The following is a 72,089-nucleotide window of genomic DNA, read 5'->3' as shown; positions in this document are numbered from 1 at the left end:
TGTTTAAAATTTATACTGAATGCATTTATGACTCTAAAGCATGTCTGTGTTTGTCAACATCGTGATTAAAATCGAAATTGCAAAATTGATCAAAAAATCGTGATAGTTTTATTTTTGTCCATATCGCATAGCCCTAGTACACATCCTTGCAACATGGGGCCGTGCATTATCATGCTGCAACATGAGGTGATGGTCTTGGATGAAATGGGCCCCAGGATCTCGTCATGGTATATCTGTGCATTCAAAATGCCATCAAAAAAATGCACCTTTATTCGTTGTCAATAACATAAACCTGCCCATACCATAACCCCTCCTCCACCATGGGCCACTCAATCCACACCATAGACATCAGCAAACCGCTCACCCACACAACACCATACACGCTGTCTGCCATCTGCCCTATACAGTGAAAACCAGGATTCATCCGTGAAGAGAACACCTCTCCAAAGTGCCAGACGCCATGTGAGCATTTGCCCACTCAAGTCGGTTATGATGACGAACTGCAGTCAGGCCAAGACCCCGATGAGGATGACAAGCAGTAAATGAGCCTCCCTGAGATGGTTTCTGATAGTTTGTGCTGAAATTCTTTGGTTATGTAAACTGATTGTTGCCGCAGCTGTTTGGCCCGAGACTCGAAACCACAACCCTAGGGTTAGAAGTCAAACTCTCTAACCACTAGGCCATGACCTCCCCACATTTTAAATTGTGTTCTGTAGATCAGTGGTCCCCAACCCCCGGGCAGCGGACCGGTACCGGTCCGTGTGTCATTTGGTACCGGGCCACACAAGGAGGAATAAATATTTTACATTAAAGCTGCAGTTGGTAACTTTTGGCGCTCGTGTCTGGCGGAAGAACATTGCAGACAGAGCTATATATATATTTTGCTATATATACACACACACACACACACACACATACATACATACATATATCTATTGCGAGTCACGCAGGTACTGTGCTACTCTGTAGCGTTGCCAACCCCGTATCATTTTATTTTGTATTTATCCATCACACCATAAAGCCCGGTCCGTGAACATTTTGAGCACTGATGAGACTGTTTCAGAATAAATTACATTTGTGTCAACAAAAAAAAAAGAAAACTTTTTTTCACCGGACAAGTAACTTTTTTACTCTGACAAGTGAATGACTGATTTACTTGTCCAAAGGACAAGCTTATTTAAAAGCTTAAAGGGATAGTTCTCCCAAAAAGGAAAATTATGTCATTAATAACTCAACCTCATGTCGTTCCAAATCCGTGAGACCTCCGTTCATCTTCGGAACACAGTTTAAGATATTTTAGATGTAGTCCGAGAGCTCTCAGTCCCTCCATTGAAGCTGTGTGTACAGTACACTGTCCATGTCCAGAAAGGTAAGAAAAACATCTTCAAAGTAGTCCATGTGACATCAGAGGGTCAATATTTTGAAGCATCGAAAATACATTTTGGTCCAAAAATAGCAAAAACTACGACTTTATACAGCATTGTCTTCTCTTCAAGGCAAGGCAAGGCAAGGCAAGTTTATTTATATAGCACATTTCGTACACAATGGTAATTCAAAGTGCTTTACATAAGAGAAAGTAAAATAATCATGAAGAAAAATAATAACAAAAATAAAACAAGTAATTTTACTTTTAAAATGATTAAAACATTTTAAAACAGTTAATAATAAAACAATAATAAAACATAAAACAGTGAAAATATAGTGCAATCAGTTCGGACATTGCACAGTGCTCATTCAACAAATGCACAGCTAAAAAGATGCGTTTTGAGTCTAGATTTAAATGTGACTAGTGTTTTAGCACATCTGATCTCTTCAGGAAGCTGATTCCAACTGCGGGCAGCATAGTAACTAAAGGCAGACTCCCCTTGTTTTGTGTGAACCCTTGGTATTTCTAACTGACTTGATCCTAATGATCTGAGTGCTCTGTTAGGTTTATATTCAGTGAACATATCTGCAATATATTTCGGTCCTAGGTCATTTAGTGACTTATATACGAGTAAAAGTACTTTAAAATCAATCCTAAATGTAACTGGAAGCCAGTGTAAGGACCTAAGGACTGGTGTGATATGCTCAGATTTTCTGGTTCTAGTCAGAATCCTGGCAGCAGCGTTCTGGATGAGCTGTAGCTGTCTAATGGTCTTTTTCGGAAGGCCAGTGAGGAGCCCATTACAATAGTCCACCCTGCTGGTGATAAAGGCATGAACAAGTTTCTCCAAGTCTTGACTGGAAACAAAACATCTAATTCTTGCGATGTTTTTTAAATGATAGTATGCTGATTTAGTTACTGCTTTGACATGACTACTGAAACTAAGGTCTGTCTCCAGAATCACACCAAGATTACTGACTTGATTTTTTGTTGTTTGACCCCTAGAGTCAAGGTATGCATTCACCTTGAACACTTCATCTTTGTTTCCAAATGCAATGACTTCAGTTTTTTCCTTGTTTAACTGAAGAAAGTTCTGGCACATCCAATTATTAATTTCTTCAATGCATTGGCAGAGGGAGTCAATGGGGCTGTAGTCATTTGGAGATAAGGCTAGGTAAATCTGGGTATCATCAGCATAGCTGTGATAGGCAATCTGGTTCTTTCTCATTATTTGACTTAGTGGAAGCATATACAGGCTAAACAAGAGCGGTGCAAGAATTGACCCTTGTGGGACTCCGCATGTCATGGACGTCCACTTAGACTTATGCTCTCCTAGACTCACATAATAGCCTCTCCCTTCTAAGTATGATCTGAACCATTTGAGTACCATCCCAGAAAGCCCGACCCAGTTTTCCAGTCTCTCTAGTAGTATGTTATGATCGACAGTGTCAAACGCAGCACTGAGATCTAGCAAAACCAGCACCGATATTTTGGCAGAGTCACAATTTAAGCGAATATCATTTATTATCTTAATGAGTGCTGTCTCTGTGCTGTGATGTGGTCGGAAACCAGATTGAAAATTGTCCAGGTATCCATTTGAGTTTAAGTATTTGTTCAGCTGATTAAAAACTACCTTTTCTATAATTTTGCCTATAAAAGGAAGATTAGATATTGGTCTAAAATTGCTCAAAGTTGTGTTATCAAGATTGGTCTTTTTCAGGAGGGGCTTTACAACTGCAGTTTTTAGGGAGTTTGGAAATGTCCCAGAAAGAAGTGAGGCATTCACCACTTCTAAGAGATCTGCTTTTAAGCAGTCAAGCACACTTTTGAAGAAAGATGTGGGAAGTGTGTCAAGACAACAGGTTGATGATTTTAGTTTCTGCACTATGTCTTCCAGAATTTTGCTATCAATTTTTTCAAAATTAGACATAGTATCTTTTTGATATTTTGGCCGAAACTGTCTGACCTCTGCATTACTTGAGGATGTGCTAATCGTCTTCCTGATATTTATGATCTTCTCAGAAAAGAAAGAAGCAAACTCATTGCATTTGCTGTCTGATAGCATATCAGTGGGAATCTGACTTGGGGGGTTTGTCAGTCTCTCAACAGTGGCAAAAAGAGTACGAGTGTTATTTAAGTTACTGTTTATAAGGTTTGAGAAGAAGTTCTGTCTAGCTGTGGCTAGTTTCACATTAAAAGCATGAAGGATGTCTTTATAGATGCTATAGTGAATTTCAAGTTTCGTCTTCCTCCACATCCGCTCGGCTTTTCTGCATTGTCTTTTCATAGTCTGAACTTCTGTTGATCTTCTCTTCTGTTGACTGATTTCTGTCTGTTTGTTTTCTTACTGACTATTATTGGTGCAATATCATCAATAGCATTCTTAACTTTTGAGTTAAAGGAATCAAGGAGAATATCAACAGAGTCTGCAGAAATGCTTGGTGTTAAAGATATAGCCTCCATAAATTGTACACTTGTGTTCTCATTTATGCATCTCCTTCTGACAGAGACAGATCTAGATTCAGTGGTAGCAGAGATCAATATATCAAAGAAAATACAGAAGTGATCAGATAGTGCTACGTCCTTAATAACAATGGATGAAATGTTTAGACCCCTACTGATGATTAGATCCAGAGTGTGTCCACCTTTGTGTGTGGGTCCATGCACATGCTGAATCAGGTCAAAAGTGTTTAAAACCGTTATCATTTCTTTTGTAGTTTTGTTTTCTGCATTATCTATGTGAATATTAAAATCCCCTGCAATTGCAAAACAGTCAAACTCTGAGGAAATTATTGATAACATTTCTGTGACCTCTTCAACAAAGGCTGGAGAGTATTTTGGAGGCCTGTAAATAATAATAAACAGAATGCGTGGAGCACCTTTCAGCACAATCCCTAGATATTCAAAAGACAAGTACTGACCAAATGACATTTGCTTGCATTGATAGACATCTTTAAATAGAGCAGCTACACCCCCACCTCTTCTAACAGTCCTGCAAACACTCATGTAAGTGAAGTTAGGAGGGGCTGCTTCATTTAGGATTGTTGCACTGCAGCTGTCTTCAAGCCATGTTTTATTTAGAAACATAAAATCCAGATTGTTTGAGGTTATAAAGTCATTGATTAGAAATGATTTATTTTTTAGTGAGCGAATGTTTAAAAGTGCTAGCTTAATGGCTGTGCTTTGTGTCTTTACATCAATCTTAGTTTGATGCATAATAGGCCGCAGATTAGATGAGTTTGCCCTTCGGCTTAAGAAGGCCTTAGACTTTCTATCACGTGATAAAACTGAAATAGAGAAAGCTACAGGCACACTGGGTTTCCGCTTGTTCAGTAGGCATTTGTGAATGTTGCTGCTATTATAGCGGAGACCCGACACATATCACTGAGAGCTGCTATCAGTTGTTTTTGGTTCACCTTCAGCAGAAAGAGGGTTTGGGCCCTGGCGTTGTGGCAGCGGTCGGAGAGCTCTCATAGGAACAGGGCCCACAGGCTTTGGTGGTTGGGGGGCCCTCCGTTTTTTAGTTGATATCTGCGGGCTAGCAGCGAATGAGTGGGAGAGTTTAGTCCCAACATACACCAATTCCTCCATTTTCTGTGAGAAGCACAGAAGTGGAGATGCTGGAGAGAGGGATAATGTGTCTGGTGAGATGGGCTGTATCTCTGGTGTTTCCGGTGGCTGTGATGTGTTGTCCTGGCTTCCCTGGCTGTTTTCCAGAAAGTCGTCCTTGGGTGGTGAATCTTGTAGCTGTTTTGATACATCACAGTCAGTCTGTGAGGAGCTCTGTGGGCAGGGCTCAGCAGGGATAGTGTCTATCAGCAGTGATTGTTTTGACTGCATGTTGTTATCAGTGTCCTTGTGGGATATGTCAGCCACATGATGACTCGGACCTGGTGTGTGTGTGCTGAATGGATTGACACACTCTGCTGAAGGATGACGAAGGGAGAAGAAGATATTGTCCTTAAACACTCTTGCACCTAGTTTGTTTGGGTGAAGGCCATCTGGTTTAAACAATTGTCTATGGCCCCAGAAAAGATTGAAGTTGTCAATGAAATTTACTCCTTTTATATTACAAGATCTTTGTAGCCATGTGTTCAGCCCAAGCAACCGTGAAAACATATTTGTTCCCCTTGCTGGGAGTGGTCCACTGATGAACGACTGAACTTTGAGTCTTTGAAGTGTTTCAAAGAGTTCAATGAAGTCCTTCTTAAGGAGTTCTGACTGCTCTTTCCGAATATCATTCTTCCCCACATGGATGATGATTCGATTTGCAGTCTTGTGCTTCATCAGAATGTTCTGAAGTTCCTTGTTCACATCAGAGACCGTTGCTTGAGGAAGGCAGCATGTTGTTGTAGTCCTGCTACGGATGTTTCTGATAACAGAGTCACCCACTATCAGAGTCCTGGGCTCGGCTGCGCTCTGAGCTGAAAGCCGCTGTCTGCTCGTCCTTGAGCGCCTGTTAGTAGTGGTGTTTGCTGCTGGCTGATCAGATCCATGTTTAAATACATTTGGGGATTCCTCACCCACATTTATTAATGCTTGAAATCTTTTCTCCAGATGTATAGGTGGTGGTAGAATACCAGTATTTACAAGCCTTGTCATAGTCGAATCTGGGGTAGAGGAAGCTATGGCAGCAATACGAGAAACTCGTGACAATCTGATGTCTCGTGTTCCTTTGGGTCTCGCTCCCTGTTTGTGCCATCGAGTTGTCTGTTGATCAGTTTCGGCTTGTTCCTCTACACTTGGTATAAATTGTTGAGATTCAGAAGATTCATGGGACTCACCGGCTGTATGCTGAGGGAGTCCATGACGACTGTCTGCTAAGTGTTCCGTCTGTTTTGGAAGTCCAGAAAGTAACTTTGTTTCAAGAATCACAATCCTTTGTAGAAGTTTGCAGCAGTTCATGCAACAAGTAGATCCAACAGGAGGCATTTTCTCTCTCTTCTGTTTGGTAGGCAGTTGTTTTCCCGTCTCCGGAATGTAAGCTGTTTGCAGTGTGGAGACGAAGTCTTCTTTTTGTAGTATTATTCCAGTCCCAGTGTTTTTAGTTTCAGCGTTTGTGCCAAAAATCTGTTGTTTGAGCACTGTGCTGATCTGCTGAAGTAAAAATCTTAGAAAAATCTGATAAAAGTACAGAAATAAGAAGCAAAGCGCAGAGCAGTAAGCTAGAACGTCCGAACGGTAGCAAAGCCGGCAACCATCACAACTCTTCACAACAGTGTAGTGATATCCCGTTCGCGAACGAATCATTCGATGTAACCGGATCTTCTTGAACCAGTTCACTAAATCGAACTGAATCGTTTTAAACGGTTCACACCTCTAATACGCATTAATCCACAAATGACTTAAGCTGTTAACTTTTTTAATGTGGCTGACACTCCCTCTGAGTTCAAACAAACCAATATCCCGGAGTAATTCATTTACTCAAAAATAGGGTTGGGAATCGTTAATAATTTTCCCACGTTCGATTCCGGTTCCACCTAATGGTTCCGGTTCTGATTTCGGTTCCATTAAAATCATTAAACAATTATTAAGAAATAGTGGTAAGGAAAAATGCACAATACTCAACTAAGCAAAGCTCAATACTGTTTATTACTTACTGTCAACTTAATTTAAAGGTTGGCCATGTCAAAATGCAACATATATTACAGTGTACAGATCTTCATAAGTGGGGTGGGGTATTTTTAGAAATTTTCCGGTTCGGCTTCTGGTTCCATTTAAATGAACTATTTTTATGTTATTTTTTACTATTCTACCTTAGTAAAAGTAGGTAGTAAGCAATGTTGAGTAATGCTAGTCCATTAATCAGCATGTGTTTCAAATTGATGTTTTTTCAACTTTCAATAACGTTTTGCTTTTCAAGCAGGAATAATGAGCTGCTAAATAGTCCCTTGAGGGCTGAGACACTTGTTAATTTCCCTTAATGAAATATAAACAGTTAAACTTATAAACATGTATACACACTCTCCATAAAGTCCCTATTTTACAAATAATAATGCAGTCAGGAGATGGTGTGATGCAATGAGTGGTTTCCACATTTTTAAACATTTAAAATGCATTAAAATAAATATTTTCTATCACTTTGTTTATCACTCTTGAAATGACCTGTACACTAAATAATCTAACCCTCATACTTGCATAACAATAGCAGTCTATTTATTTAGTGGTCCAAGTTGAAGCCAGTATGTAGCTATAATAATGACAATATGGGACAAACATAATGTAATTTAGTGGCGGCAGGTGCAGCGCGCTGCTGTTGGAAACGCTTCCAACACGCTTGCGTGTCGCGTGAAAAATAGGCGTCGGTTCTATTTCTAGCATGCACGCATTTTCCGCGCGGCTCGAGCCATGGCTGAGACGCTTCTCAAGCAGGCAGTCTGCAAGCTCTAACCTGTTAACATGGGAGCCGAATTCAAAACAGACACGCCACGCAGCTGAGACGCTTGCACCACGCATCCAGTGTGTCGCCGGCCCCGGACAAAATGATGTGCACAGTTATCAAAGGCGCAAGTGCACATACAGTCGTGGGAAACAATGTGTTCGGCAATTAAATACGCGACAGCACAACGAATGCGTGTGGAATGCGTGTTATTGGAATCAATGTGCTCAGTAATTAAAGAGGCAGGGAGGTTTGTCTGTTATTCGGTTCGTGACATCCTTTACTGGAAACGCTGAATATTCAGAACACCGGTCGGTGCAAGGCTGCTCACAGCGCTTGGTCACATGTTGCACAAGAACCGTTTCAGAACCGAAACTTAGAAATTGCTCACGGTTCTGGTTCTTTTCAACTCGAGAACGAGTCAATCTTTCATTTGTTAACTGGCTCGGCTCAGTGTTCATCTGCAGTTCTCACTCTTTACAGCAGCTCGGAGGGAGTGTCAGCCACATTAAAAAAGTTAACAGCTGAAGTCATTTGTGGATTAATTGGAGATGCAAACCGTTTCAAAAGATTCAGTTCGGTTTAGTGAACTGGTTCAAGAAGATCCGGTTACATCAAATGATTCGTTCACGAACCGGATATCACAAACTGCTTTGTTTTAAACTCTCTCAAAATAGACACGGAAGAGAAGACAATGCTGAATAAAGTCGTAGTTCTTGCTATTTTTGTACCAAAATGTATTTTCGATGCTTCAAAATATTCTAACTGACCCTCTGATGTCACATGGACTACTTTGACGATGTTTTCTTACCTTTCTGGACATGGACAGTAAACCATACACACAGCTTCAATGGAGGGACTGAGAGCTCTCAGACTAAATCTAAAATATCTTAAACTGTGTTCTGAAGATGAATGGAGGTCTCACGGGTTTGGAACGACATGAGAGTGAGATATTAATTGCTTAATTTTAATATTTGGGTGAACTAAGCCTTTAATAAGCGGAGATGTTCTGTTTATCTTATTATTTTCCTTATTATTTATCTTTATTGTTAACCATATTGATGATAAATGTCATGTATATGTAAAGTGCATAGGCTAATTTAATTTAGTTTTGTTCTATAGTGTGTTGTAATCATTTTTTTCTGCACACACACACTGCACATGAACATTATTTTCAAATAGAAGCTTGTAGCGCACATGATGGACATATAATGTATATAATGTCTACTAAAAAGACCACTAATGACCACTAAAAATTACAAATTATATATAATTTAATTTCAAATAAAGGGAAAACTAAAAGTGAGTTTAATCCGAGCAGCTCTAAAAGATCATAGAATAGTTCTGCATCCTTCTGAAGTGTTCGCAGTGATGCCATTTAAACATGTTAATTAGAGAAACAAAACGTTTGGTGTACGGTCTCTGGAAAAATCAACAGGGATTGATCAGCCTTTATTTATGTACAGTATTGTAGATGTTATTACCTTGGCGAAGCAAAATTTTAATATATATCTAATATATACATACACAAAAACATCAAAACTTCTCCAGGGCCCAAAAACACCCAGATCCCAGAGAAGTAAAGCATTGTAAGCCTAATGTAACATTACCACAAACATACATTAATGATGAATGAAGAATAAATCATGATAAATTAAGAATAAATACTAACCTCCTTGTTCCTCGTGCTCTATTCTCAGGGTTTCTGGTTCCTCTTGTTTTATTATCAGTGTTTCTGGTTCCTCTTGTTTTATTCTCAGGGTTTCTGGTTCCTCTTGTTTTATTCTCCGGGTTTCTGGTTCCTCTTGTTTTATTATCAGTGTTTCTGGTTCCTCTTGTTTTATTATCAGTGTTTCTGGTTCCTCTTGTTTTATTCTCAGGGTTTCTGGTTCCTCTTGTTTTATTCTTCGGGTTTCTGGTTCCTCTTGTTTTATTCTCCGGGTTTCTGGTTCCTCTTGTTTTATTCTCCGGGTTTCTGGTTCCTCATGTTTTATTATCAGTGTTTCTGGTTCCTCTTGTTTTATTCTCCAGGTTTCTGGTTCCTCTTGTTTTATTCTTCGGGTTTCTGGTTCCTCTTGTTTTATTCTCCAGGTTTCTGGTTCCTCTTGTTTTATTCTTCGGGTTTCTGGTTCCTCTTGTTTTATTCTCCAGGTTTCTGGTTCCTCTTGTTTTATTCTCCAGGTTTCTGGTTCCTCTTGTTTTATTCTCCAGGTTTCTGGCTCCTCTTGTTTTATTCTCCAGGTTTCTGGTTCTCTCATGCTCTCTTCACTCTCCTCTTTAACAAACATCATCTTCACAGCAGCAGATCTAAGTTCAGATGATATTCCTCCAGATATTCCTGCTTAATTCAAAACTTAGTCTCGACTGTGAGCAGGAGAATATTACAGGTTTACTGACCTGATTAAAAAAAAACTATTTTTCTCTTAAAATAAAAATTTCCAACAGTTTATATTAAGGTAGCATCCCGACATAAGAACAACAGAGAGCGCGGTGAAACGAATCTTCTTCCTCAGAGGTTTAATGGTGTTTGTCAAACAAAGTTAAGTGTTTTAGCGCCACCCGCTGGACTGGAGAGTGACGCCTGTTTCACATATAATCCGTCTCCAGTGCGTATGCAGTCCGTGTGCGTAACGTATGTTGTGCTGGAGCTACACGGATTCATTGTGCTTTCACACAGGACGTGTTTGCAGTCCGCTACTCAACCGCGGCTGTTTAAGCCACAAAACTCAAGCTTTGTCCATTATTTTGATATCAAATCATGTAAAAAAAAAAAAAAAAAAAAAAAAAAATCAAATTTTTTTTCAGCATTGTGATACTTTTTCATCACAGTACAGCAACAGTCTTTCATAGACACATCTATATTCAAATATAAACAACGTATTACTCATGCATTTGACTGCAAGGTTTTTATAATAAGTTGCTGAAACAAGCTGCAACACATTTAAACACAACATGGGTCTGGCTGCAGACTTGCACTTGCACTCTCAGACACTTGTACTTCCGCTAGCAACGTCACTTGCAGTCTTTATTGTTATTTTTTTCTATTTATTGATAACTTTTTGTTTGAACCTTTCAACATTTTACAACAGTAGCCAGGTGGCGAAGAAAAGAAAAAAGAAACTAAATTGCAATGCCACTTGCAATCGCTTCTTGCACTCTCCGCTACCTGTGACGTCACTTGTAATCAGCACGTTCGTGCATGTTGCCAATGGAGACGAGACGCTGTCGTGGTGATTAAACGATTAAAACTAAATTAGTAGGCCTATTACTATACACAAAGTTTTTCGTTAAGCGTTTTCCTCCTGTAGAAAAAAACAAACACTTAATATGGCATAATGTATTAGGATACGTTAAGTTCAATTAAAAGACCAAATTCGATATATAGTTATTATTTAATGTACTACAACGCAAGCAGATGGCTATGAACACAATGTGAACGCTTAATGTGGCCTAATAACAGACTAAGATGATAAAGACAATTCAGTAGGTCTAGTCTATATGTCTTGTTGTTGACTCAATGTATATACAGAGCAGCAAATATGAACGTGCATTATGAAATGCATTAAGTGATTTTAAAAGGATCAGCTCCGTACAGGCAAGCAGACGAGTACAGAACGCAGTGCGTTAAATTGTACATTAAACGTTTTCCTCCTATAGAAAATCATTATAAATAAAACACATAATGTAGCTTAATGGACAAAGACAGTGATATAAACAAGTTGGAGACAGTTTATTCTATATGGAAAAATCCTAAACGCAAAACTTTGCGCGTTGCGTTTATTCACCACCACAGCTTCTTGTCTCCATTGGCAACAAGCACGATTTGTGTCGATTGCAAGGTAACAGAGAGTGCAAGTAGCGATTGCAAGTGACATTGTAATTTTGTTTATTTTTTTTTTTCTTGTCTTTGCCACCTGGCTACTGTTATAAAATGTTGGAAAATTCAAACAAAAAGTAAAAAAAAATAAAAAACAAGACTGCAAGTGACGTCACTAGCGGAAGTGCAAGTGTCTGAGAGTGCAAGTCTGAGAGTGCAAGTGCAAGTCTGCAGCCAGATCCTCTTTACTTTTCTTGTTAGGATATCACAAACATTCAAAATTAAAACTCACCACTGAGAGAAACAGTCGACTGCTTCAGCACTCTCGTGCCTTTTGCATTTAAATCTTTATTACACGCAATAAATCGGGTCTTAAATAACTTAGTTTTTCTGCCTCTATAAAAGTGCATATGTAATGTTGCCTTGTTTCTCTAAAGTTGCTCCTTTTCTTGTTTTAAATCTAGCCAAAATCCATGTGTTGCGTGTGAAACACAGTAGGCTTTGATTAGTATACATTTATTGTGAAATGACTGCATTTCCGTGTCAATCCATGTTCATTTTTACCGCGAACAACGCGCTGTCACTTTAATTCAGCGCATGCAGCACAGCAAAAATAGACTCGGTACGTAAACGATCTCTGCACTGCTAAAAAAGCACTGCTCCTGGAGCGCATTTACGGACCGCAACCGCGTGTTGTGTGAAAGCTGGAATCCGTTAACATGGGTGCGTAAAAAAAATACGCAACGCATACGCACCGCAGACGGAGTATGTGTGAAACGGGCGTGAAGCAGCGCAGACTGCAAGACAGGGGCGTAACTTGAAGTAGGAGGCGCAACTTGAAGTTGTTCAAATCACACAGAACCACGCGAGATGTCATAACGAGATTTTGTCGGGATGCGTTCGATACCGCATACCCTTTAATTAGGCATTTAATATCAATAAGTACTAACTTAACTAGCGCTAAAAGAGTACATACTCTACAGACTAAATGCATATGTATGAAGTATGAATGCAATTTGTATATCATCATCCGCTATGTTGATCATGTGACCTACAAATTTAAAAGAAGCACAAAAACTTAAAAGATACAAGTGACAGGTTTAATTAATGTATTTCTAAGTATCTTGATAATGAAGAACATTGTCCATGTTGTAGTCTTGTTGAAGAAACGGCTGCCTTTTTATTTTGTGATTTTAGTTTAGCCAACACTGTTGATTTAATTTTTTAAAATATTTTTAACTCCACTAATGTGATCAAGTGTTATCCTTAAAGCATTTTTTTATTATTAGAAAACCCAAAATTGTTATCTCTTGAATATTTTTTTTTTTCAATTATTTTACGTGAAAAATGTTTTTCTTGTATAGCATCTCATACTATTATAAAATCATGATTTTTATTTTATATACTGTTTTATGGCATTATGATGGTTCATTGTTAGATACAACCGTCTTACCATGATCTTTTATGTAATAATTTGGCAATAATAATAAAAAAGAGGGTCAGGTGCACTAACTCCTCACAGCGACTCTGCAATATTTGCACAAAGGGTACGTCGATCAGCTGCTCGAAGATCTCACCTTTGGAGAAGATTGTTGAATTGATACTCTAAAAATGTAAGTATTACTACTCGAAAATTAACATTCCCAGATAATTAATTGCATATTTTGCCCACCCCAACACTTAATATAACACTGCAATAATAACGATAAATGCCAACCAATAATTATATATATATTTTTTAAATTTCATTTTAGTAAAAGAAGCAAAATGTATTTCCTTTTGTGACATAGCTATACATGAATATAAATACTAGTTAAACAAATGCAGTCGATGTCAATTTCCAGTCAAGCAATTAAAACATGAATGGATAAAATATTTATATTTTATTTACTGAGAACAAAAAACAATGATTAAATGATTAAAACAATGTATAAAAGTTAGCATCACAATAAATGCATACATGTACAAGTCAACAACACATGAAACAAAGCTTCATTCAAACTTATTGTTCTAACAATCATGTATTTACAGATGGGGAACCCAACATCCTCCTGCCATCTGAACACAGCTGAGATAATAACTGATGTAACTCACTTTTTATCCAACACAAATGCTCCTTAAATTATCAATATTGCAAATGGAAAAATAAAATAGATAACTTATGTTTAGTTACTTTACATAGATTTGTTTGTTTACATGACTTACACTCATCTATAGCAGTGTTGAAAAAAGTGAATTCTACACAATATCACACACACATCACTCAGACACCTGTTTCATGTCTGTTGGATGTGCTCATCTACAATACTTATCAAACATTATCCAGTCAGATCATAAATAGACATTTTAGTAATAGTCTTCAAGAAGTATATATGGTTTATGTAAATCCACTATACTTAATGGAGCTCCCCTGTTAGTTATGCATTATAAAACATGTTTACAGCAAAATCACAAATATGCTATATTATGTAGGTCACAGATAGGGTTTAGACCTTTTGTTTATAGGTTGCTTACGTTACGCCTTAGTTTTAATAAATGATTAACTTCAAAACTAATACCACTGTATGAAAATGACTTATATACTTCAATTTAAATAATTATTTCAGGAAGAAAAAAAAAATATTCTCACCGTTATCTTTCACAGCAAGCTGTCATATTCGTCTTCTTTCCAAATTAAGGGCGGTTGGCATCCAGCTTATTAGTGCATTACCGCCCTCTTCTGTTCCGGAGTGTGGGTCAGATAATATGTTTTCCTACTAAAACGTACACATCTCTCACATTGTCCCCTAACATTAATATCTACACACACATCATGCATTAAAAACATGCCTAAAACCCCTGCCTCCCTTAAAACGTAATCAATATTCTACTCTGTGCCCTAATTAAAGCCGCCATATTGCCAACAACTTATCGTTTTGAGATCTCGCGTGGTTCTGTGTGATTTGGACAACTTCAAGTTACTCCCACTTCAAGTTACGCCCCGTCTTGCAGTCTGCAGACGTACACGCTTGGCAAAACAGGACGTCATTTGGGGCGAATCCGTTGCTGAATGAATGAATAAATAAATAAATATTCGGCCTACTTAAAATGTACTTCTTGTCTAATTCTGGCTTATTTTAAATAACTTTCTTTCTTTTGCGCTGTCGTTTATTAGCTGCTAAATTACTAATATAGCTTATAGACAAAAATTAGCAATGATAATTCACTACACAGCATGATACAATGACAAATTCTAGCGCACAGCGAAATATTTATTAATTGAGTTATATCATCCATAGTTTGAAAGAGAACCACACCATTAAACTTGGGTAATCAAAATCAAAGTTTTATTCATTACATCATATAGATCTGATTTTCTTCATATAATATAACTAATAATAGTCACACGGGTGTGATTAGAGTTCATCGTGTCTAGCATCAACTGCTAAATTCAGATCTGTGTTCGTTGGCGCTGAGCCAGAGGCTGCGTCTGTAATTGCATAATTCCCTACCATATATAGAAAATTCCATATAAGGAAAATTGCAATAATTCTCACGAGATTCAGTTGTACGTATACTTAGTTTGCGTTCTAATATGCCTACTCACCTACTATATATTAGGGGGGAAAAGTATGTGAAGAAGGAAGTACTTTCGAAACCTCAGTACGAGAAATCCCTGGATGTCCTACTGCTTCAGCCAAGATTCTGAAGGGTTCATTGATGGATACTTTTCAATCCCAGGATGCCACGTGGAACTTTCCACCGCTTTCCTGCATGGAAGCTCGACCACGAGACCAAAACATCTGAATATTAATTTATATAGCTTAAGTCAACATTGAACTTATAAATAAGGGAAATTTCCAGGGTTACTCATCCAAAATACAGGAACAATTTCAACATTCATCTTTCTGTTGCTATCCCTCTGCTGACAGCAAAAATTCGTAACGTTATTACAAAACTGCTGCATTAAATAAGTGAGTTGTGAAGCTAGGTCTAACATGACTTTGCTTACAGATTGGCGTGAAATCATGCTATTTTAAAAAGCCCAACATCACGCTAAGGTTGCTTTTAAGTAAGCAAAAGGATGCTTTGAAAACATCTGTTCGCTGGAAGGGCAAGGAGCAGCAACAGGACAACAATACAGAGACTGACAGGTCCGATGGAAGGGCTAACAGGATATTTTACAGAAAATACTAAAATGGGAAGACAGCGGGAAAAGAGCTCAAAAACGTGAGAATCCCGGAAAAAAAAATGGGAGCGTTGACAGCTACTAACTACACTTTTCAAAAACATAGTTAAAAGTACATGTGTGAATGGTTGTTAGCACTAACAGATACTAAACTACCAGCTAGGTGGAGCGCTATTTACCTTTGTCCGGATTACTGTTTAACGGCTTTATAATCTGCAGCTCTTGAAAGGGTTAGTTCACCCAATAATCAAAATTATGTCATTAATGACTCACCCTCATGTCTTTCCAAACCAGTGAGACCTCCGTTTATCTTCGGAACACAGTTTAAGATATTTTAGATTTAGTTAGAGAGCTCTCGGTCCCTCCATTTAAATTGTGTGTACGATATATACTCTCCATGTCCCAAAGGTAAGAAAAACATCATCAAAGTAGTCCATGTGACATCAGAGGGTCAGTTAGAATTTGTTGAAGCATCGAAATACATTTTGATCCAAAAATAGCAAAAACTATGACTTCATTCGGCATTGTCTTCTCTTCCGTGTCTGCTGTGAGCGCATTCAAGTGTAGTGATATCTGGATCGCGAACGAATAATCTGATTTAACCGGTTCTTCTTGAACCAGTTCACCGAATCGAACTGAATCGTTTGAAACGGTTCACGTCTCCAATAAGCATTAATCCACAAATGACTTAAGCTGTGAACTTTTTTTTTACCAGAAAATTACGTTTCTACAATATTTAGTAGTAGCTTATAAGTGGTGAATGTCAGTTTATACGTGTATGACAGGATTTTTCAGAAAAATTAATACAAGACTTAGTCAGCCAGATGATAAACATTATTAACAGCAATTATTATATGATGCAGTCACACCTGTAGCAATATTTGTTAGTTCTGTTTTTGATTCAGGGTTTGCATCATCTGGGGTCCTCTGAGAGGGTTGGCATCATCTCTTCTCAGGTGTTCTGGATCCAGACTGGAGCTTGTGTAAATCCTAGTTACCACGGGATGTAAATCCCAAAACATAGAAACAAATAGAGACATCATTAGCATAGTTGCTGTTCCAACAAAGTAAAATTAATTAGTTTATCCCAAGCTAAATAATAAGAATGCACATGTGATCAGATGCAACTACACTTACAATTTAAGAGATACATTATTCGAATGTGTAACGATATTAACTTCGTAATCATCGGGAAGAAGGAGGCGGGAACCGGCGCACAATCAAAAATCATTTTAATAATCAAAAATAAATACAAAACGGCGCGTCAGCCCCTCACGGCGACTGACGCGCACAAATAAAAGCCAAAACATAAAATAATGTCCCAGGCCTGGTCCTCTCTCATCCTTCACGGTCGTCACTCCAGTTTTATATCCTTCCATCTCCTACGTGGGACTCGATACTGGTGGTGGGGCGCAGGTGTAGCTCATCTCCAATCACTACACCTGGCCTCACTCCTCGTTCCCACGCCTCTCGGCCCCGCCCCACTCGCCACAGAATGCTTGGCGAAAGAGATTTTTAATCTAGATTTAAACAGAGAGTGTGTCTGAACCCCGAACATTATCAGGAAGTCTATTCCAGAATTTGGGAGCCAAATGTGAAAAAGCTCTACCTCCTTCCTATCCTAGGAACTACCAAAAGTCCAGCGTTTTGTGACCTTAGGGAGCGTGATGGATTGTAGCGTGGTAGAAGGCTAGTTAGGTACGCAGGAGCTAAACCATTTAGGGCCTTATAGGTAAGTAATGATAATTTGTAACTGATACGGAACTTAATAGGTAGCCAGTGCAGAGACTGTAAAATTGGGGTAATATGATCATATTTTCTTGACCTCGTAAGGACTCTAGCTGCTGCATTTTGGACGACCTGTAGCTTGTTTATTGAAGAAGCAGGACAACCACCTAGAAGTGCATTACAATAGTCCAGTCTAGAGGTCATGAATGCATGAACTAGCTTTTCTGCATCAGAAACAGATAACATGTTTCGTAGCTTGGCAATGTTACTAAGATGGAAGAATGCAGTTTTTGTAACATTGGAAATATGATTTTCAAAAGACAATTTGCTGTCTGATATAACACCCAGATTTTTGACTGTAGAAGAAGTAACGGTACATCCGTCTAGTTGCAAATTGTAATCTACAAGATTCCGTGTACAGTTTTTTGGTCCAATAATTAATATCTCTGTCTTATCCGAATTTAATAGGAGAAAATTATTGGTCTTTTACATTTTTAACACACTCTGTTAGCTTAGATAATTTAGAAGTTTAATCTGGTCTCGTTGAGATACATAGCTGAGTATCATCAGCATAACAGTGGAAGCTAGTTCCGTATTTTCTAATAATATTACCAAGGGGCAACATGTATATTGAAAATAGAAGGGGACCTAGGACGGATCCTTGTGGCACTCCATATTTTACTGGTGATAAATGAGATGACTGCCCATTTAAATAAACAAAATGGTAGCAATTGGACAGGTAGGATCTAAACCATCTTTGAGCCTTCCCTTGAATACCTGTATAGTTTTGTAATCGATCTATGAGTATGTCATGATCTATGGTGTCGAACGCAGCACTAAGATCAAGTAAATGGATCTAATAAACATGATGTTGGTTTAGATACAGTGATAAGTTTATTTAGCTCTTCCTGTCCAATAGGTGTAAAGCACTGCAGTTTATCTTTGGGTTTGATGGATGAACCTGAAGTATTAGACGCTGTAGAATCTTCATTCGCTTTTGTATTTCTAATGTTATCTATTTTATCAGTGAAGAAAGTCATTACTGTTAAATGTTGATGGAATATTTGAATCAGGTGGCATCTGGTAATTTGTTAATTTAGCCATGTGCTAAATAAAAACCTTGGATTGTTATGGTTATTTTCTATGAGTTTGTGGATATGCTCTGCCCTAGCAGTTTTTAGAGCCTGTCTATAGCTGGACATACTGTTTTTCAACGCAATTCTAAAAACTTCCAAGTTAGTTTTTCTCCATTTGCGTTCAAGTCTACGAGTTTCTTTCTTGAGAGAGTGAGTGTTACTGTTACCATGGCACAGTGGTAACAGTAACTTTTTTCAATTTGATGGTGGCAACAGCTTCTAATGTATTAGAGAAAATAGTGCCCATGTTGTACATGTGTTTTTTGGGGTACAAATAGCAGTTGAGATAATTCAGGCAGGTTATTTGTGAATCTGTCTTTGGTGGCTGGAACAATAATTCTGCCCAGACGGTAACGCTGAAACATATAGTTAATATCAGTGATACGCAGCATGCACAATACGGAAAGGGAAATGGTCTGTAACATCATCAATTTGAGGTACGATATCTACCGTAAAACTTCAAATAATAGCCCGGGCTTCTATTTACCCAAATCGCCGAACTGCACCGGCTTGTATTTGAGACAGGCGTCTATAAGAGACAGGCCTTTAATTTAGCGTTGAGATATTCAAGCATGACAGTAGGAGGTTACCACATTATATTACGTTTTATATATAATTAATTTGAATGTGTTTAACAAATCATTTAATGTAAGAAATGTCTTTGGCTATTGCCAGCTTACAAAAAAATTATAATCATAAAAAACAAAACTATGTGACCGCGATGGGAGGAACAATACAAGTTAACTTATCCCTAAACGAATGTGTTTAACAAATAATTTAGTGTAAGAAATGTCTTATATTACTGGCAGCATAATGTGACAGCACGATGTGACAGCAATGGGCAGAACAATATTACCGCTAAAATCCATCGAGCATATGAACTTGTTGCCCAAAACATATCAACAAGAAAGAATGAAAGCTACCCTGTAAAACAATTGCAATCATGTGATAGAAAATTACTCTATTCATCACTATCATCATCCCTGCGATCCTCAATTACAAGTTCATTGGCGAATTCCTCCTCCACGTCGCTCTCCTCCACTTCTCCCTCTCCAGCCTCCGCTAACTCTGCCTGCCTTGCTTGCACTAAACACAGCTCTCGCCCAGATACGCACGGCTCTCCCTCTTTGAAACAATGGATAAGGTGATCCTCACTTCCATCAGAAGCTACTGTCAGGCCACATACCTAAGGTTAACACCCCGAAGTTAATGAAATATATTACCTCCTCTTTCTCCCTCGAACACACACGCGCCCGCGCAAGCATACCTTAAGGAATTTTTCAGCCGCTCCGTATCCAGCTCTCTTTGTATCAACCGAGAAATGTCGCTGCTTCTTCTGAATTTTGTTCGGCAAATTTGAAAACTGTCAGCTTAAAATGTCAAATCATACTTATTTATTTTTGTCTCCATGGAGGTATTGAGAGAATTAAGAAAAACTGAAGACTAAAAGAAAGTTCGTTAACCTCTTTATTATGTTGCCATAGTGAGTCGTTCATGAACTGTTGTGTCTGTCACGTGAAATCTAATCAAAACATAGAACCGACGATCTGACGGGTTTGAGAAGATCAAATAAAACCCGATACTAAAAAAAACAGACCAGGCCTCTATTTGAGACCGGCCTTTATTTACCCAAACCTGTCGTCACACCAGGCGTTTAAAAGAGACAGGCGTCTATTTGGGACTCGGCTATTATTTGAAGTTTTACGGTATATCTGTCACGCTGTCTAGTCTCTGTTTCCCTGGGTGTCCACTAGTGGGCTCATTTCCCCTTAGGCACTTCACCATAGGCACTAGAATTTCTCTAGTCTGGTCCTGTCTTCACAGTAATTGCACTGTCATTAGCCTCCTTATAAATACCAGTCTTTCCCTGTTGTTTGTATGGAGTCCTTACCGTTCGTATGTACCCAGCCTTCTCGTTCCCCGAGATTCTTCCTCATATTCTGAGGTTCCGTTCCCTTTTCCTATCCTTTCTTTCTTGTTTGTTTGTTTTTGTTTGGACTGCATTTTGGTTTGACCCTGGCTTGTTTGACAACGAATTTGGATTACCCTTATTGAATAATAAATCTTACCTGCATTTGGATCTCTCCCTCTCCATGTGTCTTTCTGGGTTCACAAATCGTCACAATATCAGTAAGATCGATTCCATGCAATATAATTAAATCTAGTGTATGATTGAAACAATGAGTGGGCCCAGTGACATTTTCCTTGAGTACAAAAGAGTTTATTAGGTCAGTAAACGCAAGTCCTAATGCATCATTTGAATTATCAATGTGAATACTAAAATCTCCCATGATTAGCGCCTTATCAACTTTAATCAGAAGGTCTGAGAGGAAATCTGCAAATTTTTTTAGGAATTCTGTATACGGCCCTGGTGGTATATACACAGTAGCCAGAGCAAGAGATACATTAGATTTCTTTTGCATGTCTGACAGTGTAACATTAAGCAGAAGTATTTCGAATGAGTTAAACCTGTATCCTGTTTTCTGGGTAACATTGAGAATATCACTATATATTGTTGCAACACCTCCACCACGACCAGTCTGACGGGGCTCATGCTTATAAGTGTAGTTTGGTGGAGTAGACTCATTTAGACCAAAATAATAATTTGGTTTAACCAGGTTTCAGTCAAGCAGATTACATCAAAACTATTATCTGTGATCATTTCATTTACAAGAACTGCTTTGGGTGCGAGTGATCTAATATTCATGAGCCCAAACTTAAAAAATAGTTTTGTTCATTTACTTTACATGTTTCTGGTTTAATCTGGTTTAATCAATTTCTGAATGTCAACCTTGGTCAAGACAAGTGCAATATGTTACTCTAGGGGGCGGTAAACGGCACAATCCTTTGCTAGCTTTTTCTCAGTCGATACATTTCTATATCTTTTGTTTTGCTACAGTTCTGTGAATAAAACCAAAAGCTAAATGTTATTTTATGAACACATAATAAGAACCACCCCTTGAGATTTATTATTATTTATACGTTTCACAAGTGAAGCATTTAGATGGAATAATTGTGCTTTTTTTTTCTCTTCGTTTTACACTTTGCAGACATCCTGTCCGGCACTTTTACACTATAAGGTCTATCAGTTATAATTCCTTAAGGCAGATTAAAACCAATAAAACACAATGTGTGTTCTCTTCTGCATTTGAAAACAATTACAACACAGTATGTTTCTTGTCATTGTGCTAAATCGTTAATGAATTATTGAAGATTACTGAGGCTCAATCTCTGACAAAATGTCAAACATCAAATGTCAAATCAACTTTATATTGGTTGTTTCGACACGTTGGTAAGTGTCCACTTTATCACTGGTCTGTTACCTGTTTTTCTCTCTCGAGTTTAAGGTCTGGGACATTTCTTTTCAAGTTTCCTTTCCTACCCAGTAAGTTTTCTGGGTTGTGGTGTGGTACTCAGGCTAACGTGTTTTAGTAATTAATGACAGAATTTTCTTTTTTGGGTGAACTAACCCTCTATCAACCTTTCTGAGAAATAAGCAAGTTCAATGTCACACATCAACACAACATTATGTCATTTGATCTGCTTCATCAGTAGCTTCACCATGATAAATTTCACAAGATGTTCACATGCTTGTCTATGCTGTCTTTTGCGGCATTGGATTGAGGGTGGCAAAAGGTGAACTAGCACCAGAATGAAAGACATGTCACTGTCCCAAGACAGGGAAAACAAAATAAACAGCATTATTTTTTAGGTTTTAAAGTAGAAGGAGTTGAACATGTCCTCCTACTTAATTTAACTTGACTTCATTGGAAGAGGTGCTAATACAAATACATTAACTAGAAGTTTATGCTGCACACAGATTCAGTATTAACAATTATTCATGCCCAAGATATGATGACTACAGATGTGTGGATAAATTGAGCTGAAATTTCTACAAGTGTTGAAATGAAGTCATTACAACTTTAGTCAACTTTTATCAACAACCTGATTTTGTTATTCAGAGTCACAAATGAAAACAATTTCTAACTGTAAATCTAAAACTCATGTACTATGCTCTTGCGAAAAGATCAGATTTAGAGGCGACAAGACTTACATAACCAAACTTGCTCCTGGGGTCACCCCAGTATGAGGATAGGGAGATGATTCCCTTTGCACATTCTTCTTTTAAACTTCGGGAAGGGCTTGTTCCACACACACACAAACATAAACCAATTAAAACCCATAACATCATAAACATTGATTTAGTACTATATGAACAGCCTACCCAAATTTATTTGTCAAATGTGCTTTTAAGATTTTCACAATGTCACGTCTTCAGCCTTCTGACAGACTTTTACAGTGTGGATATTTGTTTATGACCTTTTCACCCCCAGGGCTGCTCTTTAGGATATCTTCGAACATCTGGAGAGAGGCATGATGTAATACTGAGCAGAGATGAGGAATTAGAAATTGACAGCTGTATACTGCTCCAAATATCATTAATATTTAAGTCATTCTATATAGATGTAATTTAGAGGCAAGAATAGTGATTCTTACTTAGGCAAGATGACATTACTCAACTTCATTTTTAATGAGGACTTCTAATCAACATGTTCTGTTGTTCCAATAGTTCTGTTAAAGCATGGTGCTCAATAGCTCTACCGGGACAGCAATAGTTTCTCATGTGGATGTCTGTAAAAATAAATCTGCATGGCACATCAATGATAAAAGCCATGTATTCAGATGTTGATTTATTCATGGGGAAGTGTGATCCTACAAACCTGGGAACGCGCTGGTCACGTGGTTGCATGATTGTCTGCCATGAAAACAATAGGTTATGCTTGGAAAAATATGAATAATTTCATATTTAATTTAACAATAGAAAAATATTATAATATATATTTTAATATGTGATTATTATAATCTCCTGTTTAAAAATAGGAAGACAGACATGCCATAGAAATATAATAATTAAAATAAGTTAATTCAGCCTTATATTTACATGAGGTAAACATTAAATTGTTTGGTTTTCTATATATTTAATATATATATATATATATATATATATATATATATATATATAGCATAATTGTATATATGTAGCATAATAGCATGTTGTACAACATGATGTACAACTGGGCTCCATCCTGGGTCCTCTTTTGTTTGCAATATATATGCTTCCACTTGGTCATATTATAAAGAGACACAATTTATCTTACCACGTGTATGCCAATGACACTCAGCTCTACTTTCCTATCAAAAATAATAATGGTTCTTTGGCCTTTTTTAACTGCCTGTGTGACATAAATTGTTGGATGGACACAAACTGCCTACAGTTAAACAATGACAAAACTGAAATTGTTATCTTCGCCTCACCATATAGGACCTCTGACATAGTTAATCAGTTTGGTTCTTTATCCTCAAATGTTCACGACTGTATCAAAAATCTTGGTGTCATATTTTATTCTAATTGGAGTTTCGATAAGCAGTTCAGTGCTATTGTTAAAAGTAGTTTCTTTCAACTAAGAAGATCTATTGCTAAAATCAAGATGATGTTCTCTTTGAAAGATCTTGAAACCATTATTTGTGCTTTAATTACCTCAACTTTGGATTATTGCAGCTTATTATACCCGGGTTTGCGTAATTCAACTATAAATTGTCTGCAGATGGTTCAAAAGCAGTAGCCAGGCTTTTGACTAGCACTTAAAAGTGTCAGCACATAACTTGTGTGCTTGCCTCTCTCCACTGGTTACCGGTTAGGTCCTGGGTTGATTTTAAATCTTTGCTTTTTGTTTATAAAGCTTTACTTTCCCTTGCCCCTTAGTATGTCAGTGATCTTCTTGTTCCATTCAATGCTTCAACATCCTCACATTCTTTCAATCAACTAGTTCTCTCTTTTCCTGGCTCACATTAAAAAACTAAAGGTGACCAGGCCTTCTCAGTGGCTGCTCCCAGACTCTGGAAGAGTCTTCCTCTCTATATTAGATCTCCCCCTTATTTTTGTACTTCAAAAATGAATCTGTATTTTTTACGTTTTGAATTATGGCGTTTATATTTTTACGTGTTTTGATCTAGTGTTTTAATTCTGTTTTAATTAAGATTTTAATGTGTTTTAATACCGCTGTACAGGACTTTGGTTGCAACTTCTGTTTTTTAGAAATGCACTCTATAAATCAATAGACTATATTTTTCCATGTTTTGATCCAGTGTGTTCATTCTGTTTTAATTTAATTTTTAATGTGTTTTAATTAACCGCTATACAGCACTTTGGTTGCAACTTCTGTTGTTTTGAAATGCACTCTATAAATTAATAACTAAACTTAAAAGGACATACCCAAACAGGGATTAGAAAATGATAGTCCAATGTTTTGGTAACATTTCTCATATGGCGTTATGTATCAGAATGATATCTTGTTCTTGTCTTCTAGGTGGAAGAAGTCAGTCCGAAGAAGTCTTTAGCATGTAATTTCCATCATGGGTTTATATGTGATGGTCATGCAAGAGATGATGTCAAGCCCCAGAAGACTTCAGATGATGCTAACCCTGGAACAACATATAAAACTACAAAATTCTGCTTAATAGCCACGTTTCATCGCAGTTGCAAAGTTTAATCACAACATATAATCATTGCAGTAAACAGTGTTCACTGTCTGATTACGTGTAATTTGTAACTAGCGGCATGATTCTTACTGAACCTTTCTGCCATAGTCACCACTAATAACCTATGCCTAAATATAATGTAGGAGCTTAAAGGGGGGGTGAAATGCTCGTTTTCACTCAATATCCTGTTAATCTTGAGTACCTATAGAGTAGTACTGCATCCTTCATAACTCCAAAAAGTCTTTATTTTTATTATATTTATAAGAGAAAGATAGTCTGTACCGATTTTTCCCGGAAAAACACGAGCGCCTAGAGGCGTGACGTGTGGGCGGAGCTAAAGAATCACGAGCGCCAGTAGGCTTTTGAGTTGAGAGCGTTTGGAAGCTGTGACACAGATCCAGAGGCTGAAATTTAAGAAATTTAAGAGCAGCATCAGCAAAGGCGTCTCTATGTGGTATGTACTGAAACTGTATATATTTGCTTAGCGGTTTTGGAAAATGACTAAGTTCCACTTTATGTTGTCTTTTTATTTTTTTTAAGCTGTACATGTGGAAAGTGCAGTTTGATGACAACATCGCATGTTGTTTACTTGATGTGCTTACGCGCCGATAGCTAAGTTAACAACACAGAGATATTTGAAGCAGTTTTACTCACCGCCTGCGGTTCCAACACACGATCGTGACCCTTTTTCGTTGGGACTGCATTATCCTTAAGAAATAAACGATGTGCAAATCCGGTGTCAAACTGGGCCTTGTTTGTAAAACAAGCATCTTCGAAATGCAGGGAACAAACACAAACACTTGCACAACTCCGTTGATACTCTGTAAAAATAAACTCCATCCACTGGTCCCTTAATGCTGTTTCTCTTTTGGTAATCTGTGCAGGGTTGTCTTGCCCTGGCAACCAAAAACACACTCCTTTTGTGACATTTCGCGACGCTCTCGCTCTGATCAGTGAAGTCTGTTGTGCTCTCAGTGCTCTGCTATACGGGAGCGCGCGCTCTTCCGACAGAAGTGCCTCAGGACCCATATAAGGAAATTACGCTCCATCTAACGTCACACAGACCCATACTCGAAAAAAACTTTCCGAAACTTGTGACAAACTGGAAGAGGTTTTTTTGGAACAAACGTACAACTTAATTTTTTTAACTTTGTCCATGTTTAGCATAGGAATCCAACTATTTAACAGTGTAAAAAACTCAGTATGCATGAAATAGCATTTCACCCCCCTTTTAATATTTTCTGTTAATCTGCTTTGCAATGATTGGTATCATAAAAAGAATTATACAAATAAACTTGAATTGAATGTAGTAGTAGCCCTTTATTGTCACTAGTCACAAGTACCAGCGAAATTGGCCATCAACCTGTCCATATATATATATATATATATATACACAAAACATACAAACAATATGACAAGGGGGTAGACAGGAAAGGAAGACAGAGGATTGAGGAAGAAATACAGCATAACATGAGGAGAAAAGTAAAAAACAACCCCCAGACTATGCTGCTGTGGGGAGAACAGTGTGGGAACAGGAAAAAACACCTCAGCAACATAAGCACATAGTCAAGTACAAAAATCAGTACACTTTACAAAAAACACAAAACTTTCAACAGGGGAGGGGAGTTAGGGGTGGAGGTAATCCAGTACAGGCAAGCAGCCATCCGGTCCTGCAGCCATTCTCGTTGATGGTCACAGACCAGCTTGTCAGACTGGCGGTATAAAAGTGGCAAAGGCGAGGGATGGTGGGGTGGGGTTTGAATGCATATCTTTATATAAGTGTGCATGTATGTGTATGTATGTATGTAAAAGTTCTTGTATGTGTAGGCCTGGAGAGTTGCTACTTCTGACATCAAATCTAGGTGCCTCAGTCCACAGATAGCTATACACTGCAAGTTGTCATGGAGACAAACTTAATCGGATCCCAGACAGAGTCAACAATCAGCAGGTGTCTGTGGAAAATGAGGGAGGAGCGCAAGAGCCTCTCACTTCAGTGCTCTGCCGGGGAAGTTGTTGTAATCCATTTGCTTTTGCAAAGCCGTTAGCTTCTCAGTGATGTTATCCATATAAGGTTTATTCAATCTACTTCATCAATAGCCGCATTTCCACTGTCGGGCCAGTGCGAGCCAGGGCTTAAAGTGGGCCGGGCGGGGCTCATAGCCCCGGGCCAGTAGCACCGAGGCCAGAATAGCGCAGGGTTTCCACAGTGGAGCTTGAAGCACCGCTGCACGTCACTAAAACACGCCCTTTACACGCCTCTCAGAACAACGTCATGCAACCTCAAAATTTCACCATCAAAGATAAGTTATCAGAAACCTAAGAAATAAGTCACTGGAACATGCGCGATCACAAAACAAAAATGATAAAAGCTGCCGTTTGTTTACATGTTATATATGCAAATTCAAAATCATTGATGTTTTAACTATAGAATTGATTTAATTTATCAGGACTCAAAATTAATCACACATAAATATACTTATTTATATTTTATTTATTTATTTTTAACGCTCATGAAAATAGCCTGCTTGTTCAGTCAAGTCTGTTTCTGTTTATTAGCCACAGCCGTCACATTTAGAATGAATGATAATATCCCTATTTTTATAAAAGCTCCCGAACAAAAAACATTATTAGGCTATATTCTTTTATGATAGGTGAGATAAACTCTCGAGATGAGGCTTGTGACAGATAATATAAGTTACTTAATAAATACACAATTGTGATAGAGAATATAAATATAAATATTTCTGCCTTGTTTAGTGATTATAATCCACATTGGATCAAGTTATTTCAAACACTCGCTGCTGACTGAAAGTGAGTTTTGAGCTCGACTTATTTAAAAAAGTGTTTAATGCTGGTGTTAAAGCTGTTATCTTTCTGAAATGATCTGCAGCGCAGACTCTCTATTTTTATTAAAGCTCCCGAACAAAAATCATTATTATATTTTGATGATACGCAGCGTGGAGCTAAACTCACGAAACGAGACGACAGATATAATGTTACTTAATAAATACACAATTGTGATAGAGAATAAGAAGCTGACGTCTGATTTCTCCAATCGGTCATATTTAGCATGTTTACTATGGTAACGTTAATGATTAGCATGCATAGTCTTTTACATCGCTTATAAATATTCCTGCCTTGTTTAGTGATTATAATCCACATCGGATCAAGTTATTTCAAACACTTGCTGCTAACTAAGAGTGAGTTTTGAGCTCAACTTATTTTAAAACGTCTTTAATGCTAGTGTTAAAGCTGTTATCTTTTTTAAATGATCTGCGCTGACGCTCTCCAGACACAGAGAAACTCCGCCTTTGTTCATAGCCCCTCCTCTAGCCCCAGCTGGCCCGCTTTGGCCCAAGGATTTCTACGGGCCAAAAAACCCTGGCTGTTGGCCCGAGGAAGCCCCGGCGAGGCACGATCAAGCCCCGGAAGTGACAGTGGAAACGCGACTGGCCCTGGCACGCACTACCACGCCCGGTCTTAGCTCGATAGTGGAAACACGGCTAATGTTTACGGAAGCCATTTTGTTGACATAGAAACCACGGCAACTGTCAGTCTGTCGAGAAAAAGCAAGGCATCCTCGGTATTATCGCTGCATTTATTTATTTTATCATTTTCACAAAATACAGTTTCAAAAGTTTTTCAGATAATATGGTATAGTATCTGAAGCAGAAACTGAATCACAACAAAGTAATAGCTTGAGATGTTATTCTGCAGTCTGTTGCACCAACTGTGTGTTGGTTCAAAGGTAGCTTAATTACAATGTAAATTATTACTAAGTTCAGATTTATGCTTCACTAAAATAAAATGTTGCACCACGGAGATCATTTACAATATTACTCTGAGTAACAACTAGGGTCTGTGTAAATCATAAAATGTCATAGAATTATAACGTACTCACTAATCCTAAAACTGCTGTTTTTATTCACTGCATGTTGTTTTGCACGTCCGTAATCCATTAGAGACCACATTTATTGATATGGCATTTCAATATCGATCTAGCTTACTACGATGTGCCTAAGATGTGCCAGTTGGCTTATGCCAGCCAGAACGCTAATGATGATGGACCTCTATCTTTGACCATTCATTGATGGCCTTATTTGTGACTTGAAGTTATGCCCCAAGTAATCGTGGTGTAACTAATTTTAGTAGCTGATGTAGTTACAAACTAAGTAGTAGTTACTAAGCCTCTAGTGTCGACTTTTAGAATTTAAATTACACAGAGCTGATACAACCCTGTGCTGGTAGGCTAACGTTAGCTACAGCAATGATCATCATCAAATCAAAAAAACATTAGCCATTAGGCTACAGCTCCCCTCAACTACAATCAGCGTGTGGCTAGAGGCAGGACAGATGTCATGTCAACAATATGGCCGCGGTTAGATACTTCCGGTGTTTGCGAATAAGCCCTATTGCGTTTAATAGTCCAAGTCTGAGTGGTGACCGCTCTGCCCACTGTTTCGATCATGACAGGCAGCCTTGTGAGGCTTTGGACAGCTGTCACAGTTTTCTGAATTCCTCAATAAACCAGGGCAATCAGCAGAAGACCTGTTATGGTTCCGAATAGGTAGATATCTTTAATGTCCTCCAGACACACGACCCGCCATCTCTCCCATCTCTGTACATCGTGTAGTCAGCTGCGAACATTCCGGCAGGGCAGTCAGGTTCCCCCAAACGCAAGCTTCTCATCGAGAAGATGGTGTCAATTGCGTTGATAGACCAGTTGATCAAATCCATGATTTTTTAGAGCGGTGTGGAGAGAGTCTCTCAAAGTATGAGACAATAGACGAGACGAGAGGAGCAAAGCAGGGAAGGTAAGGGAGAGGAGAGGGAGAGAAAATGCGACCGCTTTCGTTGAGAGCCAAAATGAACACAGCAGCTGTCACTACTGACTTTACTACTGACATTTGAGCTGCTGAAGACGCAGTGGCTTGATTTTGATGGGAATGTGCCCCCAATCTACCTAAATGGGTCTATGTTCATGAAATTCATGTGTGATCCAGCTTTACCAACAGAAGAAGCAAGTATAAGGTTTTTTTTATGAATCTCTGCAAATTGCCTTTCCAAATAATGTGCTAGTTAACAGGTTCTACAGCTAAATGTGGCTAAAGTTTACAGTCTGTGGCTTGTCGCCCCACTGAAGTAAGAGGTGGGATGAACATTGAAATATAGGGAGTTCAGAAGTGCAATATTTGGATGGGTGTGAAATACAGCAGGAGGTTGGTTAGGACTGAATAAGACAACTCTTAATTCAAGAGGCACCGAGCAATGTCAAGGTTCCCTTTAGTTTACCGGAGAACGTCTAAGGTTACGTATGTAACCCTGGTTCCTCGAAGGAACGAGTCGCTGCTTTGGTGAATGCCTCCAGCGTGACGTCTCTGAATAACGTGTGTAATCAGTCCAAAGGATGGGCGTGACGTCATAGGCGGGTGATGTCAGAGACCAGGAAGCATAAAAGCTCAAGCAGCGAAGCCGGCAGTCAGCCCTAAAGGATGAAGCAAGTGGCTGCTAGAAATGCCGGAAGTGTGGCACTGCGATGCAACGTCTCATTCCTTTGAGGAACCAGGGTTACATACGTAACCTTAGACGTTCCTCTTCAAGAACTCGAGCTGCGTCGATGACGCTTTGGGGAACGAGAATCCCCACGCTGCCAGACTTTCAAATCAGAGAACTCGAGGCTTAGGATAGCATCCTGATCATCGTTTAGCATAAGCTTCTTCTGGCCGGAGGCCTCAGCCTCAGCGCACCATAGAGGAAACATGTAACCAGAGGGTTTCTGCCCACTGACTGGCCACTGAGAGGGGCGCGGTAAGCTGCCATGGCCGCCATGTAGACCTTCAAGGTGGAGTGGGTCAACCCTGTGGAGAGCCTGCAAGAACTCCATCCCTGTACCAACCGGGCAGTTAACTGGGTCGAGCTGGTGGTCTCCGCACCAAGAAGTGAGTAGCTTCCACTTCAGGGCATACAGTTTCCTCATTGAGGGAGCTCTGGATTGGAGAACGGTCTCAACAGTCTTGGTTGAGAGACTGGAAACTAAGAGTTGTGCCTCCTCAGAGACCACACCTGCAGCCTGTAAGCTCCAGGCGGGGGCTCACCCACCCTGAGACAAGAACCAAGGTTTTCTCCACATGTCTAAGGCACTTAGGCATTACCGCATGACCTTTAGTATGCAAAGTGGATTTCCCTCAGGGAAAACCCTTATTCTTGAGCCACCACTGTAGGAGCAGGCCACAAGTATTCATGTTGGACGCAGCTGCCATCAGACCCAGCAATCTCCGAGACTGCTTGACAGTGAGTGACCGGCCTCTTTTCACTCTCGCGACTGCAGTGAGGATCGACTCGATCCGAGCAGCTGACATACGTGCCTGCATCGTGGTCGAATCCCACAAAAAGGCCCAAATAAGGAGTTCTCTGTACTGGAGAAAGCACACTTTTCTTGCCGTCTTAAACCCAGCTCTTTCATGTGAGCGAGAATGACACCTCGATGCCGAACAGTCATCTGCTCTGATTGAGCAAACAACCAATCTTCAATGTGGTTGAGTCGTGAAAGTGTGGGGTGAGAGTGCAAGGCCAGTGGAAGATCCGTATTGGTAGGCTTTGCCCCCCAAAGCAAAACTCAGGAACTTCCGATGAAGGATGGAGATAAGTGCATCTTTTTTGATAGATCGTGACACACCAGTCCTCAGACTTGGCCTGTGCAAGCATGCTGAACTTCAGTCCCCTGACTGAGTGGTTCAAAAAGCACAGATCTAAAACAGGAAACAACACCTCATCCTTCCTTGGAACAGTGAAGTACCAGCTGTAGGACCCGGACTCAGCAACCCAAGAGGGCTTGAGGAAGTTGTGGATCGACAATCATGACCATATCACCAATCTCCAGTGTCCTCTTGTCAGTCTTCCATTTCTACCGGACTTGGGGGCTGGGTAGGTAATACTTCAGGAAGTCCCTCCAGAAATTATCTGAAAGCAGTTGACCATGGTGCCGGCGTCTGCGACTCAGGATCTCAGAAACTTGGTAAACTACCTGGGGTAAGGATGCATCTTGACATACAATCAGGAAGCAGAACGGAATGACTGGGTCAAGATCGGCTACATTCGATGAAGTATACCCGAGTGGCTTCGAGTTGAGGACCCCTTCAACTTCATCCAAGACTGTTCTCAGTACTTCCTCTGTGACAGTCTGGGCCCCTATAGTCACTTTGAGGGCTGCTTTAAGTGAGTTGATTTCCCTCTCCCAGCAACCCCCGAAGTGAAGTGCATCTGGTGAGTTGTAAACTAATTTGATTTCTTGGCCAGCGAAGTGACTTATTAGCTCATTCTGCATGGCAGAAAAGGACTCACTAAGTTCACGTCCCTCCCCTTTAAAGTTAGTGCCCAGGTCACAGAGCAACTCATATGGTTTCCCTCGGTGTGTGATGAATCGTCTCAGGGCCATTAAGAACAAGTCTGGGTCAATACTAGGGCTGTGTATCAGGGGAGAGTGAGGCAGTGTTAATTTCGTTGACTAAATATTTTCGTCATTATTTTCGTCACGAATATATTTTTGCCGACGAAAACGAAACGAAAACTAAAATAGAAGGCACTGATGGAGACTAAAACTATGACTAAATTGATTGACATTATCGTCAACGAATAAAGGACGAGACGAAAATAGACTGTGACGAAAATCAAATCAGCAGACGGGAGAGATGCGAGGAATGAGCAAAAGAACCGGCAAAACAGAACAGACTGCATGAGAGAAGAGAACCAATCAGAGCCTGACTTATTGAGACGTGAAGCGAAGGTTTTCAGTTTTTATGAGCTCCCGGGAAGTCGGCATTCGAAGAGGTGATAGGGACTTTAAGCAACAGCCTCTGGTGGAACGGCAACGCCATTCTGGCGTTGTATTGCGCCTGCGCGAATTTAACTGCTACTTTGTGACGTTCTAATTTAACGGTCTACTACGGGAGAACAGCTGATTTGCCGGAGTCGCTACAACGTGAGAGGTTAGGTAAATAAATGTTATGTTTTTAGACTTATTTACATCATACAATATTAAAAACTCCTCTTCTGACAAAAGATTGTCATTTAACGCCAAAAGCAATCCTTCTCTTGCTTTTTTAAATTATATATTTTTTTGGATCTCAATAAATTAATTAATGCTGCGTTGCGCTGTTCTGTTTTACCGTTGCTTAGTGACTTTTACGTTCTTGGCTACAGCGGTGTGACGGCAAACTTCCGGTCGCTGTAGCCGGTCCATTCGCAGCTGTTGCTTAAAGTCCCTACTGTCTAAAAGAGCGACAAAATGTCCACAGCTCACTTCACGTTTGACGACGAACAAAACAAAACAAAGTGTAAAGCACGCAGAGCGCTCATTCGTGGCAAGAACACAACCAATTTGAAAAGACATTTACAGACGAGCCACCCGGACATTTTCTCAAATGTAATTTCACAACGATGTTCTTTTGTTTATTGAGCTAAGCAAAATTGGAATAGTGCAGTGCGTAGATGTTGTAGCATTAAATATTACGAACTGAAAAGTACTGTAAAATAGCCCCTTCTTCAAATTAGATGCGAGCACAATACTAATACGTAATATCATGATAAATACATTTGATTAATACTAATGTTTAGTATATTTAATAATGTTCTACTTGTTGACAATATCACAAATATTTCTATATTAGTCATGTGAAACATGAATGTTCACATCCTATCATTATACATACAAATCTAGCAATATTGTAGTATTTAAAACATACAATATTGCTAGACAAATTAATACCTTATAAAATCTTGTTACTTTTTTTTTATCCACCCAACTTATTAAATATTTACTTTAAATGTATGCACTTATTGTTCAGCTCAGCTGTAAGCTTTAAGGTCCTGGACCTAACGTTATTTTTCTTTTATTGATGGTCAATTGGCAGCTAGTTATTGTTTACATTATCATGACAGTGTTTGTTGCTGCATAAAAGCTTTTGAATCGAAATAAAGACACAGTTGTGTTGAAATAAAGTTGAATTTGTGTTTTATATATTTTGGTTAAGTTTGTTTCCTATACCAGCTGTAAAAAATTGTCTAGTAAATCTGTTATTGATTTTAGTCTTATTTTAGTCGACTAAAATACCAAGCAATTTTAGTCGACTAAAATACCAAGCAATTTTAGTCGACTAAAATACCAAGCAATTTTAGTCGACTAAAATAAGACTAAAATTAAAACAAATCAGATGACTAAAACTTGACTAAAACTAAAAAGAATTATAGTCAAAAGACTAAGACTAAAACTAAATTAAAATTTCGTGTCAAAATTAACACTGGAGTGAGGCCAATCTGCTTCCACCTGACACTGGTTTTCCTGACCTCAGGAGACTCAACTCAGCAGGAAAGGGCTCAGCTTGGGCTTAACAGAGGATTTTACATTGAACTTCTCGTTGGGTATCGGCAAATGAGGTGTAGGCTGCCCCATGAAGCTCCTGACCACAGGCATCAAAGACGGCTGACAGAGAGTTGTATTGCTCTGGCTTTGGTAAGGTTGTGATTATCCACTGACATACAGAATGCAGATCATCTTAATTCACTACTTTGCTCTCCAAAAGATTAGGGAGGTTGTTCAGGCCAGCTATCTGGTGGCAGCTTGAGGAATGGTTGACCCTGATTCCACCGTAGTGATGTGTTGTTCGTGAACGAATCATTCTTTTTGAACAAATCTTTTAGGTGAACAAAACGTTCTTCGTGTAATATGAAGAAATGGTCACTGAACGAATCAGTGAACGAATCATTTTGGTGAACGGACTGAAAATGAACAAATCTCTTGAAAGAATCATAATTTCCAGCACTACTCCACCGGCTCCCTATTGTAGAAACCTCCCTATTATACAAACTGCCTCGAGTTATATCATCTGCCGAGTAGTCTTTAGATTTTTATTCTCTCACAGGTAAGCCACTGAACCATATGCCTTATCTGATGCATCACAGAAGATGTGAATCTCATGCCTACAAGATGGGTGATTCATCTTTGAGCTGAAGTTACATCTGTGCAGAGATATCTCATCTAGTCCACTCATCACTTCTCCCATTCACACCACAAGGTAAGGATGCTTGTGGATTTACTTGGGACTTGGAGTCATAACGTCCATCTCTCCTCTTGGTTGGTGGGTCAGGAGCATAAGTTACTTTTCTAGAAGTATCATCCTGAACTTGGAGCTTGTACTCCAACCAATCCACAAAGTCAAGAAGAGCAGGAACTGTTATTCTTGATGGGTGAACATACCTCTTGAAACTGGTCCTAAGCTTGTGTGGAAGTTTGCCATGTAGCCTGAACACATGCGAACCACATTCCAATTCAGCTGCCCCTCCTGACCCCAGCTGCTCTAGCATACTCACTAATGAATGGACAAGGAGGGCAAATGGCTTGAATGCTTTAACATCTCCTGATCTGATGTCGGGACCTTCCAGAACTTCAGCGATATTCAGAAGAACAAGCTTGTGGTTGTGACCATACATCGTTATCAGAGCTTGCATGGTGTCTGTGTAGGGTCTCACAGAATTACAGTAAGAATATTCTACCAAGGAACAGATATTTGAAGTGTTCAGTTGCAACTGCTGGGAGAAGGTTCTCAAGTGCCATCCAAAGTCTCAAAAACTGTTTCGGGTCTGCTGATGTTAGGTATGGTAGGTGCTGGTCCCCGGTAAATCTTTCCTTGCATGTGTACCATTTTAGCTCTAGGTATAATCTCAGGTTGCTTTGGTAGGTGGAACTCTCTCTTGTCTAGATAATGCCTGTTTATGAATTGAGGGTTGTCGTCAGAGTAATGAACAGCTTCAGCAGTCTGTGAAGACCTCTGTTGGGTAGCACGATAGCTCTAACTAGCATGTGTCTTTTCTAACCTGGGTGAAAGTGTGAAGTCCCTCATCTGTCTTGTCAGCTGCTTACAGTGGACAGATATGTGCTGGAAAACATCAGCAGAACATGCTGAAGGCTCCTTCTGGGTAACTGATGAAAACTGTCTGTCTGTCTGAGTGTCGGTTGGGGCACTGGGGTCACTGAGTGGCAAGGAGTCTCTATTCCTGTGTTATTCTGCTAGATCTCCTGCTTTAATGTAGCATTCCTTGAGGGCTTATAGTGCAGACAGGATTTCAGGTAGGATTGTGGCTATGTATCTCATCACTGTCTCTCTTCATCTCGGTCCACATAGACTTAATGTCAGATAGCTGTTGGGCTTGGAGGTGAAGCTCATTATTCTCTGATTGTTTATATGTCTCGTAATTCATCATGAAGTAGTAGATCACCTGCATATGAGTGCACTCACTTTCTCTACTCTGGCTTGATCCAGATGTGCAGTTGGTACTGCTCTCTTCACATAGCCTGATCCAGGTAAACGGCATTTACGCACCTCCCAAAATTCGGAAGTAGTGTTTTCTCACCTCCAAAGATAAACCTCTAAATTGAGTTTATCCACCTGTAAATAGCCTACAGTTCCTAAGCCATTGTAAATTAAGTTTATGATTATTAGTTTCATAGGTTGATTGTTGTTAAACCTAAGATGAAGTCTTTCATATTGCGCTGCAGCTATCGGTGTTGACCAATTGCTTGCAGTGTTGCCAGTAGTAGTGGGCAGTTTGGATCCTTTTACTGACTCTGATCTTTGAGTCTTGTTCAGCAAAATTAACTAATCTTTTCTCTTTCCGTCTCTATGGGACTGACAGGAAGAATAAAAGACTCAGACCTCATCTGTCGATTCAGAACCCATATGTTGCGTAATGCGCATGTGCAGTCAACACAAAATGAACGAATCACTCTCTGAGACAACTCTGTAATCCTGAGTCATATTAAAGATTTGTTCAGAATGAACAAATCGTACATGAACGACACGCGACAGACTGCATCAAGATTCAAAAATGGATATCCGACAATGTTTTAAGTGCCGTCAAGACAGCAGCCCACCTCCTGATGCCAGCAAATGGCCTTGGCTACAAGCCCAAAGTGAGTGAGCTCGGAAAACAGTTAAACTTCATGTTTTTGAGGTTAATTTGGTTCACGGTAAATTCATGCCACTGACTTAAAATAACTTAAATAACTTTTGTTATTTTTAATAGAAATCATCACTCATACAGCAGCCATTCATCTCATCTCCGGTTTGTGTTCATATAACGTTACATACAATATCCATGATCCGCCAGGGCTATATAGTCCAATGGTGCGCACATTTGGAGAAATAATAATTTTATGACATGTTTGTATATATACAGAATAAAATTTATTTTCATTTGCACAGATTTAAAGAGCTCAAACAGCTAACAGAGCAAGCGAATACTCTCCTCTTATTGATTCACGTCAGCTATGACAATCAGTGCAATATCATTAGTTTGTAAAGCTGTCAATCATATCACATGAACCATGTGACCAAAAGGATGTCCTTCTGCAATGAAGCTGTCTGTGTCATTTCAGTCTGTGTCATTGATAAAATATATGAAAAGCATCTTATCAGCCTTTTCTAAAACTTCTCCAAAGCCTCCCATGATATGGTCTTACAATTATAAAATGCATAATTTTAGAGATATCATCCTCAGATTTGAATGAAGCATGACCACACTTGTAGCTACACTTTAGTTGTGGTTAGTGTGTAGTTGATATCCTACATTAAAAAAAATATTTTATACATTTAATAAATATATCCTTAATATTTGTTGTTTTTGTTTTGCTATAGCATTCAGACATTTTGGACAAAACGAGACATTTGAGGACCATTCCTGGGCTTTTGGGGAAACACTGATCTACATTTTTCTGACATATTATATACCAAACAACTAATCGATTAATTGAGAAAATATTCAACAGATTAATCAACTGTGAAAATAATCCCATATCTCTAATCATTATGTACAGGTGCATTGCATTGGAACCCATGGATATAAGCCTCCCTCTCTATCGCTCTTAAAAAATGTTCTCTCCGTTTTGTCATTTAGTAAACTTTATAGATTTCAACCATATTATTCCTTCTGGCAACTCTTTAACAAAAACTTAGATTAATGTATGAATTGAATAGTGATTGTGTGACATATATGAGGGAACAACCAGTGATACCCTTGGTAGTAATATCAAATGATAGCCTATAGCGATGTCATCAGGACCATGATGTGGTCACCCAGAATTTTTAGTTTACCCACCACTACACCTCTATTTGCTATATATATAAACATCTCTTACTGAAGCAGAACGTTGGAATACTTAGAAATACACTAAATAGGAAGATAAATACAGACAGGATGTTGCTAATCAACAGCTCTTATGAACTGAAACGAATGGACGAATTCTCAATCACAGAAAATATATATAATCTATACTTACTTTTCCACATGCATGCACACAGTCACTCGACATAAACCACAACTTAATGGCAATTCAGCGTGGACTGATTATGTATTAGAACACATTTGTACACAAACAGCTCATTGGCATATAAAGGAACATGCACTGAAACCACACACTGTGAACAGAGCTGTTTTTGACAGGGTAAAAATTGTGTTGTTTTAAACTACAATTAAAGAGTCATATCAATTTGTCGAAAATGGGCATCTTTAAAATTTCACAAAACACTTTCTACACTGAGAGCAGGTTCAGTTCAGATCATTTTATTTATTTCCCAAAGGTAAGTTGGTTGCAGCAATCAAACATTTCATATAAACAACAAAAACACAATACATTTCCTTAAGGTAAGAAGTTCTTATCTTAAATTTAAAAACTTTACAACTGAGGGGATAAATAAAAGTTATTTTACTTTCCCTGGTTTACAATCATCAAGACAATTCATGTTTTTCACTTTTAGAGAATTAAACCAGCACAACAGTGAAAAAGATAACAGTAACTCAATATAGGATCTGTAGAACATGCACATCAATGTTTTGTTGACATTAAATAACCTTAGTTTCCGCAAGCAGTACAATCTTTGCTGCCCCCTCTTACACAAAACCTCAGTATTTGGAGAAAATAAAAATGTTTTATCCAACACATTGCCCAAATACTTGTACTGTTAAACACTCTCAATACTAATTTAATCCTTGTTTGCTTATACTAAATAGATTTCCGCCATGAGTTAAAATCAATAGTCATCTCCTTAGTTTTAGAAACACTAAATGCACAATATGTAAGATTACTTTATTACAATATCCCAAAACCACTAGAAGTGTTATATATTTTGCTGACTTGTGTACTTACATTACCCCAAATGTTTCGAAGAATGTTCAAAACTAGTTACACGGACAGTGGCCATAGTGTCATTGTGTCAGCTGCCAATTACTTCCTAACCCCTCAATTTCCGGTTTTGTTTTGTAGAAAACATGGAAACACCAAAGACGCTTTAATATGTTATGCGTTTAAATAGACCGGTGATGACCACACCGTGTAGCATTATAAAGGGACTTCAAAACGTATCTAGTATGATAAAACAGTACTGCTTTACCTGTCGTACGCACGACTGGAAGCAGTAGAAGTGATCAACTGTGGCATAATAAAAGCTTTCAAGCTCTATGTGTGTCACGCTTGTTCGTTGGCCTTGTTTCATTTAGACGGCTTATTTTTAATACACATTACATATTGTGCCTTCACAGTATGTTTCAAGAAAGCATTCCGACACCACAAAAAAAATCATAAACCACAAGGCCAAACATGGAGTCCTGATCACTCAATGAGATAACGATTATGGAATTATCTGAAAATTTTATAATATGCCTATTTATATAACTCTTCTTACAGTCTTTGTGTACAAGATAAATAATAAGGGGGAGAGGACACATCCTTGAGGTGATCCAGTTGATGATATTTACATTTACTAAGGTTTTTATGAAGAGTGAGTTAACAAATGAACCTTGCAGTGTCCTTTCTGTGTAAAAGTTTTTCCAAACTGAGAGCGAGTGAAAGACTTTTACCCAGTATGAATTAACATGTGCCTCTCTTAATGTTTGATTTATATGTAAAACACTTTCCACACTGAGAGAAGCAGAAAGGATTTTATAAACTGTGAGTTACAAAATGAGTATTAAATTGTCCTTTCTGTGTAAAAGTATTTCAGTATGAGCGCAGGTGAAAGGCTTTTTTTCCAGTATGAATTAAATTGTGCCTCTTAAGATTACCGTTACGCATGAAACTCTTTCCACACTCAGAACAGCTGAAAGGCTTTATTGCAGAATGATTTAACATGTGATTCTCAAGGCTTTCTTTGCGTGCAAAAGTGTTTCCACACTGAGAGCAACTGAAAGGCTTTTCTGAAGTGTGAGTTAACAAATGACTCTTAAGGTGTGCTTCCCGTATAAAACTCTTTACACACTTAGAGCAGCTGAAAGGCTTTTTTCCAGTATGAATTATCATGTGGTTCCTAAGGCTTACTTTATATATAAAACCCTTTCCACACTGAGAGCAGAAGAAAGGCTTTTTTCCAGTATGAATTAACATGTGATTCTCAAGGCTTTTTTTGCGTGTAAAAGTGTTTCCACACTGAGAGCAGCTGAAAGGCTTTTCTGAAGTGTGAGTTAACAAATGACTCTTAAGGTGTGCTTTCCGTATAAAACTCTTTCCACACTGAGAGCAGCTGAAAGGCTTACTTCCCGTATGAATTAACATGTGCCTAATACGATTACGGTTATATGTGAAACTCTTTCCACACTGAGAGCAGCTGAAAGGCTTTATTCCAGTATGAATTAACATGTGATTCTTCAGAGTTTTGTTACATGTGAAAGTGTTTCCACACTGAGAGCAGCTGAAAGGCCTTTTGACTTCTCTTTTTTCAAAGCTGCAACTCACTGATTTTTCTCCATTGACATCATGATCTTTCTGATCCTGATATTTCCCCTGCACCTCATTCAGATCTTGCCTTTCTTCTTTCATTTTCATCAAGCCTATAAAAAAAGAAACAAAATAAAATGGTAAATTTAAAATAACACCTATTTTAACACAGTACAAAAAAAATAACTAAAAACACTGCATTATACTGACAGGTTAATAGATGGTGATATCAGTTTGTAAAATAAACACACACTGACAGCTCCAGCAAACAAGGTTTGTTCTTTGATCACTTTCTTTAATTTAACAATTTAAAAATAACATATTACATTCATATCATTGGGAGAAACCAGGTTTAGTTTGGTCACTGATTCTCTCACACACACACACACACACACAAAACATTGAGACAAATACAATATGTATGAACTCGAATAATTACACATCACAGATCGGGTCATTGTCACGAACATGTTGAATATTCTCATGAACCTGTTTAAATATTAAACATGCAATTTAATAATATATAAAAAGATCATAATAAAGACAGTACTGTTCGCTACCTTACTCAAAGAGTAATTTCAACATAGGAATGAATTATTTATGCATTTTATTGCATTTTCTTCTGAAATTCTTATTACCGCAATGCATCCAGCTGTGTCTGAACTTATGTTGTAATTACAACCTAGAAGAAGGATCTGGGTACTGAAATGGCCAGGCTGCAGTCCAGGGGCCTCATTTATAAAACTGTGCGTACGCACAAAAGCCAAAAAGCACACCTGCACGCAATTTCCACTTTATAAATCACAGCCTACCTGATAATTTGTGCATGCAAAAAAAAAATCATTTACAGCCCTTTATCCGCCCACATTCAACCATTTATAGACAATGCAAATTACCTCATTGGCCATGCATATTAAAAGGAGCAAGGAAATTTGTGTTTTTTAAAAACAAAATCATGGCAGCAATGGAGAGCAACGGCAAGAACCGAAATTTCTCTGAGGCAGAAATAGAGGTTCTTGTGAGTGAGGTGGATGAAAGGAAGGCTATTTTGTTTGGTGGCCACAGCAGTGGAATTACCAATAAAAAAAAAATATTTAGAGTGGCAACACATCACTGCTGCGGTAAACGCAGTTGCTTCGGCAAACAGGACGGTTCCAGATGTAAAAAAGAAGTGGTCCGATCTTAGGGTGGGAGCAAAGAAACGGCTTGCCTCTCACCGACAGAGTGTGTGTGCAACTGGTGGGGGCAAAGGCTCCCCCGATTTGTCCCCAATGGAGACCCAAAACAAAATAAATTATACACTCAAAAAAGTCAACTAGCCACTTGTTTGATTTGCAAAATACAAATATGTCTGATTAATAAGAATATAACACGTTTACTTATGTTAAATGATTCATTCTTGTTATTTGTAACTACATTTTTATTCGAAGCAGTGCAAGTTTACTTGATTTGATTAGATGCATAATGGGTGCTACGAAAAAAATCATGTTCAATCAACAATTTATTTTTTTGAGTGTACAATTGGTTTAGTCCTTATTCTTGCAGAGTCTGCGGGAGACCAGTGTGACGAAACTCCCAGCGCAGAGTCTGCAGGGGCTATGGAGTTTCCCGAGGTCCCCAGCACAAGTGCGTCCCGGTGCTGAATGAGGCTGTTTTGCAGACACAGAGAGACACCATTAATGCAATTACGGTAATCGCAGATGAGCTTAAAAGCAAATAAGGGTTGTGCTGGGTGACATTGCATCTACATTAAAAGATCTTATTAAAAAATGAACCTTTGCACTGTTGTTCTTCACAAATGGCGCATTACTTCCTGACGGAGCCTTGCTCCCTGATGATGTCCTTCTTGTTGGGGAGGGGGGTGTGGGTCAGGCTCTTCATGCTGGTGTTGTGGTAGGTCGGGAGGAACAGGGATACCATTCATCAGTGCAATGTTGTGTAAAATAGCGCACACCATGATGATCTGGCATACTTTTTTTGGTTGATATAAAAGTCTACCACCCGAAGCATCAAGGCAACGCCATCTACACTTGAGGAGGCCAATGGCTCTCTCAACTACTGAGCGCGGGTATCATTAAAGCGCACTTCTTCTGCGCTCTGAGGGTTTGAGAATGGGGTGAGTAGCCAGCGCCTGAGCGGGTAACTTGCGCCGATTACATTTGGGAAACCGGACATTGCTGCAAATTGCCTTTTGATATTGGCCTGTTTTCCAACAGTGTAAGGAGCATGATCCAAGAGCATGGCTCTAGGAAATCTAAAGCGGCTTATTAGCCACTCATCATCATGGGCTAGGAAATCCTCACGGTCCCTGAATACTCTTTCCCTCCGAAGTCTGCCATTGGCATAGTCTTCCAGCAGTGCCAGCGCATCCATCATACAATATGCACTCAAGTGTTGCTGCAGTAGGCTATTAATGTTTTCAGCTATCAGATTTAACATTTACACCTTATCACATTAATCACATAATGAGTGATAGGCCTACATCCATTTAAGATATATACATATAGTTCCTTTTATGTCTTTAAACTAAACATGCATGTATCTTTAGGACCCATAATGATGATTTAATGTTATTTGTATTTTTTGTTGTAACCGGGACCTATGAGCAACTTGTAAATATTGTAAATATTGAAATATGTCAAAGTACATTTTGCCATTTTGCAAAGGGTTAATTCCCTTTATCCGCAGTCAGTTCCACAACTCACCATCAGTGTCGCCAAACTGCTTTGTCTTCAAAATGTGCGTACGCATGGGTCAGAGTTTGCGTGTAGGTGCGCATATTTTCACGTCAAGTTTTTCTTTATAAATCCCACCTTTTGTGCAGGAACTGGCGTATGCATGTTTTCAGCCCCGTTTTGTGCATACGCAAGCTTTATAAATGAGGCCCCAGATCTTTTACCCATATAAAACATTATATCATCATAAAGAGGAAGATGTGACAAAGAAGACCTAAGACAGTTGAGCAACTAGAAGCTTGTATTAGACAAGAATGGGACAACACTCCTATTCCTAAACTTGAGCAACTTGTCTCCTCAGTCCCCAGACGTTTTCAGACTGTTATAAAAATAAGAGAGGATGCCACACAGTGGTATACATGGCCTTGTCCCAACTTTTTTGAGATGTGTTGATGCCATGAAATTTAAAATCAACTTATTTTTCCCTTAAAATGCTACATTTTCTCAGTTTAAACATTTGATATGTCATCTATGTTGTATTCTGAATAAAATATTAAAAAATTTTTCATCATTGCATTCTGTTTTTATTCACAATTTATACAGTGTCCCAACTTTTTTGGAATCGGCTTTGTACATTCCTAGTGGCAAGACTGACTTCAAACAGGTGAAAGTTTGCCAATATCAGCCTTTCTGTACATAAAGTACATAATTATCAAATACAATTACTGTGATTGACCAAAAGGGTTTTTTATGTTCCAAAGGTAGTGGTACGCTTTTAGTTTCAAGACTAACTTATTACAGGTGAAAGTTTGCCAATATCGCCCTTACTTATACAGTACATAATTATTCTTAAAAAACAATTACTGTAAATAACCCAAAGAGTTTTTTCATGTTCCAAAGGCTGTAGTTTATTCCTAGTTACAAAACTGACTTACTACATGTGAAACTTTGTCAATATCTCCAATACTGTACAAACAGTGCATAATTATTCTTAAGAAAAGCCACATTTCTAGTATTTGTAAAACTGCATTTTTCCATCCCAAAAATATATCTAAATTACGGCATATCCTCTCAATGTCAAATGCAGAGGTTAGATTATTGTAATGCTTTATTGGGTGGCTGTTCTGCATGCTTAGTAAACAAACTACAGCTAGTCCAAAATGCAGCAGTAAGAGTTCTTACTAGAACCAGGAAGTATGACCATATTAGCCCGGTCCTATCAACACTGCACTGGCTCCCTATCAAACATCGTATAGATTTTAAAATATTGCTTATTACTTATAAAGCCCTGAATGGTTTAGCACCTCAGTATTTGAATGAGCTCCTTTTACATTATAATCCTACGTCCGCTACGTTCTCAAAACTCAGGCAATTTGATAATACCTAGAATATCAAAATCAACTGCGAGCAGCAGATCCTTTGCCTATTTGGCGCCTAAACTCTGGAATAACCTACCTAACATTGTTCGGGAGGCAGACACACTCTTGCAGTTTAAATCTAGATTAAAGACCCATCTCTTTAACCTGGCTTACACATAACATACTAATATGCTTTTAATATCTAAATCCGTTAAAGGATTTAGGCTGCATTAATTAGGTAAACTGGAACCGGAAACACTTCCCTTAACACCTTATGTACTTGCTACATGATTAGAAGAATGGCATCTACGCCAATATTTGTCTGTTTCTCTCTTGTTCCGAGGTCACCGTGGCCACCAGATCCAGTCTGTGTCCAGATCAGAGGGTCACTGCAGTCACCCGGATCCAGTACGTATCCAGACCAGATGGTGGATCAGACCAGATGGTGGACCTCTACTGCCCTGAAAGACAGCGGAGACCAGGACAACTAGAGCCCAGATACAGATCCCCTGTAAAGACCTTGTCTCAGAGGACCACCAGGACAAGACCACAGGAAACAGATGATTCTTCTGCACAATCTGATTTTGCTGCAGCCTGGAATTGAACTACTGGTTTCGTCTGGTCAGAGGAGAACTGGCCCCCCAAAAAAACTGCATGTATAGAAACAGCAGTAAAATATGATAAAGATCGCTGATAATGTTTGATGACTTTGCCCCAAAATAAGGTTCAAAACGCCCTTTTCCCCACAGGTTATACTTTTAATAGGCATGCGCCATGGTTCACGATTAGGCCTGAAATGTTTCCTCAAGTAACTTGAGTAACTCGATTACAAAATCAGGCTGCAAAATGAAAGGGAGCGATAAAAATGTCGATGAGCAAAGAGAAGAAACAAATAGGAGAAAACGACTCAAAATGTCCAAGGTTTGAGATCATTTCATATTGAAACCTAGAGAGAATGTCGTGGCCTGTGTCCATTGCCAAATAGAGCTGGCATACCACAACAGCACATCATCCATGCTGCAGCATCTCAACAGAAATCATCCACTCTACTCAGAGACCGGAGGACCTTCACCCTGGACACTGTAACTCAATGTGATTGCCAGTCGAGATGAAGGCGGTTAAATAAAGTATATTAACTATGTAAGGGACAACCCACGACGGTGAAAATACACCGCACGCGAATACCACCAGATTATTTAACAGCTTAGTTTATATAACGCCTACCAAGGGGTAAATTTACTGCCAAAAAAAGTTGTGAATGGCTTTTACGATTAAATATACTAGATACTCTCTTTATAATGTGAAAGAATATGAAAACATATATGTTGGTTATATCATTTTCAGTTTTTAAATAACGTTATACATTTAAATGTATTTTACACACTCAAAGCATTAGCCCATGACTGTATATCAAACATAGTATCTTGCAAGTTATCGCATATCACATTTCTCTTCAATATCATGCAGCCATAATACAAATTATTCAATTATTCACAACTTTTTTTGAAACTTTCTTTATACCATGTCTCTGAATACTTAGTTGATACTTTTGTTTGAATACATGTTATAATCGCATCCCTAAGCCTATTGCGCTCCAATTTGAGTCTTTGTTCATTTTAGTTTGATTGCCATGAATAGGATTTATAAATGCACAGCCATGAACTTACTGTATGATAATGATATTTTAGCTTAGTAATATCAATAATTATTTTTTCACCTTTTTTTAGTAAATCATCACAGCTTCGTATGGACAGATATGTGCAGAAAGCTACTTCATGTTCCACTGAGCAAGCAGCTGAGTTTTCAGAGAGCATTTTAAACATGATTGTCACAGACATGCGCCCACTGTCCATGGTGGAGGATGATGGTTTTAAAGTGATGATTTTCACTTTCAATCCCAAGTACGAGCTTCCTTCAAGACCCTTCTTCACGAAAAACATGGAGAAAAAGTATGAAGGCATCAAAGGCAAGTTGATGAAAGCCCTGCAGGAGACTGACAGTGTTGCACTAACAACTGATATTTGGACGAGCGTTGCAACAGAGGCTTATCTTGGGGTGACGCGTCACTATCTTGGGGAGGATTGGGAAATGTCCCACTGCCTGACAATGATGCCCCTTGAAGAGAGACACACGGCTGCTAATATTGTAAAGTGGATTGAGAATGTAATTGCCAAATTCGACATTCCACTAGAGAAAATCAAGGCCTTTGTTCACGACAACAGTGCTAATGTCGTAGCAGCAGCAAAGATTTAGCAAGAAAGGCATGGATGGGCATCATGGCGATGTGCAGGGCACACCCTCAACTTGGTTGTACAAAGCTCGCTAAAGATCCACCAAGCTATCTCCAAGTGTGTGGCTTCTTTAAGATGCCTTGATGAACATTTTAAGAAGAGTGAATTAGCATGCACCAAGTTGAAGGAGAAGCAGAAGCAAATGGGCACCGAGACAAACATGCTAGTGCAAGATGTATGCACACGGTGGAACAGCTCCTATCAGATGTTGTCCAGGCTGCTAGAACAAAGATGGCCAGTGACTGCTACACTCTCTGACAGTGGAGCCTGATTGAAGAGCTGTGCAAGGTTCTTGAGCCTTTTGAAGCAGCAACAGTGTTTCTGAGTGGACAGCAATGTTACACTTTCTGCACTTCCACAGCTAGTGCACAATCTTAAGATCACCGTACAGAGTCCAGATCCTGAGACTGCACCAGTGAGGTCATTCCAGGCTCATGCGACAGAACAGATCACAGCAAGATGGCAAGGACTGACAGAGTTTACACCTGAATCTCCAAACATTACCCTACTTGCTACTGCTCTAGATCCCAGGTTTCAAAAACTAAAGTTCTTCACTGCTGACCAAGTATTCAAGGTCCAAAGCACAGTACAAACCATGGCACTAGCTGTTGCTGACAAAAAGCAAATGAAGCAGCCCACTGCAAGAGAAAATGGAGCATCTAGCACAGCACACAACTCTCCAAGAAGCGCATGTCAAGAAGGTCACATCGTTCCTCGACATACTGTGATCAGACTCCAACTCCAGTGATGAAGAAGATGAGGAGCAGCAGTTAAACCAAGCTGTGCAGGAGGTAGGCAAGATCTTTTTTTTTTTTTGCTCTTATTTAACAATTTCCACAATAAGGCAGTTCACATAATAGAACATTTTTAAAACAGAAACTTTTTGCAAATATAAATAACCAAAACAAAACACATTTTATTCCACAGATCTTGATGTATTTCGGAGAACATCCCCTGTCCAAGGAGGAGAATCCACTGTCTTGGTGGAAAATGAATGAAGTAGAGCCCGACCAATATGGATTTTTGGGGGCCGATGCCGATATTACCTCGAAAAGAGCTGATTTATAAGCCGATATTTTGATTTTGAAAATAAACTGGATATTAGACCAATTTCCTATAAACTGCACTTACACACATTCAATAGCAAAATATCCGCCTGTTCTATGTATGTGGGCTGTATAAACCATTTTCCAGAAGGGATGTATGTTAAAAAAAGCCTTAGATTACAGTCTCAATGACTAAACAATTGCACATCAAAAGTATATATTTTTTATTGATCAAAAAAACAGTCTGGTTTTAAACATTTAACACTTTTCCTTTCTTCCAGTTGAAGCTGGTTTTAACAGTCTGTGTGTGTACTGTAAATAAATTATAATACTAAAGTTAAAGTATTTGCAGAAGTAGTCCCACACTTTGCTGCTACAGCATTCACCTTTTTCAGGTATCTGTAGGGCAGAAAGAGAGACAGAGAAAGAATAAGCATGAGTATTAATAATATCACCATGTATCATTACTCATGTCATCATTAGAATTATAATAATAATAATAATAAACAGGGATCTCCTACATAGGCAAACATTAGAAATATATATATATATATTTTTATTTGTCAAGCAATAGGTATTACCTATTACCTACTGATATTTAACAATATTATTACAACATTTCCCTGTTATGTCTGTAAAGCTGCTTTGAAACAATCTGTAAAAAAGAAGAAAAAAAAAGAAAAAAGCTTTTTCAGCTCACATTTATTTACATGACCCCTCTGGTTTAATAATTTCTGACGCCCCTACTGTAGTTACTGTAACTACACTATATTTGCTCTCACAGACACATTCACAACGGACCCGTATATCTTCTCCTCTTCTCTTTGTGCAGTCTGAATCAAAACATCGTCATGCGCTGCATAACGTAAAGTTAGCCTACTGTTACCGGAAGATTACGGAATCAATTTGAAGTTGAATGGTTAACGTTAAGGGGTGGTCACACTAGACTTTAAACATGCAAAATTATTTCCGATGCCGATGCGAATGGGCGGGAGCCAAACGGTCTCTCCACAGTTATCACAACATGGATTAAAATGTGCTTGTACTGTGTCTTTTACGATGGCGTCGAAAACGTCTTATATTGCAATCTCTGTATCTCTCTCTATATAAATATATACGCCCTAAGCAATAAAAAAAATATAAAACGTCCTCATTCAAATGTACATCTGTTCCTGTTTCCACTGACACTACGAACTATGCAGCTTCTTTTTTATTTTATTTTATAATCTTTTAAATATGTATTATATAAAATAGGACGCCGGCTACAGCTAAAGTTATATATTGCTTCCTTCATTTTTGAATTTCTGTACAGAGAGGTCACGCAGTGACGTATCGATCTTCTACTGGTCCCACATCTTCACGTGATGCAAATTCGCAGGTCAGAGTTCATCAGACTTGAACTTTGGAACGCAGCGAAATGCGAAATATTTCGAATGCGCTTGCGTTTCCGGTCTGACGCATTCGCATGCGTATGAATGGAAGTCAATGGAGAGAAAAGTGCAGTGTGACTGCCCCATTAGTGTCATGAACACACCACTGTCGATTTTGAGAAGAACCACCTTCAAACAAGTTAAAAGCAAGTATTTAATGGGCCTGCTAAAAAGGAAGCTATATTAGCGTTAGACTAACATAACAGTTGTTTTTTCGAGGCATGCTGTACATAACTTCTATTCATTGACTACACGCACCCCCTGCCACATTTACGCAGTCATTATGTGGGAAACACTGAAGATATATTTAGAATAAGTTAAACGCTAACGTTATAGTTTGACCTCTTATTAACGTTCACGCTCTTACACTGATAAACATGGTATTAGCTTTGTGGCTAATCTAATATTTCAATTCATTAGTGGCTGTAAGTGATGTAACAGAATATTTAGAAGTGATAATGATAGGACCGTTAGCTAGAAATACCACACCGTTTTTATATACAGTGTATGAACTAAATCATTTCACATGACGAACAACAGACTCACCGTCAAAACAGTACATCTCTTGGCTTGGCTGATCGCTTCTGTAGTGGATTTCTGGCGCTGTTGTCAACTGGGGAGTTGCAGAGCTCTCTCTGGTGGACAAACTATGCAACACTCATAACATGAGTGAAGCACGAGACTCTGTTTCTCATGTTTCATCGGCCGTTATAAGCACAGATGCCGATTTAAATGCAATAAGCTCATATCGGCCGATATATTGGTCGGGCTCTAGAATGAAGCGGGCTATCCAACACTGGCAAAGCTGGCAAAGACCATGCTGTGTATTCCGGCCACATCCACGCCAGCAGAGCATCTGTTTTCAGCAGCAGGAAACATTGCTTCAAAGTGCAGGGCAAGCCTTAGTTCTGAGCATGTTGACATGCTTACCTTTCTACATTGCAATCACATGCTCCTTTAAAGGCTTGCACACACATCGAGAGAGAGACAATTATATTCTCATGAATATATTGGCTTAAAGCACTCGGTGTGAAAGCATGCATGGACTTTTATACCAAGTTCCTGTCCATGTGTTTTTGCCTCCAAAAACCTACAAAGCATTCCAAGACAGTAAAGGCTTATGTTCAGAATTTTTAGTTAACTTTTAGTTCTGAAAGTTAAGTTGCATGACTAAAAGTCAGTGTTTTTGTATTATTATTTATTTTAATGTATGCCTTAGTTTTTATACTTAAATTATATATTTTTTTAAAATAATTAATTTTACTTGTTTTTGCATCTCAGAAAATGCTTTATTTAAAATCCCAAATTAATGGCACTTAAATGGACTTAATTAATCTGTCAACTTTGACATTGTTCACAGCAAAATTACAGACAGAGAAACAATGGGTAATAATTAAATGTTTATTTTATGTATGCATTGATTTCTATTAATTAAAAAAATATATATATTTCTAAAAAAGGGAACTTGGTTGTTCATTTTAAGAGACCCAAGAGTCTTATTTTCTCTTGCATATATAATATTGCACTTTACAGTTTTTGCCCATTGCTTGAACACTATAGACCCATGCTAGAGAGACTGCTGTAGACTAAAGTAGACATGCTGTAGACTAAAGTAACACAACTTGAATACCTTAAAGGCCGTGTTGCAAGGTTAATTTTTTAATGAATTTGTGCAATTTGCTTGTTGGTAATAAACATTTAAACTGTTATCCATTGTATTTTATGTTGTTGGGTATCACAAAACAGAATATAATACGAAAAAGTAGGTACTATCTTACAGCGGTCTCCTTTCCCCCACAATGCACTGCATCACGTCATGTTGGGGAGAGAATTTACCAAAGCCCGTCTTGAGAGCATTGAGAGTGACTAGAGAGACGAGAGTATTCAGATTATATATATATATATATATATATATATATATATATATATATATATATATATATAGATAGATAGATAGATAGATAGATAGACAGATAGATAGAGAGATATCGACCAACAGCGACCCAAACACACTCACTTCCCCTACAGCACAAGCTTTTCAGCGCAGTTTCCATGGGACAGCACCCACACAAGCACCTGCCAAACTCAGCGACACACACCCGGCTATGTTTGCAACAACATTTTCACCGAAGGAAGAGATAAACGCTTAGAAACATCCATATAGCTACCATGATGCCTTCTATTTCTAGATGACAAAGACAACGTTTACCAGTACTACGACACTATGACAAAGGTTACCGGTACTTATCTGAACTAACGTCATGATCACTGCCACTAGACATAAAGAAAACGTAGATTTTTTCCACTCGGTGCTACTCAATGACAGTAAAAATTTAATAAAATAGGGGCTGTCATCGTTGTTTTGCGTGCTGTGTGACCTCAGAACTCGGAGTACATTGATGTAGTACGAGACATGGGTTCACGGGTGGGAAGTCACGGGTTTGATTGCCGTTCCAGTGCACTTTCACGGGTTTAAGGTTGGAAAAACATGGGTTACGGGTTGCCTAGAACGTGGCATCATACTAGGCTGAAGCTACGTTTCCTCGACTTCTCCCCAACGTGACGTCATCACCGAGTTGCGTAAAAAAAATGTTAATAGCAAAATCTTTAAAAAAAAAATCGGTCTATAAGACCATTTTTGAGACATTTTAAAAATGATATACATATCTTGAGTGATGTACCCATTAATCGAAAGTGGTGGTTAACCTGCAACATGGCCTTTAAACAAAAGCGCTGCTTTGCACTCTAGTTGCAATTCTGCAACACACTTACTCCTTTATGCAACACACTTGGTCCTGCATACTACACTCTATTTCATACATAAGACACTTCGTTCAAAAATGAAATCTCAGAGTGCCATTTGGAAAACACATGTATCCAAAATACAATACACATCGGGTAATTGCTACCAATCAAATACACAACTGAACTTATTTGCAAAACTGAACACCAATCAGCCAGCTACAAAAAGCCCTCAGTTTAGCCATTTCAAGAACTTTGCAAGCATGGATGGAGGGAGAGCAAGAGGAGGAGGAGGAGGAGGAAGATGAGGATGAGGAAGAGGAAGATGAGGAGAATAATTTTTTTATTTTTTTTTACTTTATCCGAATTCATGTTACTGCAATGTACAGTGCTACAATGTACAATATTGACCAGGCCTATTTGCTTTTTTGGTTGTTTGAAAATGTGCCTCCTGAAAATATGCCTTCTGAATAAACAGTGAAAATCAAAGACTGCAGTGTTTTATATAAAGTAGACTAGGGTGTTCCCCCTGATCTGAAAGTGTATGCATATGATGCAAGTATGTGTCATTTTGTCATCAGAGTTACATTTTGACAAAGGAATGTTAGATTTTGATAGCAGAGTTTAGGTTTTGATATTAGAGTTTCAATTTGACACAGATGTGAACGGTATATTTCCCAGTGTTGTGTCATGTTTACTTGTGTGTAGAGTTTTGGCAGAATGAGCGAAATTTTGCAAAACGTGTTCAAGCAACGGGCAAAAACTGTAATTAAGCAAAAACACATTTTATCCGATTACTTGATGGAATTTTCAGTAGATTACTCGATTACTAAATTATTCAATAGCTACAGCCCTATTCACGACACCAACTTCATTTACGTCTCTATCCAAAATGATGGTGTCTTTTATTTAGAATGTAAGGTAACATATTTGTGGTCGATATAAAATGCTTTAACTGGTAGTCTGGTGCCTTCACGTGCTTATCAACCTCTTTATATGCAGATTCCACCAGATCTTGCACACACCACAACTCGCTGTCACCAAACCGTCTCCGCTGTCGTAATACCTCAACTGTGCGCATACGTCAGTGGAACCAGACGATAGGCTTAAATGTTTTTCAGACTTGACTGTTAAAAGCAGATGATTGGCTTTCCAGTGGGAGGGGCGGGACATGTGCATACAACCACCATCATTGCCGTTATGGCCTTTCTTATATTGTTGTATGGAGGATTGAGGAACTGGCATGTCTCTTATAAATTGTCTCTGGTTATACATGCCTTACAGTTTGGCAATGTTTTATTTTAAATGTTAGAAGTCACGTTAGTTAAAATACATTGGACGTTTTTAACCCAATCGGTTGAATTTTCAAACGGTCCCTTACGCATCAAGTGCCGCTATAGCACGTCCAAGCTTTCCTTGGTTTAAATTTGCACTACAATACACTTTTACGGTTTTTAAATAATATTTTACAGTTGATATAAAGTTGTTGCATATTGTTAAAACAAATCATGGTTGTGCTCTCCCACGACAGACCCTTCTCGAATCTCTGCCGAACATAACCTAATTCAGTCTCCAAGGCTCTGAGTTCAATACAGTTTCTTGATTTTCAAAAAGTTTTTCAAAAGATTTTCAAAAAATAAAGCCTAATTAAAATTAATAATTAAATCTCCTCAGTGTCAGTGCAGCTGCATTTCCATAAGTATTTTAAAACATGGATTAAAGACAATTAATGATAGTTAACATCTTATTTTTACATAAAGGATATGTACCGCTGTCAACATTGAAAATAAGAGAGACTTCCCAGAATCAATCCCCAAAATAAGGGATTTTTTAAATACGACTCTTACCCACAAACTTAAAAAAAAAAAGCACTAATCATTAACGGTCTAAAGTTTATAACTATGCAATATTGACAGACCAATTGATATATGTTAAAAGTGATTTATTTATAAAAATGGTAATATTAATAATAATAATTTTGTGCTGCGAAATGTTGGTTTTCCCATCAAAGACAAATTTTACAGTAGGCATAATTTGGACCTACATGGCTGTTTGTCAGGGAGTGGAAGGTGGTCTCCCATTTATATTGGCATTATGTCCTCGATTTTGGTTGGTGATTAATTTGGTGATTTTGGCCGTCGGCGTCCTGATCAATCATCGTACATCACACTCATCTATTCTAGAAGTTCGCTTCGCGCTACTTTCCCCTCTTCCTCCCGCCTGCTGGCGCCCCTGCAACTGTCTTCTTCTTTGATAGTAGCCTAAGCTAGTGTATACTGCCACCTGCTTTAAAGCTGCAGTAGGCAACTTTTGTAATTCATCCGCTCCCAGTAAGAAACAACCAATCAGAGCTGCGGTCCGTAACTTTCTTTGTGTTCAAAATGTAGAAAAATGTGTATAATAAGCGAGTACACCATGAATCCATTTTCCAAACCGTGTTTTTAGCTTGTCCTGAAGCACTAGGGTGCACCTATAATAAGTGTTTATATTCGGACTATTTTAAATTGCTTCGGGGGTACCGTGGCGGAGTAACCCAGTACCTTTGTGATTCTTCATAGACATAAACAGAGAGAAGTAGTTCCGGCTACAATGTTCTTCCGCAAGACGCAAGCAGTTTTGTTTATTAACCGATAGAGCGTCAAAAGTTACCTACCGCAGCTTTAACAGAGGTCTAGCAACGCAAATGCAAGCCAGTTCACAGACACAGATATTTGCGTATTCTGAGTTAAAGGGATAGTTCACCAAAAAATCTAAATTATGTCATTAATAACTCACCCTCATATCGTTCCAAACCCGTGTGACCTCAGTTTATCTTCGGAACACAGTTTAAGACAGTTTAGATATTTTAGTCTGAGAGCTCTCAGTCCCTCCATTGAAGCTGTGTGTACGGTCTACTGTCCATGTCCAGAAAGGTAAGAAAAACATCTTCAAAGTAGTCCATGTGACATCAGAGGGTCAGTTAGAACTTTTTGAAGCATTGAAAATACATTTTGGTACAAAAATAGCAAAACTACGACTTTACTCAGCATTGTCTTCTTTTTCTGGGTCTGTTGTGAGAGAGTTCAAAACAAAGCAGTTTGTGATATCCGGTACGAGAACGAATCATTCGATGTAACCAGATCTTCTTGAACCAGTTCACCAAATCCAACTGAATCGTTTTAAACGGTTCGCATCTCCAATACGCATTAATCCACAAATGACTTAAGCTGTTAACTTTTTTAATGTGGCTGAACTGCTGTGAAGAGAGAATTGAAAATGAACATCGAGCCGAGCCAGATAATGAACGAAACATTGACTCTTTCTCAAGTCAAGAACCGTTTCTGTCAGACGTGTCCGATTCGAGAACCGAGGAGCTGATGATACTGGGCATGTGTGATTCAGCGTGAAGCAGACCGACACACAGAGCTTCTGAACTGAACTGATTCTTTTGGTGATTGATTCTGAACTGATTCTGTGCTAATGTTATGAGCGCGGGTAAATCGAAGGCTTGAATCAAGGGCAATCATCGCCAATGACGCCATTACCTAGAGCGCAAAAGAACCGGTGAACCGTTTTCTTCATCCGGTTTATTGAATCAAACTGTCCGAAAGAACTACTGGTGATCTGAAATCCGATGCAACCAGTTCTCATGAAGAGTCAATGTTTCGTTCGTTATCTGTCTCGGTTCGGTGTTCTTCTTCTTTAGTTCTCTCTTCACAGCAGTTCAGTCAGTGTACTGGGGCCTGTTTCACAGAGGAGGTTAAGTGAAAAATGTTAACCTTCAAATAAGGGAAACTCTAGGTTTTCTGTTTCACAATGGGAGGTTTGTCAAATTCGAGAAAGCAGGGTAAGTCAAACCTGTATCTGAAAGAGAGCTTACTTATACCATGGTAATTTACTCAATGAACCTAACCTGGTCAGGAGCAGGTTTTCTTCGATAAACCTAGAGTTTCTTTCGATCTCCTCCCCCTTTTTAAACACTTCATTGATGCACGCTGGAAAAATGCTCTTCTTATTAAGTGTTTACTACTGTGTAGTGACCATAGACATCCATTATGTGAGTCACAGACAAGAACGGTTGGACCTAAAAATATCAAAATGGGAAATACTGAGGAAACAAAGAAACCTACATCTTGGATGTCCTTGAGGTAAGCTAAAACATATCAAAATTTAATTTGAGAGTGAACTATCCCTTTAAGGAAAATTATATTCCAGTGTGTTAATTAAAATAAACTTAATGCAAATGGAAAAACAAGATTAGCTACTACTTTAGCTAAGTGCAAATTTACTGTAGCTACGCCCTCCATCGACACATAAGGTTAAATACGACACATGTGAATAACGGCTTCAATAGGCAGTAATGTATTGGGAACGGAAAACTAGCTTGTAACGCGATTGATTTGGTTAGAGTCCGGCTTTCGCCGAGCTCGTTCTTCTCACTTTTCCCATCACATTTTTCAATATGTTTTTTCAATAAAAATGAACAAAATGTTCTAAAAGTTGAAGTAAAGTGCCTAACGAGTGTTTAATAATGACAAAACTTTTTATAATTGTAATAAATATTATCATTTACAATCTGTTATTATTGCATCCTGTTAATGTATACAATACTGAGTTGCAAATGTATCTGCCTGTATAAAGTATAACTAGCATCTAATTATTATTTACACTTACTGCAAAGAACTGCTAATTTACATGGTAAATAGAATATATCATGATTTCCACTGTAATCCACTAGTCCACATTTATTCTGTAAATAACATCTAGAGCTACTTGCACACCGGACGAGAAGCGCTGCGTCGCGCCACATGTAGGACAACTTGAGGTATCGCACACCGGACGCGCACATTCTATATGCGTGAGCACAATTTCACAGCAAGACGGGAGAGTTTTAACTTCATCTATTATTATTATTTTAAAAATATAATTTTAATTGATAAAAGCTGAGTTTTGAACGTTAATTAATGAAAAGAATCTGTGTTATTATAATAAGTCTGTTATTGTTTTGTTGTATCTGTTGTCTAGGCAACTGTGCAGCCTGGCTGAAAACGTAACCACTTTGTAATGTTTTATTTGAATGAAACAAATGTACTGTATTTTAGTTTCAGTTTCAGTTTATAACATCTGGGTTTTGTAATATAAAACTATGCAGATGGCGCTCTGTGGCACGGCAGAAATTTGAACAGCGTTCTGAGTCGTAGCCGAGTCGTCCGGTGTGCGACCCCCTTTAGCCTACTGTAAATAGGATCTATCGCTAAGAAAGTACGTTAATTCCACTTAGTGTAAATAGCCACTGCCATATTGCCATATAAGAAAAAATGTGATTAAAATATTTGTATTAATATTATTATTTTATTATTTTTTTTTTGCCCATGAGATACCATAAAATGGTTAGCTATTAGTTCATTAGATTCAGTTTGATTTGATGAACTGGTTCTAAAAGATCAGGTTACATTGAATGATTCGTTGGCGAACTGGATATCACAAACTGCTTTGTTTTGAACTCTCTCACAGCAGACTGGAAGAGAAGACAATGCTGAATAAAGTCGTAGTTTCTGCTATTTTTTGGACAAAAAATGTATTTTCGATGCTTCAAAATGTTCTAACTGACCCTCTGATGTCACATGGACTACTTTGATGATGTTTTTCTTACCTTTCTGGACATGAACAGTATACCGTACACACAGTTTCAATGGAGGGACTGAAAGCTCTTGGACTAAATTAAAATATCTTAAACTGTGTTCCGAAGATAAACGGAGGTCTCACGGGTTCGGAAAGACATGAGGGTGAGTTATTGACATAATTTAGATTTTTGGGTGAACTATCCCTTTAACACAATCAGAGTGTAAAAATACGGGATATTTACGGGAAAATACTAAAACGGGAACACAGCGGGAAAAGAGCTAAAATACGTGAAAACCCGGAAAAAAAACTTGAGGGTTGACATGGTATGTACCACAGATGTTATTTAAATATGAATGCAGAATAAACACCAACCTCCTTGTTCCTCGTGTTTTATTCTCCCGGCTCCTCGTGTTTTATTCTGCAAGTTTCTGGATCGTGTCTTATTCTGGTTTCTGGCTCCTCGTGTTTTATTCTCTCGGTTTCTGGTTTTTCTCCCAGTTTCTGTCTCCTCGTGTTTTATTCCCCGGGTTTCTGGCTCCTCGTGTTTTATTCCCCAGGTTTCTGGCTCCTCGTGTTTTATTCCCCAGGTTTCTGGCTCGTGTTTTATTCCCCAGGTTTCTGGCTCCTCTTGTTTTATTCTCCAGGTTTCTGGTTCTCTCGTGTTCTCTTCACTCTCCTCTTTAACAAACTCCATCTTCACAGCAGCAGATCTAAGTTCAGATGATATTCCTCCAGATATTCCTGCTTGCTTTAAAACCTAGTCACTACTTTGAGGATAAGAATATTACAGGTATTTATTGACCTGATTCAAAAACTGTATTTCTTTATTTACAGAAACGACTTTTCTAAGAGTTTGTTTTAAACCAGCATCACGAAAACAAAACAAAACAACAACAACAGAGAGCGCGGTGAAACTAATCTTCTTCCTCTAAGTTTTAATGGTGTTTGTCAAACAAACGAATGTGTTTTAGCGCCACCCGCTGGACTGGAGAGTGAAGCGGCGAGAGGAGAAATAAAAAAGTAATGTGTCATACAGCTAGTATGGTGATACATTAAATAAACAGAATTCGTGCTCTGCATTTAACCCATCCAAAGTACACACACACACACACACACACACACGGAGCAGTGGGGAGAAGTTGGGGGTTCGCCCCCGATATTCGAATATTCAACCTTAGGGTTAGGGGTCAAACTGTCTAACCACTAGGCCACGAAAAAAAAAAAAAAAGCTGATCTGCAAAAATAAAAATTCCAACACAAATTAAATATGACATGACTGACACAGCACTTTCTTACATAGAAGTGACTGGTTGGTTTACTTTGTCCTGTGTCAACGACATAATAACTAGTGGGAACGTGATAATATGTGTGGCCACAAGATAATTTTGTCGGGGTAACGACATCCTTACATCCTCAGTAGCATTTGAACACAGTAGCAAATTAACCATGATTTTGTTACTTCAAATAATAATTTACAAATAAGTATTAATATACTGTAATCTTTTTTGTTGTTGTTGTTGCTATAAAAAAAGACCTATGCCATCAATAGCCTTTAAAATGACTTAAAATGCATTATATTAAAAAACTATGATGCAATAATGATTGGTTAATAATAACACTGTTAAAATACATAATGTAGGCAAATACAAATAAACAATTTATGTACATGTTATTACAAATGGCTGCACAGGGAGCCAAATGCCATGTAAATGCTGCTGCTACATTTTTGCTATAGATGACACAGCCTATATAATTTCTTCAACAAAAAACGTGTATATCACAACCCTTACAAAATAAACCATGGTTTTATCATAGTAAACTTCTTAATTTGCTTTTGCATGATTTCTGAATGCTTAAGACTATGAAATAAATTAGTCATAATAAAGTTATAGCCATAGGTAAATGTCGAGAGCTAAAATTGTAATTAGTAAATAATACACTTTATTCATTTAATTTTTTATTTGATTAAAGTTCTATTTTCACCCCTATAGTAGGTGTTTTTTTTTTTTTTTTCATCATCATATTTGAGGAAGGGGGGCAAAACAATACAATCCTGCTGTCCTGATGTCATCAGTGACTTTGCCTCCTGAAAAGCTAGGACGGAACAATTTTGAGGTCATTGTTGTACAGTTTTCATTGCTGAATCCTAGCTGTTCTTATGTTTGCTTTCATTATTTAAGTTTTTAACTATTTTTTGTAACATTATATTTTGTTATTTTATTAATGTTTGTCTATTTCGGTTTCATTTAAAAGATTGCACATTTAATGCACATTTGCAATTTATTTATTTCATGTTTTGTGACAGTTTGTATTCAGAAGTTTAAGAGTAAAGTATGTTAAGTATTGATTTTAATTTATTTATTTTGTATTAATATATAACCTCACTGTATTCATTTATAATGTAACATTATAGCATTTATGTCAATAATCTTGAAGCACAGGTGACTCCGCGTGGTGGGAGGGGGGCCCCCAAATCAAATTCTGCTTAGGGCCCCCAAGAGGCTCGGGCCGGCACTGCGTGTTGGTCTCAAGATGTTTTGTTGAGGAAACAACATCCATTTCTTGTGGCCACGACTTCTTATGTTGAGGGAATGACATGATTTTCTCTTGGCTACGAGTTTAATGTGTAAACAAACCTGCGTGACCATAGCAACCCAGGATTAGCAGAGATGGATTCATTAATATTTTATTTTGAATTAAGAAATTATTATATTATTTACAGTTTTAAACTTGACTTAAGACCTTTACAGTATCTTAAGAGTCTCATACCGGTGCTTGTGAGTGCTGTCCGTCATGTTTATGTTGTTTGGATGCAAACAAAACAATGGATTATTTACCTAGAGATTGTCATGATCCTGCCTTCATGTCCTGACTTTTCTCTAGTCTTGAGGCAGGATCATGACAGACCCGTGTTTTGTGTACAAGCACATGGCCTTGTCCTTGGGCCATGTGCTTGTGTTGTCTCGTTCCCTTGCCTCGTCCCCCTTGTTATCCTAGTCTTGTCGTGATTGCCGTATCTGTGCCACCTGTTGTGTCTTGATTAGTTCCCCTATTTAGATCCCCTAGTGTGCTCTGTCTTTTGTCGGTTCATTGTTCCATTGTGATTGTTTACCAGATCGTGAGTGTCTCTAGATGTTTCTGTATCCTTGAAGTCTTTGTATAACCATGATTGTTTATTTGTAGTTAGTGTTTAAGAGTTTGTTTATCATGTCAATCCTGTCCTGTTAAGTTGTTTAGTTTCTGGCCTAGCCGTTGTTTTCCCCCTCGTGGGTTTTGTTTTCCCTTTTTGTATAAATAAATCCTGTGTTTAGTTACTTCCTGTCTGCATTTGAGTTCATCGCAACCCCCCCACATAACAGAATGAACCGACCAGACCAGAACTCAGCAGACAGGATGTCCTCCAGTCTACAATACCAGTTGGAGTTCCGCCAGCAATGCTGGATGTTTTCCCCACCGACAGGAAGAGGGTCGCTCTCCCATACTCGTCTGAGAGCGAGTGGGTCCTTCGCAACTATGACCGGCTGTGGGAGAAGTTCTCCCAGGAGGAGCCGCAGAGGTCCCCACCACCTACCCAGCTGCCAGTGATCCCGGAGGGTCGTCTCCTGGCAGGTACCACACTGGGGGAACAGGCAGATCCCTCCCCAAATCCTGAGGCGCCTCCCACACCCATCAGTCTCCCCAAGAAGCGAGGGAGACGGTTCTCGTGGGAGTCTGCTTCAGAGGCCTCAGCGACGGAGTCAGCCCTACCAGAGACCGAACTCCCCCAACCCGTCTCAGACCCAGCGGTGACCTCTGCACCGCGGCCAAGGAGGAAGAGGAGGAAGAAGGGGCCTTCCGGTCCTGCGACTCTGTCTCCTCCTGAGTCGGTGAGTGCTGGCATGCCCGTGCCAGCAGCGGAGAGCGCTGGCGTGCCCGAGCCAGCAGCGGAGAGCGCTGGCGTGCCCGAGCCAGCAGCGGTGACCCTTGGCCCCGAATCGGCGACTAGGAGAACTGTTTTCAAGTCCGCAGTCGTGGGGGCAGAGGAGAGAGCCGCGGCCGACTCTGCAGCAGAAGCACTACTTCAGTCTGTCTCATCTCGTAAGGAGATGCCTGTAGTGATTGCTGCCAGAACTCTCTCTAATTATTTGTCTCGTCTTGTCCAGATCCTTCAAGTCCCCACCAGTCCTGTCTTGTCCCCAGACCCTGTCCCCAGAGATCCCGAGCCAGCCGCAGTTAGCGCAGTTCCTGACCCAGTTTCTGTCCCCACTGATGTTGTTCGTGTCCCGTTGATGTTGCCCCGTGTCCAGTTGATGTCGTCGAGTGTCCAGCTGTCTCCCCGTGTCCAGCTGTCTCCCCGTGTCCGGTAGATGTTGTCCCATGTCCTGCAGATGTTGTCCCATGTCCTGCAACTTCCCTTGTCATGTCCCCTGTCAGTAGTCCTGAGACCACTCCCCACCCCTCACCACTCAGACCTGTCCGGACCCCCCGTCGTCAGCCTTCGTCCCGTCCTTCTAAGACTCCTGCTCCTCCCACCCACCCTGGTCTGTCCCCCATGAACTTTGCTGTCCCGCCTCCTCCCCTTCCTTGTTTTTTTTTTTTTATTTGTCACCCTAACCCTGTCGTAGTGTTTTCATGTTTGCCTTTGTTATTATTTGTCATGTCTAGTTGGTTTTTGTCTCTGTCCCAGTCAGTCCTGTCCCGCGTTTGATGTTCCCTTGGGGAGCGTCTGGAAGCCGCTCCTTAAGGGAGGGGTTCTCTCATGATCCTGCCTTCATGTCCTGACTTTTCTCTAGTCTTGTGCTTGTGTTGTCTCGTTCCCTTGCCCCGCCCCCCTTGTTATCCTAGTCTTGTCGTGATTGCCGTATCTGTGCCACCTGTTGTGTCTTGATTAGTTCCCCTATTTAGATCCCCTAGTGTGCTCTGTCTTTTGTCGGTTCATTGTTCCATTGTGATTGTTTACCAGATCGTGAGTGTCTCTAGATGTTTCTGTATCCTTGAAGCCTTTGTATAACCATGATTGTTTGTTTGTAGTTAGTGTTTAAGAGTTTGTTTATCATGTCAATCCTGTCCTGTTAAGTTGTTTAGTTTCTGGCCTAGCCGTTGTTTTCCCCCTCGTGGGTTTTGTTTTCCCTTTTTGTATAAATAAATCCTGTGTTTAGTTACTTCCTGTCTGCATTTGAGTTCATCCCAACCCCCCCACATAACAGAGATATGGATGTATGGACTCATTTGTGTCCATGAACACCTGACTCGACTCTAGAGGGTCAACCGGGAACTGACTCGCCACGGCCTCCGGAACAGGAACAGCAGTGGGCACCGCCTCGGCCTCCGGAACAGCATCGAGCACCTCCTCGAGAACGGACTCGGCCTCCGGAATAGCATCGGGCACCACCTCGGCCTCCGGAACAGCATCGAGCACGGCCTCGGCCTCCAGAACAGCATCGAAAATGGCCTCGAGCACCGCCTTGGCCTCTGGAACGGCCTCCTGGACGGCAGCGGCCCGCTCGGGAACGTCCTCCTGGACGGCAGCGGCCCGCTCCGGAACGTCCTCCTGGACGGCAGCGGCCCGCTCCGGAACGTTCTCCGGGCTTTGAGGAATGGTAGACGCCTGTCTCCTCCTCCTCCACCCTCCATGATGGTGAGTTGGTAGCACCTTGTCTGGAGACTCAGGCGCTTGGCTGGTGGCCATCTTGTGCTGTTGCGCTGGAATGGTTGACACTCTGTGCTTTGGCGCTGTGCTGGCTGCCATCTTGCCTCGTTGTGCTGGGTTGGTGGCCATCTTGTACTGTGGCGCTGGGCTGGCGGCCATCTTGTGTTGTGGCGCTGGGTTGGCGGCCATTTTGTGCAGCAGCACAGGACTGGTGGCCATCTGGTACCACGGCGCTGGCTCGGCTGATCTGCGTCTCCCTTCTCCTCTCGGGACATACTGGGGAAATGGCGGCCCCCAACCGAATCCTGGGTCGACGGGAGCCCACAGTGGAGATCGCTGCCGGACCTCCTCCCGACTGTTTGCTGGCAGCAAACATACCGCTGGATCCTTGGTGGATGGAGTCCTTCTGTGACGACTGGGTTTTAGGAAAACACAAGGAGAGGGTGGATCCAATTGCAAGTATGGTTTATTGCACAAAAAGGGAAATACAAAATAAACAGTCTTGGGAGACAAACAAAACAAAACATAAGAGGGAACCGGATGAAACGGGAACTCTGAGGAACAAGAAGGTAAGGGGAAGTCTCAGGAGACGAGAGCATTTGAAACACAAAGGATAAGGACTCCATACAAACAACAGAGAAGGACAGCTATATATATGGAGACTAACAACAAAGGATTGTCATTACCTGTGCGATTTACTGTGAAAACAGGACCAGACTAGAGGAATTAAAGTGCCTATGGTGAAGTGCCTAAGGAGAAGTGAGCTCACTAGGGAACACCCAGGAAAACAGAGACTGACAGTGTGACAGATAGGTATTCAAGGATACATAAATGAAGTGGTACCCAAGATGAATGGGGCTTTCAGATATCTTGAATGATTCAATGCTTGAAGTGTATAAACAAATACACTCTGGCTGAATGAAGCCAAAGGAACCAAGGTCTAACCATCTCGAAAAGGGAACGAAGCTGAGCGAGTAACCCTTACCATACAGGATTTCAGAAAAGTGCCCAGAGTCTTGCGTGCACACTTACCACTTTAGGAAGTACACAGAGCGTAGTGTGTGTACTTAGAAGTTCCTAAGCATCGCAGAGGTGCTAAACCACACGGTGGGAAGCATCACCTGAGGCAGTATATACAGGAAGAATCCTGTAACTACCACCTCCACCTTCCCGCTGGATGTGACAGCACAACTAATTCCACGTTTCCACTGCAGGAACTTTACCCAGGAACTAGGGACTTTGGCCTGTTACTCGGTGCATTTCCACCACAGGAACCAGGAACTAAATAAAGTTCCGGGTAAAAAAATGCCCCTCAGAAAGTCCCTGCTGGCGAGGTGGTACTTTTTCAAAGTTCTGGAACTATCGGGGACGGGACTTGGACGCTAAACATCCTGATTGGTTGAGTTTACGCAGCATTGTTTGGGTTCAACCACCATTTATTCTGATCATTTTCAAAATATTACTGTTATTGAGTCATGAAAAGTAATTTTAAAAGTATTTCAGGTGAGAATGTAGTTGTTTAAAACTCAAATCTGTGGTTTATTTATAAAGACAGAGCCTATTTAAAAATGTGTTTCACCGATCACGGAGACGGTGAACTCCATGTCGGCTAGACCTTCTGATTTGTGCCGCTGGCTCTGATGTCTCTTTAGTGGTTAAACATAAAATATAATTCATTTTGGGTAAATCTAACAGGTTACCTTTGGTCTGTATTCAGTTTATCTATATGTTAAAATGAAAATAAAAAAGGCAAATTTATATAATATTTTGTTTCATTGTAATGGCTGTATATATATATATATATATATATATATATATATATATATATATATATATATATATATATATATATATATATATATATACATATCCCTGAACTAAGTACATTTAATTTCTGCGGCAGGTATTATGTTTAAATGAAAACGAAAGGAGGCAGTGGTATTTGATATCCTATTTCATTTTATTGTAAATGTACAGTGAGGAAAATTGCAGTAGCCATGGTCAGCTGACTGAAGTTATTAAGTACGCTGCTGTTTGCAGATTTATCAGTTTGCGTCATCGTGGACATCACACTCCCGAGTCGAATACACAAAGTCTGAACTACCGAGGATGCACGTCCAAAATCAGCGTACTTTGTATTGAGAAACGCGTGCAGACCTACATCACGAGTCTATTTGCCTAATCTTACCGGTACTAAAGGCCGATATATCGGGCCGATATTTGTCTTTTTTTTATATATATATCGGCATCGGCCGATATCCGTGTTTTGTAGCGCCGATTTAAAGTCAGGCATTGTCGGTGGGCAGCCCCGTGTTATTGGTGCAGTGGAAAGTGCTGCTGCTGCCACTGCATTTGAAGCACCCCAAGACAAATCTTTTGGAAGATTCAACAACTGCCCTGGGAGATAAAGGTAGTCAGAGAATTTCACTCTGTAAATGGGGTGGAGAAGTTGTCAGCTCTTACAAACACTGTAGCATGATTGAGGGCTCCGTTACTCCGCCCCGCTCACAGACAGCAGCGTGCTCGGAGAGACAGCTGTCCTGGAGCTGCCCAGAACCGTGAATCACATTTGTTCGGAAGCATGGTTTGAGGCAGACAATAACTATTTTTCCATCCAACTCATTTGTATTTAGGGATGTCAATATTCGATAATTTCCATGATCGATCGTCGTTTAAATGATCAATTAATGCTGCAAAATGCGTCTGCAGCGGTATTATTATTATGTGCAAAAGCCACTTGGAAAAAAAGCTTTTTCATCCGAATTAAAGGGCTTTTAGTCTGAATAAAATGCTAGTAGCAGGACTGTAAATGAATAGATGTGATTATGATCATTTGATAAAATGAAGAGAGCTTGTTGACTGTTTCCCCTCAAGGAGACCGCTGAATGCACCTCTTTAAATGGTTTCGTGGTGCTCGTTGTTGTATTTTAAAACGCAACTGCAATGTTTTCAAATGACACTATAGTAGTGGTGCAACGAATCATCATTGATCCGTGATCCGTTCAGATCAATATCTTCGGTTCGGCACAAACGTGACCCGTGGATTGATTTATATAAAAAAAAAAAAAAAAAAAGTTGCGCATGTTCAGTCCACACTCAGCGGTCATGGCGAGCGAAGGAACGGAGGAGCTTGAGCGCCCTGCGCATTTTGGCTTCCCTGTCATATATAATGATGAAGGAAAGAGCTTAGAGTGAAAAGATTGTGCCAGATCTTTATGAACAGGAGAAGAAAAAAAGTTGTGGATGGACTATCCTGAGCATCCTCTGTTGCGCTCACGACAGACGGGTGGACGTCCAGGGGGATGGAGAGCTCTGTGACGATAACTACTCACTTCATCACAGCAGACTGTGAGATGAGAAGTCCGGCTATTAGCTATGTTAGAAAGAAGACATTATGCCATGTGCACTTTAAGTTGATTTCATATATTTTAATGTAATAATTTAAAGTTAATAAATAAAAAAAAAAGACAAAACGTATGTTTATTTGTCTTGGCCCTTTTTTTTTTTTTTTCTGATCCGAAAAATGATCCGATCTATACAAGGACGAGCGAGCGCGGGTTTGCCTAGATGTATTTGGAGGTTATTGCTCAGGTCTCGTTCTGCGCATATCCAAATGTTTCCACATTCGCAATGTATCTGAATGTTAAACTATAATTTTTTATTTTTATTTTTTTAATGTAAACTAGACGGAAAATATCATCCTCTTCACATGAGCAAAAACGTCCTTGGCATAAATAACAGCAGAGTGGACCGGTATACTACGGTTTATTTAAACTGACCAGTGTAACCTTTTATATGTTTGGTTGACTGTACTTTTTATTTAATAATGAACAGACTGCGATGTAATTTTGAAATTAGAATGAACTTTAGATGTTCTGTGTCATTTATACCAAACACAATGTTGCTGGTTGCTAGTGTGTTTGCAGCACTTCTATTATTTATTTTTTATATATTTATTTTTTATATTTTTCCATTTAATTGATTTTTATTTCTAAAATTGTATTTATTTTAATGTATATTTGTATTTAAATTTATGTTCCAACAAACTTGAAAAATTCTTGAAAAATTCTACTTGATAAATGCTCTAATATATAATTTATATATAATTTAATACTTGGTCAGTTTATTAATTTGTTTGGTTAACTTTGGATAATTTTTTTATTTTATTTTAATACCGTGCAGTGCACAAAATTAAGAATCGAGAGATGGTTCAAGTCAGTGCTCAATAAATGATGATAAGTTTAGAAATGTTGTGCATCCACTTATTATTAGTGCAACATTTTAGCATGCAAATGAAGGGGAAAATTTCAAGATATCTGCCCTAAAAATTGGCAGCACATATCGGCCATCGGCTGACCCTGACCTCTAAACATCGTCATTGGCTATAGAAAAACCCATATCGGTCGATCTCTAACTGGTACTTTACACCGCGGTGGAAACGCAGAAAGCAACAGGTCTAGGGGGAAAAAAAGTTCCTGGTAAAAATGTTCCGAGTAATTTCGGTGGAAACACGGCATAAGCCTTGAAATCCCCTGCATGCTGTGCCAGTTCTGATGATCAGCAAGGCTCCCATAGAAGCCTGTGATCTCGGCGCAGAACCTGATTTTACCAAGTGAGACATGTTCCTGGGACAACATCGTTGATGACCCTGGAACAACATTGTGATTAACCAATCAGATTTGAAGAACCAGTTTTTAGATTTTGTGAAGTTTACGCTTAAAATCAGTGTTTGGTGCTTGTACATCAGTGTCATTCATCTATCATTTCCTCTAATTTTAGGGATTACTCATGGTTAAGGTTAGGTTTAGGTGTAGGGATATGGTTAAGAATATATTTTTGGAGTAAAATGTTGTTCCAGGGTCAACAAAATATGTTGACCTAGGAACACTTCCAACTTGGCAAAATCAGGACGTGCGATCTCGGCCGACTAATACCAGAGCACAAGGCCAGACGGTCGTGCTGACGAGTGTTAGTAAACGCTGTAACTGAGCACTGTAAAGGAAACTCACAGAGTTTGTTAGTAGACACATAACCACCAGCAATTTAACCCATAAGTATACACAGAAGGGGTTACATACTCACCCACCCTCCTGTACTGGAGCCCTGCTCACGGGGCGCCTCCTTATATTCCGGACCATCAGTAAGTTGGTTACTATGAATATAGAACCAACCAAAATCATCATAGGTCCAGCATTGGAGACTGTTATGTGAGAAATTTTCCACCTAACCTCGATCAGCTGGAGAGGGGGAATTGGGCAGGGGAGGATATGAGCATAAGTTAAAAACACCCAATGGAAATGAGTAGCTACCTAGCTATTGCTCTGATTCAGACGAGAATGCTGCCTCGTCTCAATCACATCCCTCAGGTCCTGCTTACCTCCTCGTGACCCACGATTCCTCTTGCCCCTGCCCACAGGTGGGGGAGGAGCACGAGCCGCAACACTAGCCTTCTGCTCCCGTCTTTGATCCTCAGATCATGATGGGCCAGGACCCCTATGTTGTTCGGGTTCAAACCTGGACCTTCGCAGAATGAAGGATTTAAAGGCGACTGAGCACACCCTTACCTCCCTGAACTTCTCGACGGAGGTACCGAAAAGTTCAGAAGGCAAGACTGGAGCATCGAGAAGAAAGCCCCTTTCTTAACTCCCAATGTCTGCCAGGTTCACCCACAGATGTCTCTCCGTTACCACCATGGCCACCATAGACCTACCCATGGAAGAAGCGGCTTGCTTGGTAACATGGAGAGAGAGGTCTGTGGTGTGGCGCAGCTTGGCTACCTGGTCAGCTGAAAGGCCCTCACCTTTATCGAGGTCCTTCAGCAGGTTGGCCTGGTAGGTCTGAAGCACCGACATCGTGTGCAATGAAGCCACAGCCTGACCTGCTGCTGTGTATACTCTGCCATTTAAGCAGGATGTATACTGAAGGGGCTTAGATGGCAAAGAGGGAGATTTAAGAGAGGATGTTTACCCCACAGCGAGATAGCTAGGAAGCGTCTCTTCTACAGGGGGCATCTTCTCATAGCAATTTTTGCGCATGCCCTCGATGTTAGCATAACTTATATGCTAAAACCGATGGATGCGAGAAGAGAACGGCCTCTTCCATTCTTTTTTGACTTCTGCATGTAAATCAGGCAAGAATGGAAAGCTCACCTGGGCTGGAGGGCTATGGTAAGACAAATAACGCTCATCGAGGCGACCTCGAGGCGTCACTTTGCTTGTACGCTTCCTTAGCAAGATCCATATCCTCTAACATTTACACTTACGCAGGGCAGGTGGATTGAAAAGGCTCAGCCTCAGCTTCTTGGCCACCCTCAGACATCTCCTGCTCTTCCTGGGCAGAACCCAGCAGAGCACTAACTTCAGTATCAGAAAGGATTAATGACAACACATTTTCCTCCTGATTTTCGCTCTTGTCTGCCGCCGAAGAGCGTGAAAGGGAAAGTCCGTCTCTAAACTCCTCATCGAGATCCACCTGTGAACCCCACCAGCTCATTGACAGACAAAGAGACAAACGAGAGCGAAGCTTTTTCATAGAAAAATGCTCACAGTGCATGCAGATCGCCCCCTAAAGGACATCGCGCATGTGCTCTTCGCCCAAACAAGAGACACAAAGACTAATTGTGTCATCAAGTGTCAAATAATGCCGACACGGATGTACACACTGTATAAACGCCATGCTAGTGGATGCCATGATAAACAAAGAAAGATCGCTCTTACCGTGGTCGTTTCTCAGATGCATGCTTCAAACAAAACATGAGATAAATGTTGTGCTCTCCTGATGCTTATTTATAGTCGCACTGGTAGTGACGTCAGAGGCTATCGCCGGCCAACACATTGGTGTTTTTCAAAGTATGCTTCAGACATGGGTCACAATGAGGTGTTCCCCAAAGTGCCCCCTAGGGGATGCAGTTCAAAGTTCCCTTAAAAGGGAACTGCTCATCAAAACCACATTTTTACTATGGAGGAGACTACTCGTGCCATGTCCTGCTGATTGGACTGCTATCAAGATTCCTGAGGTAAGATGTCATGAATGATGTCTTGAAAACATATTTTACTTATTTTTATTAACAAAAGCTAGATTTCCTGCTGTTATCTTTTTAATACTGTTTTAAACGTATTTACAAACATTTTCTAATTATTATGTTGTGTAATCTATGAATTGATGTGTTCAGTTTTCTGTGCTCTTTGGTAACACTTTGCATGGATAAAGAACAGGTGTAATGTGACAATTTTGTATCAGTAACATTAGCTGAAGCACATTCACGTAACTTTAAAATTACGTTACTGTAAATCAATCAGCTTTCTGTTTGTTAGCACGGTGAAAACACATTGAAAACTGATTTCAAATAGAAAATCTTTTCCCACTTTCACTTGAACTTCCCGAGAGTCAAGAGAACTTTAAAAATGACTGAATTTAGCACGCTGGATTTTGCCTAGCATGGTTAATTAATGTGACCGCACTTTTAGACTATTCTATTTTACTCTTTTTTTGTCACTAAAGAAATGGTGCTAACAATGCTATTTTTTTAGAAATTAATATACGGACATATATTGGTAATTAATATATTTACATAGTCTGATATCTAAATGTATTTACATATAAAGTAAATATATGTAAATATTTCAGATAAAACTATGTATTTAACAAATGTGTATACAGAATATTAAAAAGCGGCCAAAATCAAATATTTAAATATATATTTCAAAATATATTTATATATATTGTATAAAATATATATTTTAATATTTGAATTTAAGATATTTAAATATATCAAAATATATTTATTAATACTATATTTCTATCTATGTGACTTCTATATATCGAGGTTTGTAGTACATTGCTAATGTCCCGACTGACTTAATATAGCCCCTGCCCCTTTGATGTCCGAAGCTAAAGTGCCCTTTCGGTCCGCTATTTCCTCCGAGGGAAGGGGTGTGCATGTGCATATGAAGAATTTCTCCACAATCTGCTTTTGAAGAAATATCGTTGTATTGTGCTGCAGCGCATGTTCTATCAGCTGCAGTTCTGGCGCTGCGTATGCAAGTTTGCGTAGGGCACCAACTCTCGGGGGAAAGATCCAAGTTGCTCAAAATTTTATTTTTGTCGTTTCTGAATCCTTAAGACTATTAAATCAATCAGACAACTGTATTAGTAAAATCATAGCCATAGGCAACTGTCTAGCTACAACCGAGCGCCAACCTCCCGCTCTCTCTCGTGAGGCCAATAAGAAAGTGACTAAAACTGCAATTCATCGACTGAGAGTCGCACGGTGACGCGCTGCCAAGATGGCGACGGCAGCTCTGCACACTTTAGGCTTCAAAAACACACTTCAGGAGTCTACGGTTCTGCCAGTGGCCACTTAGGGTAGAAAAGGCTGTCTTCGGTTTGGCCTGTTCCGTTAAGGGGATGTAACTTCTGCC

At 39.4% G+C, this 72,089-nt stretch overlaps 1 protein-coding gene and 1 pseudogene across 1 annotated transcript; both read right to left on the bottom strand.

Annotated features, from left to right (window-relative positions):
- Positions 1 to 9,468, bottom strand: part of LOC113068332 (zinc finger protein 239-like) — a 14,297-nt pseudogene extending 4,829 nt beyond the window's left edge.
- A 29,264-nt stretch (positions 9,469 to 38,732) lies between these two features.
- LOC113068331 (gastrula zinc finger protein XlCGF8.2DB-like) lies at positions 38,733 to 58,991 on the bottom strand. The gene is made up of 2 exons (XM_026241045.1): positions 58,413 to 58,991; positions 38,733 to 41,007 (listed from the first exon to the last, which is right to left on the bottom strand). Exons 1-2 carry the CDS (start codon positions 58,732 to 58,734, stop codon positions 40,181 to 40,183), a joined length of 1,149 nt encoding a protein of 382 aa, XP_026096830.1. The 5' UTR covers positions 58,735 to 58,991; the 3' UTR covers positions 38,733 to 40,180.
- Between the last annotated feature and the right edge of the window lie 13,098 nt (positions 58,992 to 72,089).

Source organism: Carassius auratus, linkage group LG44F, assembly GCF_003368295.1.
Source record: "Carassius auratus strain Wakin linkage group LG44F, ASM336829v1, whole genome shotgun sequence".
Taxonomy (NCBI): Eukaryota; Metazoa; Chordata; class Actinopteri; order Cypriniformes; family Cyprinidae; genus Carassius; species Carassius auratus.
The sequence above is the reverse complement of the archived record's forward strand: the minus strand, read 5'-3'. Positions and strand labels throughout refer to the sequence as shown.

What these genes read in the sequence shown, in the direction of transcription:
- LOC113068331 (XM_026241045.1), bottom strand. Translation starts at nt 58,734, where the DNA reads ATGGAGTTTGTTAAAGAGGAGAGTGAAGAGAACACGAGAGAACCAGAA. An exon ending in AAAACACGAGGAACAAGGAG is followed by an intron (nt 41,008 to 58,412) that starts GTTGGTGTTTAT and finishes CTTTTTTTATAG; the next exon opens with GCTTGATGAAAATGAAAGAA.